At 34.9% G+C, this 72,089-nt stretch overlaps 4 protein-coding genes, 1 long non-coding RNA gene and 1 pseudogene across 6 annotated transcripts; 1 reads left to right on the top strand and 5 right to left on the bottom strand.

Moving 5' to 3' along the window:
- Positions 1-14,621: 14,621 nt before the first annotated feature.
- Positions 14,622-15,676, bottom strand: LOC146906776 (maternal effect embryo arrest protein). Its single transcript, XM_085723064.1, has 2 exons — positions 15,371-15,676; positions 14,622-15,263 (listed from the first exon to the last, which is right to left on the bottom strand). Exons 1-2 carry the CDS (start codon positions 15,376-15,378, stop codon positions 14,690-14,692), a joined length of 582 nt encoding a protein of 193 aa, XP_085579190.1. The 5' UTR covers positions 15,379-15,676; the 3' UTR covers positions 14,622-14,689.
- A 6,711-nt stretch (positions 15,677-22,387) lies between these two features.
- LOC146906777 (2Fe-2S ferredoxin-like superfamily protein) lies at positions 22,388-23,121 on the bottom strand. Its single transcript, XM_085723066.1, has one exon. The coding sequence runs from the start codon at positions 23,052-23,054 to the stop codon at positions 22,593-22,595; it is 462 nt and encodes a 153-aa protein (XP_085579192.1). The 5' UTR covers positions 23,055-23,121; the 3' UTR covers positions 22,388-22,592.
- Positions 23,122-28,900: 5,779 nt separating this feature from the next.
- LOC146906778 (uncharacterized) lies at positions 28,901-32,030 on the bottom strand. The gene is made up of 5 exons (XR_015017661.1): positions 31,708-32,030; positions 31,401-31,512; positions 31,181-31,287; positions 30,565-30,626; positions 28,901-29,178 (listed from the first exon to the last, which is right to left on the bottom strand). It is a non-coding gene; the product is annotated as an uncharacterized LOC146906778 (long non-coding RNA).
- A 3,252-nt stretch (positions 32,031-35,282) lies between these two features.
- On the top strand, positions 35,283-36,314 carry LOC146906779 (uncharacterized). The gene has a single exon (XM_085728954.1). The coding sequence runs from the start codon at positions 35,283-35,285 to the stop codon at positions 36,312-36,314; it is 1,032 nt and encodes a 343-aa protein (XP_085585080.1).
- Positions 36,315-44,894: 8,580 nt separating this feature from the next.
- LOC146906780 (FAD-dependent oxidoreductase family protein) lies at positions 44,895-50,771 on the bottom strand. Of its 2 annotated transcripts, none has more exons than XM_085722824.1 (9): positions 50,323-50,771; positions 48,580-48,729; positions 47,986-48,200; positions 47,770-47,840; positions 47,319-47,481; positions 46,673-46,844; positions 46,176-46,334; positions 45,836-45,924; positions 44,895-45,222 (listed from the first exon to the last, which is right to left on the bottom strand). In XM_085722824.1, exons 1-9 carry the CDS (start codon positions 50,624-50,626, stop codon positions 45,127-45,129), a joined length of 1,419 nt encoding a protein of 472 aa, XP_085578950.1. In that variant the 5' UTR covers positions 50,627-50,771; the 3' UTR covers positions 44,895-45,126. The 2 variants fall into 2 exon arrangements, with proteins under 2 accessions (XP_085578950.1, XP_085578951.1); XM_085722825.1 differs by having other exon boundaries at positions 48,580-48,767.
- Positions 50,772-54,166: 3,395 nt separating this feature from the next.
- On the bottom strand, positions 54,167-57,749 carry LOC146906781 (uncharacterized; annotated as a pseudogene).
- Between the last annotated feature and the right edge of the window lie 14,340 nt (positions 57,750-72,089).

Genomic DNA, 72,089 nt, shown 5'->3' on the forward strand with positions numbered 1-72,089 from the left:
AGTACTTCATGTCAAGACTATGTTTGGCGTATGCACTTAAGATCTACAAAGAGTTTTGTCATTATGGATCAACTATCATTATTAGTAACTAGAAGGACAGGTCAGCATAAACCAATCGAGCTTTCACAAATGGTAAGAGTGCTAACATTTGTGGCACCATCTAGCTTTTATGAAGCACAACCGATTGATCATATTAAAATAATTATATTTAGTTTCATTCATATAATTTCTATAATTTAATTAATTTATAAAATAAAATATACGTAAAAAGACATATTAGTATAATGCACATGGACGGAAATTTTGAAGTTATGCATTAATTACCGTAAATAATTTTACAATTAAGCAAAATATGAAGCTATATTGATAATTAAAAACTTAAAGTGATTATTAAAATATTTAATTTAATATATTACTTATTAAGTCAAAAGTTAAAATATAAAATATTACGTTAGAAATGGACAATTTTTCGATATTCAGAACACAAATTTGCTTCATTTTCTTGGTTTTCTGTGAAACCCATCAACCCTAATCCGACAAATCCAATATTCGTACTCTATTTCTTTGATCAACAAATATAACTCTTTTTCCTCCTTAATCTCACCTAAACAATTCCTCAAAACATCAAATTGATCTTGAAATATCAAAACCCTAATCCAGATTCTTTCAAATGAATCGTCCCAAAACACAATCGGACCGAGGGAATGGAATAATCTTTGAACTTGATACATTTATTGTCCTAGAATTAGGCAAAACAAGTGATGGGGAATATTATGTTGAAAGTCGTCATGAGGAGAAAGTTGTTATGACTACAATGGAGTCTCCTTGTGAACTTACAAATGTTGCTCCAGATGATCACTAGGAGGTGTTATTATCTCAATTGGAGAACCTGCGGCAATCTATGGAAGAACGGTTTGATCAAATTGAAACTAGTATTGCATTTTTATCTTCTCGGATGAACTCCCTTGAATGCCTCATCTACGACACTAAGAAGAATTGAGGTAATTTAAATATTTGATGTCTTTTGATCATATTGAGCATGCTTTTAATTATATTTAACTCAATTAATTTTTAATTATTGATACTTCTAAGAACTATGCTGGCTTAAGATTTTTTTTTTACTCTTCATGAATGAAAATGCAAATTTTGTGTTCATTAGTGGTATAATTTTGTGATTGAAATGTTTATACATACACACTATACATATAATGGATTGATGTAATTTTTAGTAATTACTTTCTAAATTTTACAATATTTATTTATCAAACAAAAAGGACGAAAAATCATTCAAATCTTACTTTTATGGAGATTTGGGGCATTGTTCTTTGAAAATTATTTTGTTTTTTCCATCCTCTTGTGACAAAGATTTATCCTTACATTTTTCTGGATAGTGTGATCTTTGCTCATTATTGGGTTGGGAATGGAGGTATCATAATCATTGAGATTTTTTCTCTATTAAGTTATGGTAAATATTTATTAAGGAGAAGAAGATATTGACATAATCATGGTTAATAAGTAGACTTAGATGAAAGGGTTGGCCCTTGACCTTTTTGTACATTATTTATAATGGTTCGTAATTTGTGCTTATGATTTAATTACTAAATAGTGCACATTTTGTATATTAAGGTTACTGCTTCATGGATTATGCTTAATATTATTTTACCTTGATATGATTAAATTGAATATTCTATGTTGTATTACCAATATAAGGTTTCAATAGAGAACAAATAGACAACTATGTTTCTAATATGATTAACAATGGTCTTGCAATAGCATAGATTTTAAACCAACATATAATAAAACTCATTGGACTGCTAACTTACTAATATAAAGGTACAATAACTTAAGTCCAATACTTTATTATCTAACATCTACCCTCAAACTCATGATGCATCAACAAGAAACATTGTGAGTTTGACAAACAAAATACGAAAAACATACTAAATAATTTAAAATTTGAACAATACCCCTCAAGCTAAAGCTTACTAAGCTTTATGCTTGTTACAAATTAACCCAGAAAATAAACCAAATCAGTTGATAGCAGAACCAACAGAGAGCAGCAACCGAAGTGAGTTATCATCATAGAGAGCTCCAAGAACCATCACCATCAACCAGCCAAAGAGAAAAATCAAGTCAAAGCAAACCAAACAAAAAGAAAAGCATCCAAACAGAAGAGCCAAGAGAGAGAGAGAGAGAGGGAGAGAGAGAGAAGCAATTAATTAGAAGTATCAACAAGGGGAGAAACAATCAATCAGAAGAATCAAACGGGGATAACTAATCAATCAAATGAATCAATAGGGAGAGACAATCAAACATAAGAAACCAATAGGGAGATAGACCATCAGACAGAGAGAGAGAATCGATCAAACAACCAAATGGTGAACACTTAACTCGCCAAACAACTAAATTATGAGCATTCGACTCAACAACCAAACAAACAAACCAGTTGTGAGAATTATCTTTGACTAACAAAACAACCAGAACCAGACAAAACCAAATCAAACTAAACCAAGATAAACTGAACGAAACCAAACCAAGACAAATTAAAGAACAAGTGTGAACCAAAATAAACCAAACCAAATTCGAAGCCCTGTCGAAAATTGGAGAGACAAACAACCAAATAAGCAACCTTGATCAAACCACCATTTACCAAAACTTCTAGGGTAGCCGCACCAAGCATATTAATAGCAATTCCTTTTTGCATTCGAATTAGACATACAATTTAGGATCTGGATCCTCGACAGCCAGTTTCTCTGCTGTTCCATCTCAGTCATCAGATAAATCCAACAACATAGATATAACATGAAGTAAAAACCTTTTGTTTCTGCCTTTCCATCATTCTCAGGAACTCTCACACTTATGTGCATCCTACTTCTTAATATTCAAGCCGATAATTTTTTTTCCATTTCTTACAATTTTGTGTTTCTACATAATAATATATTTTTATTCAATGTTGTTCAACATCTCAATATTCATGTTGTTCAACAATGTTACTCCTAACTATTAAAATTTCCAAATCAATTGAAACCATACAGGGCAACAACATAGGCTTGACTAATAACACGACTCATGAAAACATGTGTAAGAAAGACACGAGCAACATAATAGATCTCAATAATTAGCATCAAAATCTACAAATTGGAGAACAAACTTTGCAGCAAAATCAATTGCAATTTGAAGACCAAATCCAAAGAGTTTGAGTTACAAACATAATCAATCCCATCAACAAACTGTCACCATGGGTCGATTGTTGGATTGCGTCTTGTTCTCTTTCTCTCTTGATGACACTCAATGGTTTCATACAAAGGGAATTCGTACAAGAAAAGGGAAAATCCAATTGTTTTTAATTTTGTGCTTATACTTTATATCCTAGCCGTTAGATTAATTAAATGGATGAGATTGGTGCAGCAGAGGCAACATCAGAGAAATTGGCTGCTGGGGATATGTTTTGCATACAATTTATCATAAAAATTCATAACAACCACGCCAAATTAACGAAATTGAGTGGATCTCCCTAATTTTTTTCTTATTACCGATTTGCCTCTTATTAATCCAATAACTTCAAACGCAACTATGGTAGCAAATTCCAAATTGTATACTCGATCCAACTCCATTTTTTTAACGGCAAAATTCTCAATCCAATGTTGCAAGTGGTGTCTATATATTGCAATAGTTTCATATATCCAACTTCAACACTATCTTCAAAATCAAATGGGTGAGCAAAATTAAACTAAACCAGATTATCATGAAATTATTCAAGCAAAAGAAATAAAACAAACCAGAACAGATCAAACCGAAAGAAATTAAACCAAATCAATCACACAACATTCCCAAACTTTTAGAAACTCAATAGCGGAAGCTACAAACAATTTAAAGAGGATCAAACCATGCTCTGTATACCATGTTAACAATATAGAGTTTCAATAGAGTACAAAGAGATGGCTAGGTTTCTAATATAATTAACAATGATCTTGCAATAAGGTAGATTACAAACCAATATATAATAAAACATAATAGACTGCTAACTTACTAATATAAAAGTCCAATAACTTAAGCCCAATATTTTATTATCTAACATGTTGCACCCTATTATCTAATATTCTAGTATCTCAGTATCAGATAATTGTGATATGACTCTGGAAATATTAGTTGTATAATTTTAATAATAATTCACCAAGTGTTTTTAAAATGTTCTATGATGAGTTTTGAGGGTTATTTTCAAAAGTGGATGTTGTAGTATTTATTGATAGAGTATTAGATAGTAATTATGAAAGAATAATTTATTTCTTTTGTAAAAAAGTTGGATTATAATGATTAAGGAGTATGGTAATTCATAATGACTGTAGTTGTATTTTTATGAGTACCAGAAGATATTAGGAAATCAATTATCATACTTGAGTTGAGGGGAAGAAGAAACATCGGCTTTAGAATGAAGAAGAAGAAGAAGAAGAAGAAGAAGAAGAAGAAGAAGCGTTAAAGCTTTCAGAGAATGAAAGGAAATTGAGTGAGATTAGTCATATGATTGGCAAATACACACTTTTCAATCTCAGCCCATTCTTTTTAATCTAATGGCTGCAATTTATTCTCACCATTCTCATGTAATTAACCCATTCTCACTAGATATGTCCTCTATATATATATATATATATATATATATATATATATAGAGAGAGAGAGAGAGAGAGAGAGAGAGAGAGAGAGAGAGAGCATACACAAAGCAATTTTATATTGGTTCCTCCCACAGAATTTCACTATAATCACTTCGGATTGCGCTATTAGGATTTCTGAGATATGAACTTCAAAGCTAAAATCATAAGTGTTTTGCGCTATTAGATATGACAAAGTAACGGCATAGAAAAAAAACAGAGTCTTGTCACTTCTTCTTTAGATCTTCAACTCCTTATATAGGCAGTAATTTGAGAGATGTTTTAGAAGAGTGTTAGTGCAAATAGAGTCGTTGAGAAGCTTCAATCAAGAACGTTGGCTCTTTACCTGATATGGATAATTCCTTTGAAATGTCCTTTGAATTTCCTTTGTTGAAGGAAGAATTATCCGTTGCATTCTCGTTGTTCTTGAGGTCCTTTGTCTATTTGCACACGTAGACAGAAGAAGACAAAAGAATTGCTTTATCGGATACTATGATAGGGACAATTCACATAATAAGACAAAGCTTACGTGGATTCTGGGTCCCTTATATCCAAGTATGCTAGTCAAATTCTAAGTCTGATGTCCTACACAGAATCTGTTGAGATAACTCTCCAGCTTCTCTGAGGCATCCTTCTTTTAAAAACATTGACTTTTGGTTGACCTTCCTTTAGATCTTCTACCATAGTCTTCTAAACTTCTCACGTTCCTTCTGATTCTCTTCATATGTTCATTCTTTATGATAGACTTATCCTTAGATCTGCACACTTGAACATATGTTAATATTCCAATTGTTCTTCAATACTTTGTTATCATCAAAACCCTGGATGACTTGTATGAACCATTCTTGTTCTAACAAAGTTTCTTCCTTGACAATATCGTTCGGAGAAAATGGAATCACAATTGAGGATTGCAGCCAATACCTCGACTAAATTCTTGCTCCATCAATAAATCTTCCATGCCCAATGGGACAATAATGTCTTTACCAATAAAAGATTCAGTACTTCATTTCAAGACTATGTTTGGCGTATGCACTTGAGATCTACAAAGAGTCTTGTCATTATGGATCAACTATCATTATTTGTAACTAGAAGGCCAGGTCAACATAAACCAATCGAGCTTTCGCAAATGGTAAGAGTGCTAACATTTGTGGCACCATCTAGCTTTTATGAAGCACAACCGATTGATTATATTAAAATAATTATATTTATTTTCATTCATATAATTTCTATAATTTAATTAATCTATAAAATAAAATATACGTTAAAAGACATATTAGTATAATGTACATGGACGGAAATTTTGAAGTTATGCATTAATTACCGAAAATAATTTTACAATTAAGCAAAATACGAAGCTATATTGATAATTAAAAAGTTAAAGTGGTTATTAAAATATTTAATTTAATATATCACTTATTAAGTCAAAAGTTAAAATATAAAATATTATGTTAGAAATGGACAATTTTTCGATATTCAGAACATAGATTTGCTTCATTTTCTTGGTTCTGTGTAAACCCATCAACCCTAATCCGACAAATCCAATATTCGTACTCTATTTCTTTGATCAACAAATATAACTCTTTTTCCTCCTTGATCTCACCTAAAAAATTCCTCAAACCATCAAATTGATCTTGAAATATCAAAACCCTAATCCAGATTCTTTCAAATGAATCGTCTTAAAACACAATCGGATCGAGGGGATGGAATAATCTTTGAACTTGATACATTTATTGTCCTAGAATTAGGCAAGACAAATGATGGGGAATATTATGTTAAAAGTCTTCATGAGGAGAAAGTTGTTATGACTACAATGGAGTCTCCTTGTGAACTCACAAATGTTGCTCCAGATGATCACTGGAAGGTGTTCTTATCTCAATTGGAGAACCTGCGGCAATCTATGAAAGAATGATTTGATCAGATTGAAACTAGTATTGCATTTTTATCTTCTCGGATGAACTCCCTTGAATGCCTCATTCACGACACTAAGAAGAATTGAGGTAATTTAAATATCTGATGTCTTTTGATCATATTGAGCATGCCTTTAATTATATTTAACTCAATTAATTTTTAGTTATTGATACTTCTAAGAACTATGCTGGCTTAAGAACTTTTTTACTCTACATGAATGAAAATGCATATTTTGTGTTCATTAGGGGTATAATTTTGTGATTGAGATGTTTATACATACACACTATACATATAATGGATTGATGTAACTTTTAGTAATTACTTTCTACATTTTACAATATTTTTTTATCAAATAAAAAGGACGAAAAATCATTCAAATCTTACTTTTATGGAGATTTGGGGCATTGTTCTTTGAAAATTATTTTATTTTTTCCATTCTCTTGTGATAAAGATTTATCCTTATATTTTTCTGGATAGTGTGATCTTTGCTCATTTTTGGGTTGGGATAATCATTGAGATTTTTTCTCTATTAAGTTATGGTAAATATTTATTAAGAAGAAGAAGATATTGACATAATCATGGGTAATAAGTAGACTTAGATGAAAGGGTTGGCCCTTGACCTTTTTGTACATTATTTATAATGGTTTGTAATTTGTGCTTATGATTTAATTACTAAATAGTGCACATTGTGTATATTAAGTTTACTGCTTCATGGATTATGCTTAATATTATTTTACCTTGATATGATTAAATTGAATATTGTATGTTGTATTACCAATATAAGGTTTTAATAGAGAACAAAGAGACAACTATGTTTCTAATATGATTAACAACAGTCTTGCAATAACATAGATTTCAAAACAACGTATAATAAAACTCATTGGACTGCTAACTTACTAATATAAAGGCACAATAACTTAAGTCCAATACTTTATTATCTAACACCTACCCTCAAACTCATGAAGCATCAACAAGAAACATTGTGAGTTTGTCAAACAAAATACGAAAAACATACTAAATAATTTAAAATTCGAACAATACCCCTCAAGCTAAAGCTTACTAAGCTTTAAGCTTGTTACAGATTAACCCAGAAAATAAACCAAATCAGTTGATAGCAGAACCAACGGAGAGCAGCAACCGAAGTGAGTTATCATCATAGAGAGCTCCAAGAACCATCACCATGAACCAGCCAAAGAGAAAAATCAAGTCAAAGCAAACCATACAAAAAGAAAAGCATCCAAACAGAAGAGTCGACATATATATATATATATATATATATATATATAGAGAGAGAGAGAGAAAGAGAGAGAGAGAGAGAGAGAGAGAGAAGCAATTGATTAGAAGTATCAACAGTGAGATGTGCAATCGCTCAGAAGAATCAAAAAGGGGAGAAACAATCAATAAGAAGAATCAAACGGGGATAACCAATCAATCAAATGAATCAATAGGGAGAGACAATCAAACATATGAAACCAATAGGGAGATAGACCATCAAACATATAGAGAGAGAGAGAGAGAGAATCAATCAAACAACCAAATGGTGAACACTTAACTCACCAAACAACTAAATTATGAGCATTCGACTTAACAACCAAACAAACAAACCAATTGTGAGAATTATATTTGACTAACCAAACAACCAGAACCAAACATAATCAAATCAAATCAAACTAAACCAAGCTAAACCGAACGAAACCAAACCAAGAAAAATTAAAGAACAAGTGTGAACCAAAATAAACCAAACCAAATTCGAAGCCCTGTCGAAAATTGGAGAAACAAACAACCAAATAAGCAACCTTGATCAAACCACAATTTACCAAAACTTCTAGGGTAGCCGCACCAAGCATATTAATAGAAATTCCTTTTTGCATTCGAATTAGACATACAATTTAGGATCTGGATCCTCGACGGCCAGTTTCTCTTCTATTCCATCTCAGTCATTAGACAAATCCAACAACATAGATATAACATGAAGTAAAAACCTTTTGCCCCACCCAATACTTCTGCCTTTCCATCATTCTCAGGAACTCTCACACTTATGTGCATCCTTCTTCTTAATATTCAGGCCGATACTTTTTTTTCCATTTCTTACAATTTTGTGCTTCTACATAATAATATATTTTATTCAATTTTGTTCAACATTTCAATATTCACGTTGTTCAACAATGTTACTCCTAACTATTAAGATTTCCAAATTAATTGAAACCATACAGGGAAACAACATAGGCTTGACTAATAACACGACTCATGAAAACATGTGTTAGAAAGACACGAGCAACATAATAGATCTCAATAATTAGCATCAAAATCTACAAATTGGAGAACAAACTTTGCAGCAAAATCAATTGCAATTTGAAGACCAAATCCAAAGAGTTTGAGTTACAAACATAATCAATCCCATCAACAAACTGTCACCATGGGTCGATTGTTGGATTGCTTCTTGTTCTCTTTCTCTCTTGATGACACTCAATGGTTTCATACAAAGGGAATTCGTACAAGAAAAGGGAAAATCCAATTGTTTTTAATTTTGTGCTTATACTTTATATCCTAGCCGTTAGATTAATTAAATGGATGAGATTGGTGAAGAAATTGGTTGCGGGGGATATGTTTTTCATACAATTTATCATAAAAATTCATAACAACCACGCCAAATTAACGAAATTGAGTGGATCTCCCTAATTTTTTTCTTATTACCGATTTGCCTCTTATTAATCCAATAACTTCAAACGCAACTATGGTAGCAAATTCCAAATTGTATACTCGATCCAACTCCATTTTTTTAACGGCAAAATTCTCAATCCAATGTTGCAAGTGGTGTCTATATATTGCAATAGTTTCATATATCCAACTTCAACACTATCTTCAAAATCAAATGGGTGAGCAAAATTAAACTAAACCAGATTATCATGAAATTATTCAAGCAAAAGAAATAAAACAAACCAGAACAGATCAAACCGAAAGAAATTAAACCAAATCAATCACACAACATTCCCAAACTTTTAGAAACTCAATAGCGGAAGCTACAAACAATTTAAAGAGGATCAAACCATGCTCTGTATACCATGTTAACAATATAGAGTTTCAATAGAGTACAAAGAGATGGCTAGGTTTCTAATATAATTAACAATGATCTTGCAATAAGGTAGATTACAAACCAATATATAATAAAACATAATAGACTGCTAACTTACTAATATAAAAGTCCAATAACTTAAGCCCAATATTTTATTATCTAACATGTTGCACCCTATTATCTAATATTCTAGTATCTCAGTATCAGATAATTGTGATATGACTCTGGAAATATTAGTTGTATAATTTTAATAATAATTCACCAAGTGTTTTTAAAATGTTCTATGATGAGTTTTGAGGGTTATTTTCAAAAGTGGATGTTGTAGTATTTATTGATAGAGTATTAGATAGTAATTATGAAAGAATAATTTATTTCTTTTGTAAAAAATTTTGGATTATAATGATTAAGGAGTATGGTAATTCATAATGACTGTAGTTGTATTTTTATGAGTATCAGCATAGAAGATATTAGGAAATCAATTATCATACTTGAGTTGTAGGGTATAGAAATATGTCCATGTCTCAATAGTTTCAGATAATAGTTCATGAGTCATTAAAATACTAATTATGATGGAAACTTTGAAAGAGCTAGTTTATGATATATTGAATTAAATCTCTCATTGACATGAGATACTTGTCGATAAATTTTATCATACTTGATGGATTAATAAGTTGAATTAAAGATATAACATTAAGATTTTATCGCTAGAGTTGAAGTTCTGTTATTGAGAGTGACCTTATAAAGATCATCTTATGAGAATATTTTTAATAATTGATATATTATTCGATACTCACCATGCATATGATTTATTATGAACTAACACCTTCTAAGTATGTGTCTTTTTTTACCTGTTTGGTACATGTTAGGTACATAGTGGGCTCTCAGCAAGATTTCAAATTGTAGTTCGTGGTGACTTCATTTTGAGATAATGGATTTGGAGACCAGCTCCTTGTTTACTCTGTTTGATATTTCTTTTGGATGTTGAGTTTTATGTTTAACTTCATGAGATTTTATGTGGTTTTTATCATTGTGACATCGATGTTTGGGTTTATTGCTATGGATTATCTCTTTATGTAGTCTTTCTAAACATAATATGTTATGGATTCGAATTTTAATTTAATAATAAATATTTTGAGTTGTGTTGTAATGTTGTATGACCAATATGCGATTGGCTAAAACTTTTAAATTACGTCATGTCACTTTAAAACCAGGAATTATTTTTGGTAACGGTCTAAGGAGCTGGTTTAATTATAAACATGGTTCATTTTTTTGGTGTTATTTTTCTGTCACGTTTGGCATGGCGTTGGAACCTTACTTTAATATATTTTTGCTGGTATTAATCCACATTTGATTGCTCAAATAGAATGGTGCAATATTGATAGTTAAAGTTACATCAATGTTGATTATTTAGTAGGATTGGGGTACATGTACCAAAATTCTTCTCTCATAAAACTCTTTTCAATTACGAATAGTACGTAATAAGGAAAGTTATCTCATATATTTTTCTACTGAAAATCACATTTTAGATATTGAGAATGATCAAACTTTTCGAAACTAGAAAATTTTTCTTGAGTTTAGTTAGATTTTCTTTCTATCTTGTTTAGAGATATAATAGCCTTCGGTTAGTTAGTGCGATAAGATGAACTTTTACTATTCTCTCAAACATTTGAAAGCAAATTACATTATATAAAATTAGTATAGTTGCATATCTGAATTCGAGAGCAACATCGCCATTATTGTTAGAAAGATAACTCAAAATACAAACTTTCTAAAAATTTATTCCTAGGCAACATATCGCATTTTATCATACTTGAGAAATGAGAAATTATTTCAATCATAAAGACAGGACAAATTACCTAAAGTCTATCTTTTGATGGGTAGAATATTGATTATAGATGGGTATCTAAAGTCCTATCTTACAGCTCTATATGAGCTTTGTTCGTCAAAAAACTAGAAACTATATATAAGCTTTTATAAAAGATTTAAAACTTCAAATGTATATTTGGTCCTTGCAAATATAGTCTCTTTTGATTTTTGTTCCTAGACATGCGTTTTTTTTCATGCGTTTTTTTTCCTATGATTTCATGCCCACATTGCCAGATGTCATTTTTTTTTTTTGAAACGGCATAATTTTATTAACCGACTAGCCCGTGCGAGATGCACTAATAAGCTCGGGTGGAGAAAAAATACAAAGAAGGGGAAATCGGTAGCCATTCAATCACCAGGCTCGAACAAAAACCCCTTTAAAAACCACCAAAGATGCTAAAGCACCAACCAGATGCCAGATGTCATTATTTTTGGTTTTGCTGAAAAAATGTTATTTTCTTTTTAAATGTTAAAAAAAAAAAAAAGTTGTGGCAAAGATAAATCAATTCAGCACATCTAACGAAAAATTTAACAGACATGGTAACCCAACTTAATTTTTTCGCAAAATTCCATTATTCATTCTTCTCTTTTTGTGTTCTTCTTCCTCTCATACACATCTGCAAATTAAAAATGACAAACCCGAAGAAAAAGTGGGCAAAGATATGTATGTAGAGAACCTAAGCAAGTTGGTTGCTCTATCTATTCATCTACTCACTTTTGTTTGAAAATTGTTGTATACATATTAGAGAAGGCTAAAACACACCCATAAATTACTCAAATGCCCCCTCGGCAATTAACTGCCGCAGAAATTATCCAATGGTAGTTAATTGCCGAAATTTAATTTAATCCATCGGCACTTAAGTGCCGTGGAAAACATTTGAGAGAAAGAGCTGGAAGGGGAAAGAAAAAAAAAAGGAAGGGAAAAAAACGTGTTCTTCTTCTTCCACTTCAATCCCTTTTTTTGTGTTTTTTCTTTCACAACCACAAACTTCACTTTTCTTCTTCTTCCAAATCAAACATTGTGCTACACTTTGCAAGAGGTAACAGAAGAAGAACAAGAAAATCCACCTCCAAAAACAAATTAAAGATTGTAAATTCTATTAGATTCATTGAAACAAATAAATTGGAAAATGAATTGAAGAAAACTGTTCAGTTGTGAATTCCTCGGGTGTGATTACGGATTTTGTGTTTCTGTGTTTAGGCATCAGAAACCTGTTAAGAAAATTGACACAAGTTTTTTGTTTCTATAATAGCCATGAGTTAGGTGTGATGACATAGTGTGATGACGGAGGATTTTTCCTTCGTAGTCCGAACCGGAGGTGGAACCACAAGGGACCACCGTCGGAGATGACTATGGCGGCGGACGTTAAAGCTGCAGAGGTGAAGCCCCATCTCTTTGCAGCTGCTCGTTTTATAGCTTGCAGATTTTCAAATGATTTCCACAGCATTCAAGTGCCGATGGATTAAATTGAATTTCGGCAATTAGCTACAGCCGGATAATTTCTGCGGCAGTTAACTGCCGAGGGGGCATTTGGGAAATTTACTGGTATAGAGGAAATTTTGCATTCTATGGCAACAACGATTAAAATATTGGCCACCATGAAGAATCCACACCCGTTAAACTTCAAAATCTAAGACACCAAGCAAAATCCATACATATTAAATGAAAGCCAGAATTCAAGTGACTCCATATTCAGCAACTTTTAGTTCCTACGACTGCAGTTTTGACCTGAAGCTCAAATTAGTCAAAGTAAACCATTCCATCAACCACAGTGTTAGCTCTAAACTTTTCCTGCTAACTAAGCTAAAACAAATTAAGATCTCTAGGCACATTGGGTGTAAGGTAAGCAACAATCTTTGCACTGAATGTGTGCCACATTTTCTTAATCTAGAGTATAGACAAATCAAGAGTGCAAAACCACGCGACAATGTTCTTTCATCTATGTAATTTAGAATAACCAAAACTATTTCATAGAAATCAGCTGGATTACAACTTTACAAGCAACGCTAATCACTATGTCCTGAAGCAAACAAAAACTTAATTCATTCAATAAAAATGAACCCAGTCTATTGAACTGAGTTCTTATGTTTCAAATTGGGACATGGAACTGCAATTACAGGTGCATTATCAACATTTTAGAGCTGTTTGCAACTAACAGCTGCACTTACTAATAGAAAATCACCGCACAAAGAACCACAACTCATTTGCAGACTCTATATACAAAAGCAATCTTCAAGCCTGAGAAAACTTCAACAAAATCCTACAACCACTCCGCAGTTAAGACCAAATGTTCATTCAGTCAAACCAAGTTTCATCCACATATACAGATTCTAAACATCATTCTCTTGCGCATTCAACAAGAAAATCATGTACCACCAACCAACCACACTAGACTAGACCTATAAAGCACTAACAAAACACATACATTAGACATGTCACACAGACACCAACAAGCAGACGTGTAATAATACTTCTTGGAAACGGTAGTAGTCGGCGGTGGCCAATGCCAGTGTCTGGCAGAGGCCACACACAGGTAATACTTTGCAAAAATATAAGTAACTATATGTAATCACACATCTCAATGTTGTGTTAGTGTCAAACACTCAGATACATACACCTTCAATTTAAAGTATCAGTCCTATCCTATATCGAACTTCCCAACTAAATCCGGTGAAACCAAATTGCACATGAAATAAATAATTGACAATAACTCAATCCCTAAACCTAATCCAGTCCACCCACATTGATTTTAATTCCAAGCAACATCACTCACTAGTCACTATATAATAAAACAACCTATGAAGCATCGACACCGACACCGAAAGACGAAGAAACGCAGTTGCTCGATTGAAAGGTGAGGACGCAGAACTTCCCTTTTGGCCCTCTTCCTCCCTGAACTGAATAAGTAAGACCCCGTTTTTTATAATAAAAAAAAGAAAGACATTGACACGTCGACACCAATACTAATTTAAGAAAATGACATAAGTGAATGTCATCACATGTATTGGATGTCGTATCGGTGTTACACACAGATACATGTCAGACACTGGATACACTTTCATTTCAATCAGAAGTGTCGGTGATATGATTTTGCCATCACTAAAAAATCACAAAAATTAGCAACTAGTTACCAACTCACAAATCCATTTCATATATCAAAAAACATAACAATGAAACATGATTTCATTTCCAAATCTAGTGAGTAAAAGCATAAATAGCAGTAGAAATATAAACAACAAGAGCAGAAGTAACAAGAACAGCCATAACAGCAACAGCATGAGCAGCAGATTTACTTCCACAAGACAACATCCCCAACCTAATCTCAATAACATTCACCATCGAAAGCATCAAAAACAAACACCCCATTACAGATCCCAAAGCAGATCCCAACATCCCCCATCTCAAAACCTTCAGATTAATATGTGCACGAAAAGCTTCATCCACATCCTTACTGTTGAGAAGATTGAGTGCAAGTTTAAGACCTTGAGCAACAAGGGAAGATGAGAGAAAGAAGCTGAAGGAAACAACTTCGAAGACTAGAAGCTTCTTTGCGACGTCGATGCCGGCGTCGCAAGAGGAGCGATTCTCCAGGCTGCGTTGGCCTGGAGTTGTTAGAGATAGGCCGACGAATACGGCGATTGTGAAAAGGGAGTTTACGTTGACTAGTCCGTCTAATGCGGTGACGTGTACGCTTGTTGTTGATGAGGATGACATTGACGATATTCTTGTTATGTCGTTTCGTTGGTTTGGGTAGTAATCCTTTGGAGATCTGTAATGTAACGTTCATATAAGGTTCTTTACATTTTTTTTTTATTGAATGTTACGTTAGTAAATTAAATTAAATGTAAAGTTGGAAAATGAAAGATAGATACTTACTCATCCATTGGTTGATGGAATGAATGTGTGAGAGAGGGTGAAGGGGGGGTTTGAAGATGAAGGTTTTTGAGGGTTAAGAAGAAATAATTTGCTTGGGGGAGAAGGAGAGGGTTTCGTTTTGAGATGTGTTTGCTTTATTTTTGACTGAAAAAGATGTGATTGCTTTGTAGCTGGTTTAATTGCTTTTGGGATTTGTCTGAAAGTTTGAAAAGATACGCAAGGAAAGTTAAGGTAAATGGGGATGGGTAGGATAAGGACATCCGAGTTAAGTAACGGGCAAACTTGTTTTGAGGTACTCGGTCAGTCAGATTCCTTTTCAACGGAGAGAGAATAAATCAGGGATAACACGTTCTAAAAAAATATTATTTGAGACTGGGGATATTTTAAAAAGTTAGCTCTGAGAAGTGTTATATAAATGTTAACGAGTGCTTCCGAGACATTAGTTAAGAAAATAAATATGGTAGTAATTTGGTATTGGAACTTGTGATGTCTACCACTCAAAAGTCTAAAAAATGATATTTTTGACTTAAAACTTTCTTTTTCTTGATGGCCTTAACCGGTGTCTCGAGGGCACCGGTTAACATGACTCTATATCTATGAAGCCGGATACTTCAAAATGGTGCCGTACCCGTGTCGGATACGTATCGGATACCGATACTCCGCGGATACTCCCGGATACGTATCCCAGAAGTATCCGAATGATTTAATTTAATTTTTATTTAAAAATATATTGGATACCTTAAGGATACGTTAAGGATACTCCCGGATACGTATCCCAGAAGTATCCGAATGATTTAATTTAATTTTTATTTAAAATTTTTATTTGTATTTTGATCACAAGTATTAATTTTTGTAAATTTGGATCATTATATTGGCCATTACTTGAAAAGGGTGACTATCTTCATACTACCTTGGTATCATCATAGTGCATGTTGTTTATATGGTATGTTTTGGTTTAAAGGATATCTTAGTTGGTGAATGGTCCATTGTATTTTGACTTGGTGTAATTAGTTTTAAGATTTCACGCTATTTATTTTTTGTGCGATTATGTCTAATATATATATATTAAAAAAAATTGTAAACGTTCGTATCCTAAATTTGAAATTTTTGACGTATTCGCGTACCCGTATCGTATCGTACCCGTATCCGTATCCGTATCGGGGCTTCATAGCTCTATATTTATATACATTATTTTTTTAATAATTTATATACCACTTACTTTTTTATTGGATGAAATATATATAAATACTATATATTGAAAGTAGATCTCATCTAAAATGATGAAACCCACGTAAATTTCACGTAACAGAACGAGTGTTAGAGATAGAAACATTTGTTCTTTTTTGAACAAGAGATAGAAACAAAATTGACACTAATTGTTAAAATATAAAGATCTACTAATCGAGTTGAAGACCTTTTTACAATATTTATCATCTGAGTATCTCATGTAGTGATGAGCTAATTTGATGGTTTATTTAATACATTATTAATCAAAGTGTTGTTCTCCTTAGATTTTATTCTTTCGTTTGAGATTAGAAAAAGTTAAATTTGTACCACTAACACTTCCGACAAGGATAGTTTTTTTATTACCTATTTTCTCTTAGGTTCGTCTAAGTATAATACAGCTAGGTTCATCTTTGTAATTAAGGCTGTGTTTGCTGTTTAGAAACGAGGAAGCCTTGAAGAAAAATTGGTGGAGTAGGTGAATATCTATGCATGGGACTAGAAGTATGTCATCAAATAAAAGAAGAATGACTATAGATAAAATAAGTGACGAGGGTAGGTAATATATTTATCGTAGCATTGGTTGGTTGTTATGAACAATAAGTGAAGATTCATCATGCAATCTTTCAAAAAAAAAAAAAAAATTCATCACCATGCAAAGGTTGTTGGTGAGTACTTATCATATCATATTCATCTACAAAAGGAGAGAAAATCGTTTGCATAACTGAAAAAGGACAGAAGATAACAGAAAAGCTCATAAATGTAGTCTTAGTGCATTTTGGTTATGAGAAAATAAAAATGAATTTCGGTTACAAATGAGTTAAATGTAAAATGATTTAATGTTGTATACATTCATGTAAAAGGGAGCCGTACAATAAATTTCAGACTAAAAACCAATAGAGGCTAAAGCTCTAAACTCCATCCTTAATAAGTTAGAATCAATTATGCAAAAAGAAAAATCAAATTTACTCATCATCTTAATATGTCAAAATCACGGTTGCTTCACATTACTGGCTTAAGTGCATAATACATAACACGTACGGTGTAGAAGGATCAAAAATGGCTTGCAGACTTTCTGTTAGAGTATAGTATAATCAACATGTGTATTATATGTCACTGTTGTGAGCTACGATAGTAACATTGGGAGACAGTGTAGTCGTCAAGTAGAGGTGTATAATATGAATCATGTTTAAGATCCTGGTGCAGAATATGGTCGAGTAGAGGTGTAAACAAATTTATTTGTGAATATGATCCTGCTGTGCTGAAATACATTGTATGCAAATTGGTTGCAGCTTGGTCGTATGGGAGAGAATTGTTCTATGCGCTTGGTGGATTGTTCAACCTCTGAAATAAGCGGAGCAGGAGTTACAATTATGGGTGGTGGATGAGTTGCCATGCCCAACCAGTAGTAAAAGTCTTGGCTCATAACCTTAAGAGTCCCCTCAAACGGTTCTAAATTAACACTAGTACACTTGAATTGATAATAATCTCTCGCTTCTCCAATGTTTTTTTTTATTAAAAATAAAAAGTAAAAAAACTCCCCTTAACGTTGAAGTTTCCATCAGGAATGTTCTTTATTCACAAGCATCTGGATTAAGTATTAACTTACTCCCCAACTTTTTTAGGTTACCGATTTTGCTGGATTATTGTATAATCAGAAATAACTGTGATCACATCATGGAAGACTTTAGGAAGATATTCAGAGCAAATTTCTAAGCCACGCTCAAACTTCCCTCAATCTTCACTGCACCTATGTATTCATACACCACCACAACAGATACAAGAACGCAAATGCTTAAAGAAAGAAGAAATGCCAAAACAACATATAAAAGGGAGAGATCAAAGATCAAAGGTTGAACTTGCATCCCTAAAAATGTCCTCATTCTTAAATGAAAAAAAATGCATCCGACATTCTACATTCATATGACCCAAAACATAGACACACCCAGATAATCATAAGTGGAAAGGGGGTAGCAGGTGCAGAGATGTATGGTCACGGGCACTACTTGCAGACTGCAGTGCAGGTTACAGTACAGAGGAACGGGAAAAGGAAGAGATATTTTTTTGGGCAAAAATAAAAAAGGTGGTGGTTGACACAGCAATGTGGTGTATGCAGTATGTAACCAGTCTCTTGACCTAAACCCAAACAAAACCAGTCAATTTACAACCTATATCTTGTAATTGTCATAATTTATCATATCTGGGTTATATGTTGAGCGTTAGTTGAGGAAGTAAAGGAAGTTGGTTGAAGTCTCTTCTGTTTGTAGGTCTTCAGACTACAACACCTTCAATTTGATTTTCTTATAGGATTACTATACCACCTGCCGCACCTCCAGACTCTGATTAAAATGCGGCGGATAGAGAAACGCCATTCATTAACAACTTATTACATGCCTCCTAAATATGAATCATGGTAATAAAAGAAAAAATCAATGTCTTCCTTGGAAAGTCCAATAAATCATCACTCTCATTTTTTGTTATTAGTTTTAATATCTTGTTTTGCAAGCAGGATTAGCACAAGGGACTCTGTCTAAAATGACAGTACTCTAATGAAGTAGAAACTAACTTAAAATCTATGAACAGAAATGACAACAAACTTATGCATGATGTTTGAATAAATTCATCATTACCAACTTCTATATAGAGATAATGGCTTATCAGCTATCAAATCAGCCAAATGCACCTAGAAAGCTGGGCATTCACACTGCTAAATACACTCTTGTACAATTTATTGGCATGTATGGACCCTTTCTTATATCTAGGAAAAACCTAAGAACAGGAATTGAACTTGAAATCTACACAGATTATCAAGATAAAATCTCTAATCTTGAGAATTAAAGGGTTTACCCAAATCAGGCATGAACAGGGAATTAGCAGCACAACCAGGACCAAGCAGAACCCAACTCTATCAATTATCAGTGTCGTTTTCTATCTAACCACTATATAACGACTAACTTCCGGCGTTTCACAGAATTATCTGCCATGTAAGCCTCTTATCAAAGCATCTATTTATTACCGCATTCACTAAATGAGACTACAACCATTATGAGGAAGGTAAAGTACCTTCAGCTACATATAGGATACAAAACCAAGGTTAGTTTGCATCCAGCTAGTAAATAGCATTAATCGTGGATATAACATCCCTAAATTCAATTATCATTATACCCTGAAGTATACAAAATTGTGAAGACCTCATATCATTACCCAAGAACATTGTTCTTCCAATTAATATCTTCAATTGACTAGACAGTTGACACGCTTTGTATATGCTAATGAAAGTAATCCAAGATTCTTGTGCTTAAGAGTTAAGAAGAGGGAACATGTATTTTCAAAACAAACAATTTCTCTAGTAAAATCCAAAACTGAAAACTATAATTTCTTTCAAGTAGCTTGAAGCATACTAGGCTTTATAAGGTTGAGATCCAGACATATAACACATCATAATATCCCCAGAATATAAAAACCTTTACAGCCACAATAGAAAAATTTGTTTAATTAATACAAAAGCACTAGCACACCACAAGTTTTCTGTATCAAAATGTTCCTGCATCATAGCTTCTTATTGTCCTGAATCTACTTAATCACTCAACCTTCCAAACAAAAAGCAAAGAAGGATTTTAAACAACACATTCATGCATTGTTGATTCAAATAACAAATCATCCACCTTATCTTATTGACAAAAAAAGAAAGATAACTTCAATTCGGCTCCATGTGATTTAAAGCCTTTAATGCTACTTCATTTTGGGGTAACCTTGGCGCAACTGGTAAAGTTGTTGTCATGTGACTGTAAGGTCACGGGTTCAAGTCCTGGAAACAGCCTCTTGTGTAAAAACAGGGTAAGGCTGCGTACAATACACCAAATGGTGGGACCCCTTCCCGGACCCTGCGTATGCGGGAGCTTCAGTGCACCGGGTTGCCCTTTAATGCTACTTCATTTTAACACAACATTCTCCTGCTATCATGGAAAAAATAGGCACAACTTTATTTATGTAAAGCCTTAAAAGTTTCAAAATCCTTTGCAATCTTTGTCTTCCAAAGTACATATGAAAATGTGGAAATTTCCTGTTAGTAAAATGTTTGAAAGCTTCTCCTAAAAGTACTTAGGTTTTGTACCTATGGTCTATATATCATATGTATACACATTGTGCTACTATTTTTCTTTAGCCATAATATTAATCGTCAAGGTTAGGCGTAATCTGTTTATTCTACACATTTCCGCAAAAACAGTGAACTAAAACATCCTACCGAAAATCAAAGAGCAGTTAACAAGATTCAAAGGTGACTGATCATGGCTCAAAACTCACAAGGGTACAACTGGATTCACCCTTGACCCTACATTGCAAATTGGTTTCAACCGCAACTCTCCCAAGAAAAAAACTCTAATGACCCCCAAAATATACAACTCATGGCTCAAAACTCACAAGGGTACGACTGGATTCACGTTGCCGAGGTACATATGCAGTTTTTCATCTGTAAACAAAACACACTATATTTCTTTACCATCAAAAGGACTCTACCTTTTTTAATTGCATTGAAGAGCTATATAACACCAACACTTCATATTTAAAGGTTCTGGTGTCTGACACGTGCGAATAACATGTCGCATACCGGGCACAATTCTGACACACATGGTTAGATTTAATCACTTCCATTTTTCTTTCAATTATTAGCCGTGTCAGTCATAGTTCTAAATAGAAGACGCGGTATAACAATTTTTTAGGTATACACAACGACATAGCAATTGTGGCTGCAACACCAACATTTTCCTGTATTTCACCTCAATATAAATGTTTGCAACATAACTACAATTTAGAACCATGGTGTAAGAATGTCAATATCATATCCGGTGTCTGTGCTTCATCAAAATTAAAGAGTTCACGGGGTCAAGGGAACCAGAACACACCCAAAATACTATAATGAAGACGCAATAGCACAAACCTACATTGGCTGCTGATAACAGCCCAATACAGTAAATAGAACAATCACCCGTACAATCAATCATCATTGACCCGACATTGCAAATTGGTTTCAACGGTAACTCTCCCAAGAAAAATAAACTCCAATTAGCTCCTAAAAAACAACCCGTGGCTCAAAATTCACAAGGGTATAGTTGATTCCTGGTTTGAGAGGTACATTTGTCCTACAGATTCTCCATAGTTATTTGGGACTCAAACATGCATTTGCAGTTATTCAACTGCAAACCAAACACACCATATTCCTTAACCTTCAAAAGTATTGTACATTTTCTTCAATTATATTAAAGAGCTGTGTAGCACCAAAACCTCATATCGAAGTTCCAATGTGTGACACATGTGGTTAGATTCAAGCACTTTTATTTTCTCAGAGCTAAATCTTACGAATGTTATTTAGACGAAATGCAAGAGTACACACAAACTTCCTTTGAAATAAACGGAAAACATTACGCAACAATTTGACAGAAAACATGTCAACATATTATTGCTTTTCGTTTCATAACATTCAATATTTCTCTTTCTAAAATTATTAGCGGTATCATTGTCAGTTCAGTTCTAAATTGTATTCTGCAACAACAAACATGACCTCAATATTTTGAGTTATCCACAAACCATATCCCAATTGCATACACAGCCGCATTTGCCTACATTTTACCGCAATATAAAGCTTTGCAGCACAACGACAAACACAATTTAGAACCATGGTGTCGGTATCATATCCAATGTATGTGTCTTTGCAGGGAAAGGAGTCATAACACACCCAAAATGCTATAACGAAGACGCAATAGCTCGAGTGTAGATGGCTAATGATAACAGAAATGCAAAGTTCGAAATAATTATTAATAACATTACATAGCCAATCACAGGCACAATAGTTCAAAATAACCAAAAACTTCCATCATAAGTTCCAAACTCAAAAAAAAAAAAAGACATAACAACAATAAACCACAACAAGGTTCAATTACTTAACCTCATTCATTCAACAACATTATTCAACAACAAAACAATTTTCCCCCCAAAAACCCTAAGAAGTATCCCATGGCTTAGGTTCAGGAAGAGCAACAACCATACCTTGAAGATCCTGATTAAGAAGAACCTGACACCCCAATCTTGAATGCATATTAAGCACCCTAGCCCTCGAATTATGCTTCAAAACATATTCCTCATCATAACTCCTAGCTGGAAGCTTATCAAGCCATTCTTGAGCGATGTTGATTTCACAGTGAGCAGAACAAGCGTCAATGTCTTCGAGACGGTGCGAATCGGGATCGATTAATCCGGTGTTGATCAGCGCTTTGAGGAGTGTTTGGCCTGTTAGGCCGATGACGTTGTGCTTTTGGCCTTGGAAGTCGATTGCCGAGAGACGCACGATGCGGTCGGAGACTTTTTGGGTGGATGTGGTACGGCAGATTGGGGATTGGGAGAGGTAGGAGAGGGTGGTTTGGCGGGTGGTGGTGGTGAGTTTTCGGAGAGATGCTAACGCCATTGTTGACGGAGAGAGAGAGAGAGAGAGAGGGTTGTGATGTTGAAATTTAGGAGAGGAAATTTTGATGGAAATGAAATGGGGGTGTTTTGGGAATTCAATGTGGGCTTATGGGTCGGGTTTGGGCTACAGTAACCCGAATAATGTGATCGTGTGTGTTTGGTTGTGAGAAGAAGTTAAGAAGAGAGAAATAGGTGAGAGAGAGTGAGGGAAGAGAGAAATAAGTGAGAAATAGAGTAGATTTGTTGTATTGTTTGGTACAAGAGAGAGATGAGAGAAATAGAAGAGAGAGAAGTGTTGATTATTTGTAAAACTACTAAATTACCCCTATAATAAAAAATTGTACTACATTAATAATATTTTAAATTTATCTTAATTAAGTAATTAAATTATTTAATTTAAATTTATAATGATTAAGTTATTCAAATTTTATATTTGTTTAAAGTTGTTAATAATTTTATTGTGTCGTATAGCTAAATAATTTTGATTGTGTCTAAAAGATAAATTAATTCATTTGATTTTTCATTTTTAAATTAATTAAATATTCAACAATTACATGTTTTCATCCCTAAAAAAAACAATTACATGTTTTAACTTCTCTACTCAATTTGAACTTCTATTCTCCCATTTCACAAAATAAAAAAAGCTTTTCACAATTTTTTTCTCCCATCAGCCTATTAACACAAGTGTAGCATTTTTTTTGTCTATTATGAGGCAATGAAAGGATAAAAATGTAAAACTGCAAAAAAGTTGCAATTCTTCCATCTTTCTTCGCTATTGTGGGAAGAGACTAAAAACCGTGGGGCCTACATGTCTAAACTCTCTCTACCCTTTTTCTCACCACAACCAAACAAGAGAAATGCTCATCTTCTCTCCTAACTCTCTCTCTTCAACTTCTTTCTCTCCTTCTTCTCCTCTACCAAACACAGGTTAATGTTTTATTTTTTATTTTTTTTTTAAAAACTTTAGTGTTTGATTATAGAAGTAGTCAAAATGTTTAATGAAATTTATCATTAAACAAAGACTTAAATAATTAAATCGTTGTAAGTTTTAGTGTTTTTTATTTTTGTCCCTGTATTTTTTTGTTACGAAACAAACTTTGTAAGTTTTAAAAAAATAACTTTTGTCTTTGACATCATATTTTGTTATGACGCGACGACATGTGATGTGTCTAAATTGGTTTATTTCTCTATTCATGTGACCACTCACCAATTTTAAGGGATCAAATTCAAAAACAAAAATGCCTAGAGGGGCTAAATTAAAAAAGGGTTAATCCTACTTTTGATCCTTGTAATATTAGCAAATTTTGGTTTTGGTCCTTAGTAAGAAAAAAGTTCAGATTTTGTCATGTCTCTATATTATGTATAAAAAATGTAAATTTTTATTCTTTCTCAAGTTAATTCGTTACGGCTCCAAATTGATCTTTGATAGAGACTAGTTTTTTCTCTCTAAATTTCGTCAAAATTTTCTAACGGTGAAACATGATGATTATAAATAGCATGAACTGTTAATAATACATAAAAAGAAAATGTAGGTGCCAATTTTTATACATGAAATTTTTCACAAGTGGAGGGTGACACAAATTGTCACACCTTCTGCTTGCACTAGTTGTAAGGGTTAAAGTGCGCAACATTGATGGGTCTCATATGGTGAGAGACATATTTTAACTTTTTTTTTTTTTGACATTGGCACTATAACTTGTAATTGTAAGTGTAGGTTAGTGTACTATGTGTTACCTCCTGTAGTGGGTAATTATCATTATAACAATTATTTTCATATATTGAAAGCAAAGGTCAAATTTGGTAATTCATATTTACTACCCATCGATTTTGTATTGGCTTTTTTGCTTGGAAAATTGATGTTCACGCATATCATAAGGCTGAAACACACATGTAAAATATATAATTGCCGCTCGGCAGTTAATTGTCGAGGAATTCAAAAACCGGCTACAATTAACTGCCGAGGTTTTCCTCCGAGGTTTTCCTCGGCAGTTAACTGTCGAGGAAATGTTTCATCAGATGAAACAGCCACCTGCTCCCCCTACACACTATTTCATCATCACCTTTCTTTCCTCTTCCATCTAAACCCCCAAATCCAATAATTTTTTTCACCAAATCTTGATCCAAAATCATTGAAGCATCAAGCATAGGATGTATCAACACACTTTTGACGTAAAAAAACAAGTATTAAGCATTTTAATCGGTTGATTTTTAGCTGTTTTTGTTGTTGTTTTCATCAGTTTACGTAGAAAACTGTCATCGGAAACCTCGGCAGTTTACTGCCGAATTATGGGAACTTCTGCAGTTTACTGTATAGGTTGCAAAAATTGAAGGCCGTGTTAGGGACTCCGCTTTTAAAAAGACAGTTAAGGTTTTGATAACGCCGACCGACTCTCTTGATGATTTGAAGTCACAACTTAACACTTATTTTGAGCATCTGAAAATCAATATACACGTCACTTGTTTGGTCAAATGCCATGCATAGACCTAGGAGAAGATAGAGATGAATACACATGGAAAACGGCAAGCTATATGCCTTGGCTTATTGAAGACGATAGCGACATCGAATTTATGTTTCTGAATATGGTGGAAAATAATATATATATATATATATATATATATATATATATATATATATATATATATATATGGGTTTTGCTAGAAGACACCTTTTATGAAGGTGTCTTTTAGCAAGTTATTCTATGGGCATTTGCTAAAAGACACCAACTAATTTTTATGAAGGTGTCTTTTAGCAAAGTTATAACTAAAAAGTGAAAATCACACCTTGAGTTGTGGATTGCTAAAAAACACCTTCATGGATGGCTAAAAAACATATGTTTGACAAAACAAAACTTGCTTAATTGATAATGAACAAAAGAATTTTTAATAGGTGATTAATAACAAAAAAGTTAAGAGTTTTATATTGTATTATATAAAAACATATAAAATGGATACCGTTAAGCCAATCAATTTACAAATGCCTTAGCTAATTTTGTTCGTTCTTTAAGTTATGATACTGTTACTGGCGAAGAAAAAGCCGGCCCTAGTTTTTTAGTGAGAGAAACTCCAACTTCTCTCTAAGTTTTTCTTCTCTTTCACTCATCGAGGAGGGGTGGTTTTAGGTCATTTTTTGACCTAAAATCACCCCTCTGCATCTTTTTTCCACTTTCTTTCGATCTAAATAAGTGATTTTCACGAATATCAAGCATTTTCTTTTGTGTTTTTTCGTGATTTCGTTGTCTGAGTGCGACCTTGTGTTGTTCGTCGTCTTGTGCGGCGTTGTTTGATTTGGCATCTTGTTGCGGTGTTCGTTGGTTCATATTGAAAGATCAACTTCAGTCAATCACAGATTCAATCAATGATTTGGACGTCAACGTTGCAGATCCAGAAGGAAGAGTATTCCGGTGATTTAGATTTTATCATATTATTTGTAGGCATTTTGCCGTTGTATGCTATTAACTTGGGTGCTGTGAGTTTGTTCACAGATTCATCCTTTACGTTTTTAGCAATCTTGATTCTGATGTATTCTATAGATTTGAATGAATGAATATCGTTTTGTTTTTGTCAAAAAAACAAAAGTTATGATACTGTTTGTTATGAGTCTTATCCGATTTAATTTGGTTATTTGGTAGTAACTGATGTAATGAGGGTTTATATCCCTCGTGATATTGTTGTGTAGGATTTTCTTTTTCCGGACTTAGAACCTCTATGTAATAATAAAGAAACATGTAAAATTGCAAGTGAAATCTCTTAAACAACAAATGAAAAAGAATTAAACTTGTTACATCTATGTTAAATTTTGTTTGAATAACAAACTCATAAAATAAACTAAATATAAAATAAACTCATAAAATAAACTAAATATAAAGTCAAACTGCATTTAGCGTAGAAAATTTATTTTGGTCTTTAGAGTTCATTTGGTGGCAAGGGTAACAGACTTGGTAACGCAAGTATGTAACCAAAGTAGGGGCATTAAGCTGTTGGAGATGTTGGAAGGTCTTTGATGTGTGAAAAGAAAAAAAGAAAAAAAAAATTGATGTGTGAAAAGAAAAAAGGGTAACAGACTTGATATGATAATTATATCATTTCTTGTTTGAATCTAGTGTTTGACGAGACAACATGATATGTTAAATTAATTATAAAATAGAAAATGCTAACCGATGCGCCCGGGGCACTAGTTAAGAATATGAAAAAGGAAATTATATAAAAGTTAATGCATTGAAATTGTGTAATTAATTTATAATAAAGTCAAAAACAGTTTCCTTTTATGGTAATAATTCCCTTTTATGGTATGCCTAACCAGTGCCCCGACCCTTATAAAATTTATCCTATTCTGCCTCACAAGTTGATCTGTTTATCTTCACTATGAGTCGGGTTAGAAATGAATAAGACACGATAAAAAAAATTAAATACTAATTTAGTTTAATTTTCAAGAAAAACTATTTCAAATATGAAAGTCCCAAAAACAAATTTCACAAGTTGACTTTAAGATGATGAGGACTGAGAGTTAAGTTTGGACTAATTGATTTGTTTGAAATTGAGTCCCCAAATAGTTTTTGGGATGAGGTGTTAGTGTTAGATAAAAATTAAAAAACGAGTTTTGCTAACGAGTGTCCTAAAGACATTGTTTAAATATTATATTAAAAAAATTTATCTTGAAAATACTAGTTGATTCTTTAGTCAATGCAATGATTACACAACTTTTTAATATAAATTTTTTATTTTTAGTACTTTAACCAATTCCTTAAGGACATTGGTTAACATTCTCATTAAAAAATTAAGATAATTTCTCTTTAGGATCCACGCTCTCTCACGTCTTCCAAATTTACGAGAAGATATTTTGTGATAGTTTCTTTAACACCTCTTGTCTTTTTTTGAGGGATTTAACACCTCTTGTCTATTAGAACTTAGAAGGTATGTTGCAATGATATATTTTGTTTGTTTTGAGAAACACAAATGACCTACAAATCAACCAAGATTAATAAAAAGTCCAATCTTGTAGTTCTCTTAAATAAGTATGATTTGCCGGAAAGTTGAGTTTTTACAAAATTAGTTCCAATTAAGCTTTAAGATGAGGTATCATTGTTAGAGTGTTAGGTAAGAATTGAAAATAAAATTATAATTCAATCCTTTAATCTGAGAACATCAAAATTATTTTAAAAGAAGTGATTGTGTGACATGATAATAGTAGTATTTCTATTGTGTTATGAAAAAGAAATGTTATTTGAACATCTATATTGCGATAATTTTTGAACAATTCTCCCTCTCATACTCACATTATTTTCTTACTAGATCTCCATCCCGTGCTATCGCACGGGTCATATACAGTGTGTAATAAAAGAAAGCAAAATATAAACATTTAATATTTGTTGATGTCGAATAAAGTCAAGTACAAAATAAGTTCAAAGGCTTTTATAAGGAGTCAATGATAATCTTTGGAAAAGTATCATTTTATGCTAGTACCAAGCTTTCACCACTCAGGTTATGTAAATGCTTTCACTACTTAGGTTATGTAAATTTATTTCACTAAGAGAATCACAAATAAATCTATCCTCTTTTCAATTCACCATTTATATTTCAAATAATTAAAGGCAATTGAGTTACTCTCTTTTCAATTGAATCATACTCAAGATAAAACAAAGAGAATTATTTATTATGCTATTTCAGATAGTGTTGAAAAGTAAATATGTATCCTTAATTGTTGAAAACCATCCCAAGTAAAAAATATCATTATACAGCTCCATACAAAACATTAAGAACAAAAGTCAAATCCTTATTAAGAAACGCAAAAGTCAAACATTTACTTATCAATGATTTTTTTCTCTAATAATAGGGAGGCCAACATCCAGATTGACGGGTTCAATTGTTGACAAAATTGAAAAAAATTCAACTAACTTGGAATCCAGATCAAGTTTACATGATTAATGACTTTAGACTAAGGAACTTTATTTTACATGAAACTTTTCAAATCTCAAATATCACTCACAAATTTTATGTAAAGCATAAAAAATTCTGATATATAATTCTTCATAGATCTTTTAATTTGTAAACTTTTTCTTTCAAGCTGCATAATCATTCTTCTTTCAAGCTTCACAATATTGAATTTGGCTACTGCATAACCACATAACCTGAAAAAAGAATTGATGAAAGTGTTTATCTGAGATCAATAGATATGTCATAGAATTGTCAAAAGACACATAACTGTGATTTTGCATAAATTCAATCAGATTCTTTAAGGCAATTGCTTCTTTCATTGGTTTCTTCATACTCCAGAAAAACTATTCTAATCCCTCACTAACCTGTATCATTTTAAAGTCACAAAAACCCTATGAATACTCTCTGTTGAATCAATATAATCTAAGTTTCTTCCCTATTTGTTTTCACCACAAATGTGGCAGATCCTGTTTCTTTCCATTACAATAACTGAAACGTTGAATCTGAATATTAAAAAGAAAAAAGCATTGTCGGTAGCATCAATGTAAACATTGTGAAATATATGATCAGAACAATATAATCATATACCTTTTGAGGCCTAAAATGTCTAAGCAAATATACTTTTGAGGATGTGTTTGCAATTTTGATACAAATAGGGACTATAATGATATCGCATAACACATTCAAGGAGAAAAATTGCGGTTTACTCTAAATCAATCAAAGTCAATGAACCAAAATACACACTATGCCCATAATAGAACCAAAAAATATCAACCACATTATACAATAAATTTAACAAAGAAAGTAACACTTTGAGGACCATGTATTGCAGGTTGGCTCTCCAATTTTTAAAGACAAATTCATGAAGAAATGCTTGTTTTCTTGGTAAATATCATACATAAATTGGAAACAAAAAGTTTGAACAGAAAATCCAAAAACCAAATTGAATATGTGAACCACAGAACTTAACCAATAGGATCACAAAGCCTTAAAAATATGATATTACTCTTCGTATATCTTTTAATTGTAGCTTTTTCTTTCAAGCTGCATACAAAATAGAACCATAGAAAACTTTCGCCAATTCCTACTAAAAATCCAAATTACCTCTTTCTATCAAAACTATGAAGATGGTACAACTATACAAATACTGACATGTTAATTGATACACTTTTTAGTAGAAATAGCCTTTGCAATTTATCTATCTCTTCTAAAAACCTTCATAGATGGTGTTAACTATCCTTCTAGATGACTTTTCAAGTGTTTTAATATCAGATCCACATAAGATAAAAACAAATCTCATACATAAACCTAAAGGATAGTAAAACACATTACCTTCAAAGGCTGAAAGCCCAATGATAATTATTTGTTTGCAAACACAACAATATTATCAGAACAAAATTGAAGAGAGTCTCGGAAATTAAATCATGTGCTGTCGGAAATTAAAGCCAAAAGATATTTGTTTGAATGGAACATGTGCTGTCGGAAATTTCTACTAAATCATCTCCTCTCATCAAATGCTTGCATAACAAAAGGCAATAATATTCAATCTAGAAGTTAAAAAAAAGTAGACAATACCATACCTCCACATTCTGAACATTATGAATTATGATCTATCAAACACAAAATGGCATTGATTCTCGAACTGCAGTAACACATTAAAAAATGATTCAAACATTTTGTAATCTCAATTCAATATGAAAAATTACAGTCCCTTAATTAAACATGAAGAACACCCCGTAAAGAAGTAGGATTAACATATATACTCATTGCAAAATGTAAGAACCTTTGTGCAAGAAACACTATCCATTTTAGAATCACATCTCATACATGATTTCTGAGTCTATTTAGATAAATTTTAACTCCACATTATCAGTAATTTGTAGGATTTAGAGAATTAGCCAACTTCTCATATTTTTTTTCAAAGCACATGGTTCAGGCATGAAATAAGCTACTTCGGTGAAGTTTCTAAGAAAATTTAATGATACTAAGTAATTAAGCATCTCAACACAATTCAGAGCCATGAATATTGGAGTTAAGACAGAGCACAAATATAGTTTATAGTCATTGGTTGACAATAAGCCTCTAGTCATTAGTTACATAGATATAGTTCATCTGATGAAAAATATAATTCAAAATTCAGAGTCTTTTCTTGTATGATTTATTCTTGATTATATAATTTCAAGTGAAATACTTTACCAGGATTTCTTTATAGTCAAGAACACCATTTCCATCTATGTCGGCTTGGACCCACAACTCCTTTATCTCTTCCTCATTCAACCCATGAGAAGGCCAATTAAATTGAGCTGCAAAGAATTGAAAGGACAAAAAAAACTTATAAACACATGGATTTTCAGATAAGCATGTGCGTTAAATGGTCTTTTAGCGTGCTAATAGCACAGTTAATGCTGCAACAAACCTGTCGAAGTGCTTCACAGAAACCAGAATATGTACGTAATACAATCTTCATTATCGGCCCTTAGAAATGCAAATGCATCACTTTCTGTCAGTGAAGCTCGCCTCAATAGAGACTGAAAAAATAGAGAAATTTTTGTCAACGTCAATTAGTTCCATGAAACTAAAGAACTAAAGATTGAAATTCAATGAGACATTTCATCAAATACATAAAAGGGGAAGAAATTGAAGGTGAAAAACTTACACAAATCTGTATTTAAAGATGAGGGAAAAAATATACCAACGGAGAAGGAGAAGGAGAAAAAACTTACACATAGCAGTGAAAAGAAGAAGAAATCATCCCACCTCTCCTAGCCGCGACGGAGCGTGTCGTATAAACAAACGGATCGAATGATTCCGATATTAGCAGTGGTGTGTTAGGAGTCTTTCACTGTTATCGCCGTGGTTTCCGGTGAGGTGGCCGGAACTGTAGGCGATGAGTATGAAGAAAAGCAGCGATTGTGAGAGGAGAAGAGCAAAGATAAAATCGAAAATGAAAAGAGAAGAGCTGAGGTAGAAGAAGAAGCTTGTTCTGTTCCGAGAGAGAGAGAACGGGAGAGGGAGAGAGAGAGAGAGGGAAGGTTGTAAATCACATAGGAAATGGAACAACATTTATTAATGACATTTGAATCTGAACTGATTGGGAACAAATGTATTATGTGGAGATCTACACAGATGCATCCAACGGCCAGAACAATTTGGAGCCAAAACCATCAAAATTTGGGTTGGCACAATTTGTTAGCAATGTTATTCATACTAGAAATAAGTATGATTTTATCCCTTCCTTTTTTCTCCTATTGTTTTTGACCAATAAGGAGAGAGAAAAAGAACGTTGTCACAAAAGTTGTCGCAAATGGTTGTATAAATACCACTACTCTATTAAAAATTGAACGGTTAAGTGTTTTTCACAATTGAACCATAGAAATTCTAAGGGGCTGTTTGGAATAGGTGAAAGATAAAGGAAAGAAAGGATAGGGAAAGAAAGTGAGTGGATACAGTGATTTTCCACTGTTTGGTAGCACTTCAAAAAGAAGAGGAAAGAAAGTTTTGAGGTGGGACCCACGCTCAAAAACTTTCTGCACCTCCATGGACATAAACGTGGAAAAGACACCAACTTTATGACAAAAAGTCCAAATTAGCCATAATGTAATATATTATAGCATTGTGCCATTTTTTTAAGGCATATTAACGTTTTGCATCATGTCTTGTACAAGCATGCTAGGTTTTGACATATACTGTACAAATTTCTTCTCCCAGCTTAAATTAAATACTTAAATTGTTATATCTAAATTAAAATATATTTAAATGTATAGATAGAATATTTAATTTAAAATGACATATGTAGTTAAAAAATTTCAAGGATGTAATTGTCCTTTTACAAATATACACATCATTCTTTCCTTCCACTTTCTATTCACTTTCTCTTATACCAAACAACTAAAAAGATCTTCTCACTTTCTACTATCATTCTTTCCTTATACTTTCATTCCTTTCACTTTCTTTCCTTAAACTTTCTTCTGCAAACCAAACATATCCTAAAGGAAACCAACCATAACTATAGCATATGAAATAAATCAAGATTTATTTATTATGTATTTAATTAATATTTGAAATAAATATATATATTCACTCATTGTCTAGTTGACAATTTTAATAGAATAATCTTCCAATTTTTTTTTTAATAGAATAAATTCTTAGATACCTTAAAGTTTGGTTAGATATTGGTACGCTGTAGGCAAAAATTGTTTAATATTAGAAGGATAAATAGCTAACCAAACTCTATAAGTTCCAATTTGTTCACCTTTTGATAAATGTTTGAGAAAAGGAAGTATGAATGTGCAAGAGTAGGTAACATACCAAAAGTAGTGCTTTAATCTCAGTATTAGTGAGTTTGTTTCCTTCATCATTCGTTTCCTCCTTAAGTGACAACAACGTACTTAACAAATTCTTATGTTTCTCACTCTTCAAATTAGAACTCTTATGCTCCTCAAGAATGTTTGTTAAAAATGCATCAAATCTTTTGTGTAATTTTTTATTTTAGCTTCAACTCCTTGAAGGTCATTCCAATGCAGGAATAAAATCACTTATATTAAAAACTCCAGATAACACCATCAATTCAACAACCATAGCCTTGAACTCATCAGCTTTAGAGTCACAACCACCATTCCCATCATTGAATAGTCTCCTTCCTATCAAAACCCTAGCAAGTGCATTTGTAGTACATACATTCAATAGTTGTCCCAAGTTCACGGCTTTTGTGTCGGAGTAATTATTTGCCAAATTGGTTGTCAATCTTGCTACTTCTTCCTGAAAAGTAAAATTGATTAGGTTCAATTAATTAAAATCTTATGCAAGGTTGTAAAATTTCAAGAGGCTAAAAAAACATGTTTGTAGACACATACGAGTTTAACTTATTTTAAAAAGATGATTTCATTTGATATCGTTAATTGATGTTATTACATGATAGATTACCAATACTACAAGTGTTACTCATAAGAGATATCATTTCTAATTAAGAGTGGAAATAGGCTAGGCTGGGCCGGGCTTTGTAAGGCCTACTTCAAAATTTCTAGGCCTGAGCCTGACCTATTACCCATCATAGGCTTATTTTTGAGGCCTGACCTGGCCTTTTTAAAAGCCTGATAAAGCCTGAAAGCCTATTTAAAAGCCTATTTTACACTAAGGTCTAGCAACACATGTAACCCTACTACTAAATAGGCCAAAACTTATGAAGGCTCAAAGCACATGAATATGTATTCTACTAAATTATGAAATCTTACGAAGGTCTAATCACACCATTATATCTGCTACTAAATAAACAATCATATGAAGACTTGAGTTTATGAAGAAAAAAACTTCAACAATACCAATAATGGAAGATATATTATATATAAAAAGCTTAATAGGCCGGTCTGACGGGCTTAATAGGCTTTTTTATAAGCCTTAGCCTGACCTATTTAATTAAATAGGCTTTATAAATAGCTTGAGCTTGACCTTGTTAATAAACGAGCTGAGCAAAGCTAGGCTTTAAATAGGCTAGGCCGTAGGCCTTGTCGGACGGCCTGGCCTGTTCCCACCTCTATTTCTAATCCTTATAGAACCCGTTTTTAAAGGGAAAAAAAATCACTTTTAAAAATATTGCATTCATTTGATGCAATTTAAAAAAGAATATCTAAAAACAAATCTAAAAACAATTTCAAATAAAAAATTGTTAAAAATAGATTTTTTTTTAGAGGGGTAATAAAATAAGGGTCTAAAGATTGAACTAAGTTCGTAACAAAAAATTACTTTTATATAATTGTATCCAAACAAACTAATTTTATGATTATTATTACGTTAAACAAACCTAAAATAAATTCTGATTTATTATAAAATCTCTAAAAAATAATCAATAAATTATTCAATGTCAATTTTTTATTTTTATTTTAATCCGTAAGAAACAAACCCTTAATTTTGGAGGGAAAGTTGGAAATTACCCTATGGAGCATATAAAGTTCATATCTTAGTAGATGAATGCTAGCAACACACACTTTTCAACACACTCTCTTTGATTGGTTAAAATTCATGCGGGTTCCACCAAATCATGTGAGTCGCATATAAATTTGGTGGGTTCCATGTGAATTTTAACCAATCAAAGAGAGTGTGCTGAAAAGTGTGTGTTAAAATATGCGTTGTTAGTATTTCTCATCTTAGTATTAGAGTGGATTGAAAATTTGTTTATTTTTTATCCGAAAAAAATGTCTAGTGCGATTAAACACTGTTCACTTACCACCTTCAGCTTAGCTTTCTTCAACCTAAGGTAACCTTTCTTCCAGCCACCGCCACCTCTTTTCTTTTGCCGATCACCATGACATCAACAATCAACCCTTGGAAATGTCTTATTGATGCTCCGATTACTTCAAATCATGCAAAAACCATCTTTGATAACCCTAACCCTAAACCTCAAAACAGCTCCACCAATGAAACCACCACCTCCCCCACCATCATACCTTCGAAATCTCTCACAAACATCGAAATTACTGATAACTCCAAAACAAAACCAGCCAACATGATTCACAAGCAACCAAAAACGTTTGCCCAAGCTGTTTCAAGTCTTTGCGATATACCATCTTCCCAGCTCCCTCAAGCGATCCTAAAAGGAGATAATTACTCTATTTCCATTCCAGAGGAGGAGTATCTTGTGAGATTAGAGACATGCAAACATAATCTACAAGCAAGGATCATTTGGCCAAAAGGGTCAACCCCTCTCACTGTTGTTGCCTTGCGTGCCAAACTTGCTAGCTTATGGAAGGATCTCAGCAGATGGGGAATCTCCTCTTTAGGTAAAGGTTTTTATGAGCTTACCTTTACTTGCCTTGAAGATGTTAAACGTGTAAGATCACTTCCTTCTTGGAACCTTAACCCTGGTATTATGATACTTTTCACTTGGTCAAAAGACTTTAACCCTAATTTAATCAATAACACTTATGCACAAGTCTGGGTTAGAATCTATGGATTACCACAGGAATATTGGAGACCAAGAATTATGTTTTCCATTGCCAGTAGTGTAGGCACTCCAATTTGTACCGACACTGCTTCTGCTAAACCTATGATAGAGAGAACCTTTGGCCAGTTTGTTAGGGTTCTTGTTGATATGGATGTCACACAAATGTTAAGGTATAAGGTTCTTGTGGAAAGAAAGGATTATGCCTTCTTTGTTGAGCTTGATTATGAAAACATTCCAGATTTTTGTAATCATTGTATGAAGATAGGTCACCTTGTTGATAACTGTAAGAATCTGATAGCAGTTAATGCTAAGGAAACTGAAGAATTTCCTAAAAGAAAGACTGATGTGTCTAAGAAAGCAAGTTGGCAAAGAAAAACAACTGATCCAAAATAGGGTAAAGTTTCTACTGATGCTATCATTGTTGAATCTGATATGAGGGAGGAGGATATTGTGGAAACTGTGAAAACTAGCAAAAACTTAGCAAGTGATAAAGCAAGTCCTAGTGGAACAAAAGATAAGATGGATTTGGTGCAACACAATCCATTTGATGCCCTGTTGTGTAAGGAGGCTGATGTAGACCCTCACAAGCAAGCTAGGAGGGAGGCAGACATGATGTTAGAAAGAGAGGTTAACAATGATTTAGCTGGCCAATCATGTAATAATGAAGATGACACTAGTACTCAGGACTCAGAGTTTGTTGATGCTACACAACAAATAAATAGAAGTGATGACAATAACAACATGGAGAATGAAGAAAGTGATGATGCTGATAAGGTTGATGATCAGAACACCACAAAAATAGTAGTTGCTGATGTAGAGAAACAAAACAGAAAATTCCTTAACCAATCATGGGCAAATATGCAACAAAATGAGGAAGCTAAGCTCAGACTCCTCAAGCAACTAGAGATTGAACATCCTCAACCTAATGAAGTACCTACAAGTAGTGATGGCTTCTAATTAGTGTCTGGCTCAAAGAACAAAAATTCAAAGAAGAAAAAAACCACTGTCAGAAGTAGTTATGGTACAAGAGCTACTGCTGTCAACCAAAAACCTTTTAGACGTAGATACTTTATTGGAACATAAGGGGTTTAGCTAACTCCCCATCAAGGTTAGCTCTAAAAAGGCTCATTTTATTACATAAACCTGATTTAATATTTATCTCTGAACCATGGATACCTTATGTAAATTTCCCTGAAACTTGGTTCCAAAGATTAGGATTTAAGCTTTTTTCCTTCAATGAAAGAGGAAATCTTAAGCCTAATCTTTGGTGCTTCTGTGCCACTGACCTTAACCCTCATGTTATTGATAAGGATGCTCAACAAGTCACTTTCAACCTCCTTGTAAATAGCAATCTCCTTTTCTTCACAGCTGTACATGCTTCTACTAGTAATTTAACAAGAAGAGATCTCTGGACCAAACTCAACAACGTTCAAACCACTTACAATGCTCCCTGGACTTTCATAGGTGACTTTAATTCTATAATGGTTGCCCATGAACACTGTGGTTCCCTTAATCCTGCTAGACCCCCAATCAATGATTTCATCCTTTGGACTGATACCTTTGACCTTACTCATTTGCCAACTAGAGGAGCCACTTTGACCTAGGACAATAGAAGATCAGGCAGAAGACACATCAAAAGAAGATTAGACAGAACAATAGTGAACTCTAATATGCTTGATCTCTGCACCAATATTTCTTGTTCCACCTTAACCAAAGCCTCATCTGATCACTACCCCATCCTTTTAGACTTCAAAACAGACTCCATCAGATTTGCCTCCTCCTTCAAATTCCTCAAGATGTGGACTCTCCACAATGATTGTAAACAACTTGTTTCTGATACTTGGAAGATCAATGTTGTTGGTTGTCCAATGTATGTGCTCAGTGCTAAGCTCAAAATTTTGAAAGGAAAGTTAAAGTTATGGAATAAAGATGTCTTTGGAAACATTCATGAAGATGTAGCTCCTGCTGAAACCAAATTATCTGACATTCAAACCAAAATTAACCTTCTTGGCCACTCTGATACTCTTATGAATGAGGAGAAGCAAGCTCAAATAGACCTTGACCAAGCTCTTAACAAGCAAGAATCCTTCTAGAAAGAGAAAGCTAGACTGAACTGGCATGTGAATGGTGACAGGAACACTAGATATTTCCATAGAATCACAAAAATCAAGAACAAAACAAAAGTGACATCCTCAATTAGAAACATAGAAGAAATTATCACTTAAAGAATTTCTAATCATTTTGTTGATTATTATAAAAATCTTTTTTCTACTAACTTTGTTTTGCAGGATTCTTTGCTTGTAAAAGAAGTTATTCCTCCTCTTATTGATGATCAAACCAATCATTTGTTAACCATGATTCCATCTGAAGAAGAGATTAAAGCAGCTTTTTTTGGTCTCAATAGTGAAAGTGCTCCTGGCTCTGATGGTTTTGGTGCCAATTTCTATCACACTTACTGGGAGATTGTTAAAAAGGATGTGATTGCCGCAGTGCTTGAATTTTTCCACACAGGTTGGCTTTTACCTAACTATAATGCAAATTCACTGATTCTCATCCCCCAAAATCCCAATGCTGATATTATTGATCAATATAGACCCATAGCCTTAGCAAACTTCAAATTCAAAATTATATCTAAGGTGATTGCTGATAGACTTGCAAATATTCTCCCCAACATTATATCTGTGGAACAAAGAGGATTCATAAAGGGTAGGAATATAAAAGATTGTATAGCTTTAGCTTCTGAAGCTATCAATGTTGATGACAGTAGTCATTACGTTATTTTTAGTGTCATTTTCATGATGTTTTGAGTTCACAAGCAACCTTAAACAACAAGGAAAGCAAGAAAAATAGAAGATTTTGAAGAAACAGTTGTGCTGATGTTTTTATTGAGTCTGTAGCAATTTTAGACAGCCTGGGGGTGTAAAAAGCAGAAAATCTGGAAGTGCTGGAAATAGGCAATCATGTCACGATTTTCAGAGGTGTGACACGATTTTTGGTCCAGAATGAAGGTTTGGCTCTGCAACTGAAATCGCGACACGATTTCTGCTGGCGTGACATGATTTTGTTGAAATCGTGACACGATTTCTGATGGCGTAACACGATTTTTGGTGTAGAAAATATTTCCTATTTAAGCTGAAGTCAGTTCCAGAAACAAGGGTTACGATTTTGGAGAGCAAAAGTGCGATTTTGAGACCTAAAGACGGCTAGGAGGGCGATTTCTTCAACCTTCTATCAGTTCATGTATGTTTTGATTCCACTATTGATTATGCTATTTGTAAACTCAATTATGAGTAGCTAAATCTCTTAGAGATTAGGTCTGAGATGATTCTTTGTAACCCTAATTGATCCATGTTGCTGTGAAACTCTATTTATTATGAATGACAATCTACTTTTTATTCAATTCAATTGTTCTTAATGCTTTTTATATCCTGATCAAATATAAACATGATTTAGTGAGAATGAATGACTACTGACCATAGCTTTCTACTTAGACCTAATTGAATTGTTCTAATAAACAGGGTTAGTCTAGGAATGGATAATCGTTTGTTAGTGATATTAGGTTAACGTGCTTAAACCTTCAAAGATTATTAGACCACCTAAGGAATTAGGGGCTGTAGTTTGAGAAGAGGGTCCTAACTCAAGGGATTGATTAGGACTATTTTGTTAACTATCGTGGAACTAGAAAATCATTCATAAGAATAGGTGCAGTATACCAATTAGGGGAACATAGATGATTCAAAAGACCTGATCTCATCTCTCTTCATATTTTCTAACCGAATCTTTATTTTATGTTATTTAATTTTATGCAATCAAATCAAATCTAAACAAAATATTTTACACATCCTAAATATTAACCTTATTGCTGAATTGAGATTAACACAGTCCTCGTGGGATCGATATTTTTAGTACTTCGATGCATTTTTAGTACACTTGCTAAAAGTCTATCAAATGTCTTGGACAAAAAGAGCTTTGGGGGCAATTTGGCTTTAAAAATTGATGTCTCAAAGGCTTTTGATACCATTAATTGGGATTTTTTACTCAGTTTTAAAGTGTTTTGGATTTAATGATGTTTTCTGCAATTGGATAAGCTCCATTCTTCATTCAGCTTGTGTCTCAGTTTGTATCAATGGTTCTCAAGAAGGTTTCTTCAAATGCAAAAGAGGGGTTAGACAAGGTGACCCTCTATCACCTCTTCTCTTTTACATAGATGAAGAAGTTCTTAGCAGGGGAATCTCTAAATTGGTGGCAGACAATAAACTTGACCTCATCACTGCATCAAGAAATGTCAAGCTACCCTCTCATTGTTTCTATGCTGATGATTTGATGGTGTACTGCAAGGGTAACATTTCTGGTCTTGAAGCTTTAAAGGATCTTTTCACTAATTATGCAAACTGTTCAGGCCAAATAATGAATCTCAGGAAGTCATCAATACATGCTGGAGGAATTTCTCATCATAGACAGAATAATATTGTTAACCTGCTAGGGTTTTCAGTAGGATCCTTACCTTTTACTTATCTTGGAGCACCTATCTTCAAAGGTAAACCTAAAAGAATCCATTTTCAGTCAATTGCAGATAAAGTAAAAATTAAACTTGCATCTTGGAAGGCTTCTCTCCTTTCCATTACAGGTAGGATTCAGCTTGTTAAATCAGTTGTGCAATCTATGTTACTTCACACAATGTCAGTCTACTCCTGGCCAGTTAGCTTGCTCAGAGAAATAGAAAAATGGATAAAAAATTTCATATGGAGTGGAGATATCACAAAGAGGAATATTGTTACAGTTGCTTAGAAAAAGATTTGTGCTCCCTATGAAGAAGAGGTTTAAATCTAAGATCTCTTGTTTGTCTTAATGAAGCCACTAATCTAAAGCTTTGTTGGGATCTCCTGCAGTCTCAAGAACAATGGGCAAAAATTCTTAAGAGTAGAGTCCTCATAGGTACATCTTGTATTAATCATCATATCTATTATTCTATTTGGACTAGTATCAAAATGGAATTCCAGGTTATTAGAGAAAATTCATCTTGGCTAGTGGGTGATGGGACGAAAATCAACTTTTGGTTTGATCACTGGTGTGGTGATTCTTTATTTCAAACCCTAAATGCAACTAATGATTTGATTGCTCCCTTTCCTTCTTCGGTGAATAGTTATATATCTAATAATCAGTGGAGCATTCCTCAATCACTAACTCAAGTCTTTCCCTCTTTGAGAAACCTTGTGCATCAAGTTACTCTTCCTATGCATGATCAAGATGACGGTTTGGTGTGGAAACATAACTCAACAAGTACTTTATTCCTCAATGATGCCTTTGAATTCAAAAGAACACATCTTCCAAAGCTGGACTGGACAAAATCAATTTGGTCAAGTGACATTCCACCATCAAAATCCCTCCTTGCATGGAGGCTCATGCATGACAAGCTTCCCACTGATGAGAATTTGTCCCTTAGAGGATGTTATTTTCCCTCCATGTGCTCTCTTTGCCTGTCTTGCTTTGAAACATCTTATCATCTGTTTTTACAATGCCCTTATGCAGAAAACATCTGGAGATAGTTTGCTTCTATATTGAACATTAATGTGCAAATCCAGAATTTTGAAGACATTTGGAAAATTTGTTCTAGAAATTGGAACCCTCAATGCAAGCTTACTATTACTGCAGCCATTTTCAACATTCTGGATGCTATTTGGTATGCTAGAAATCAGCAAAGGTTTCAAGACAAGAAGATCCACTAGAAGTCATCTATCTCTACAATCATATCTAATGTTTCTTTGTCTAGTAATCTCTCTCAAACAGTAGCTTCATCATCTATCACTGATTTTATCATCATGAAGAAGTTTAATGTGTCTATTCATCCTCCAAAGGCTCCCAGGATAATAGAAGTTGTCTGGCATCCTCCCATCTTTGATTGGATTAAATGCAACACAGATGGAGCAGCTACTAATGTATCTTCTTCTTGTGGGGGAATTTTCAGGAACAAGGACTCTATGTTTCTCATTTGCTTTGCAGAGAACACTGGAATAGGTAGCGCTTATCATGCTGAACTTTCAGGAGCAATGAGAGCAATTGAAATTGCTGCAAGACATCAATGGAATTTCCTCTGGCTAGAATCAGATTCAACATTGGTGGTTAACGCCTTTGAAAATCATTCACTCATCCCTTGGAGACTGAGAAACCGTTGGAACAATTGCTTACATATTGTCAGTAGCATGAATTTTATGCTTACACATGTGTATAGAGAGGGTAATTGTTGTGCTGATGCTTTGGCTAGTATTGGTCTCACTTTAGACCATCTTACTATTTGGCTAGATATGCCTGCTTGTATTAGAGGCTACTATGTTCAAAAGAGGCTAGGGTTGCCAGGTTTTAGGTTTGTAAACTTTTGAAGAGGTTTAGTTTGGTCACCCTCTTTCTTGCTTTGTCTTTGTTCCTTTTCTTTTTCTATATATTTTGGATAGTCCTAGCTCACTGCTAGGCTATCTTTGCTTAAAAAAAATTTGTTTATTTTTATTGGTAGAATAATTCTTTATTTTGATTAAATAACAACTAAAGTTAAAATGTGCATTGTTAGTATTTCTCATCTTAGTATTAGAGTGGATTGAAAATTTGTTTATTTTTATTGGTAGAATAATTCTTTATTTTGTTTAAATAACAACTAAAACAAAATTCTTGATATTTACACCACTATTCTCCAAAGATTGGTAGAATAACTCATGTTTAAAATCGCACAAAAACCTACCATAATCCCCAAAGTTCATATTACAGTGTAGTGCACAGAACAAAACGAACTAACCGTCTTCAAACCAAAAGGTACTACTCCCTCCGTCTCTAAATAATTGTCACTTTAACATTTTTTATTTTTCTCAAAATATTTGTCACTTTAGAATACCATGCAGCATTTATTATTTTTTTCCATTATTATACCCTTATTTATTAAATTTCATCTAATTTAACTACTCCACTAACTACAATTAATAAGGGTATTTTAATAAATGATACTAATTTTACCATTGAAATCAACACAATTAATCATTTCCTTATTAATCGTGCACAAATCTTAAACGACTATTATTTAGAGACGGGTGAAGTATTAAACAAAACAATTATAAATGCAACTCCCTACAAAAAAAATATAAATGCAACTAACAAAAATACTCCAAGAGTGTGTTTGATATGTTAAAAAGTAATATTGGACATAATAGGACGGGGTAAAACAACAGAACACAAGACAGAATAATACTGGACAACTTTTACGGTATTAAATATTTTTTTGTCTTATACGATATTATGGACAAAAAAATAACTGTTACATACAAAAAAAATTAACACTATTTGCTCAAAAAAAAAATTTAACACAGAAACTCTTACATCAAGTGCTGGAAAATGGAAGGTTAAGAGTTTAAACTCGCACATCAATATATTAAATGTTTTTTTTTTAACAAGCCATCAATATATTAAATGTTTGTGCAGATCTTTTATATAAATTGTACTTACCAAAACTCCAAAAGCACATTATTTATTTATGAGACCAATATGATATATGAATGGAATTATGTTGTTAAGACTCCAAAGTAAATTATACTAAGATGATTTTGTAGGGACTAAAAATGACTCCAAATTAAATTTATGAGAGCAATATTATAATTGTTAAGATCCAATAAATACCTATGAGGTCAATAGAAATTATCAAAGTGTGGTAGAGTGTAAATTCCGTGTACAGCTATTATTAGATTACTTAATGGAGAGGTAAACCATATAGATGATAGATCGATAGTGCAATTCTACGTTAAAATTGATAAAACGATATTATAAAAAACCTGACGCGAGTGTTTGAATTCTCCCATGGCTTTGTTGGAGAAGAGGTGAACAGATGAGATTTTCCGGAGCAATCGCCACCGCAGGCCATAAGGAGAAGATACAAGGTCTTGATTGTTATAATTCATATATTTAGCTCCGATATTGGGTGGCCGGCTACGAAAGTTAGCATCATGAACCTTCAAAAATTGTTCAGCCATGGAGGCCGAAGCCACCACGATAACATCGACAAAGCCCAATTTAAGGTGCATCAAAGGGCCATAGTTTTTAGCCAAAGGTTGTAAGAGAATGGTGTGGGGAAGGACCTAAGTGAGGCATGTTTCCTATTATAGGCCATGGTTTTGGTCCTGGTGGAAGTGGTAGTGAAGAAGATCGTGTTGCAAACTTCACAAAATGGTATATTAGGATAGATAGTATGCAACTAGAGAATGCGATGAGCCACATAGACATGGTTTGACTTTGTGTTGTGGCTATGGTTGTGAAACGTTATGATGATAAAGGACAAGGATATAATTAAGGTTTATGTACAAGAACAACAAAACAAACTAGTTGACGATGTATAATTGTATTGTTGTCTCATCAAGCTTAGTCTTAATGCTTTTGGTTGTGTACAAGGAATTTTTTTTGCTGACTTTACATTCGTTCATTTCGGAGGTCACTTGTGCAACTGTCATTTGACAAGTGGTAGATTGGACATTAGACACGGTTGTTTTAATTTTAATTAAAAAAATTAAATATTTTTTATGGACAAATTGTCAATTATTAATTGGAGGCATGTTTCTTTGCCTATTAAAAAAATTAATATGAGGCCGGCTTAGTTGGTAAGAAGTTGACTCACCTGCAAGGCTGTGGGTTCAACTCCTGCTGTCGATACGAAGATCTCTTTAATGTATGATCTATGAATACATTTGTAAGCGTTATACAAGACATTTGACTATTTTGTTGATATATTTTATTTTAATTTATAAGATCCCTTTTGAGAATTTACAGGAGATGATTGTAAATGAGTCCCATTTTCCATCTTTTCATTTGATCCATTTTACAGCTACAAACCAATTTAGGTGTTGAATAAAGTTATTTTGTAGAACCAATTTTGATTAAGAGTGAGTTAACCGTAAAATAATTTATGCTCTCAATGCTAGCACAATAGATAAATAGTTAAAAGTGTCAAAGTATCCTTTAACAATTCTTTCATAAGATTATTACTAAAGAAAGAGAAGTTTCTGTACGAAATTAAAAGAAAGGGATTACAAGATGAACAGTTAGCGAGAAGAGTCACTACATATATAGACTTCAACAGGGACATGACTCACTCAGAGCTGATGTATGAGAATTCCAAGTGAACATGTATGCTTTCACATCCTAGACCGCTACTTACAGCCTCATGAATCGTTCGCAGTTACCCGAGAACTCGATCCACAGCAAAAGGCGCGCTATCGACTTTTCCTGGACGATCCAATACCACATCAACGACCATTTCAGCAGTCCCCAAAGCCTGGAGATTTGTCCATAATTAGAAGACAGCAAAAATCAAAGGCCAAGGAAATTTTAAAAAGTTCATTTCCTCCAAACAATGTGCATCCAAAGTGCAGGCGTACTACCATTTTATAGTTTAAGGTAATATATAAAACCTTTTCTTAGCGAAAATTAGACTAGCATTCTCTTAGATGTGCTTAAATAACACACATCCCTTCTATTATTTAAACGAACACTTACCACCCTGATTTGTTGGAGAAATGACCCTCAGTCCCTCACCTCTCACGTCTGATTAAATGACATACAAACACCTTCTAAATTTAGATGATGAAGGAGAGGTGTGTAGTGAGGGGGTCAATGCCTTTCATTTACATGCCATTTCAACGGAATTTGATTCCTTGTGGGGGGAAAAGCATGTAGCTACACGCAGTTTTCCATCTCGGCCAGTAATTGAAATTGGACAATTCAGATAACACAAACAAGATCAATTTAAAAGGATCTGGATCGTTAATCTGAGATCAAATGGATGAGATTGAAAACTACATGATGCAGTTACTGCACCAAATCCTATTTCAACAAGTACGTCCATTTCTCACTTTATAATAAAACGTCAGGAGTATATGAAAACTCACCATTGAAAGCCCACCCCCTTCATGTCCAGCCGCAAGGTACACATTTGACAAGCCAGACACAGGCCCAATCACAGGCTTACCATCCGGCACTGACAGAGTAAACATCGTGCAAGTCAAATATAGCATATTGTGTAGATACATTTTGCAAACAGAGTTGCTATTTAGTACAAATAACAGAGAACAAACTGATTATGAATCAAAAGAGTAAGTTATGTCCCTATTGAAGTAATTGTATGAAACTAATAACTTGGTAGTTTTCGTACTCTTTAGCTTTTTCCAATAATTTTCCCAATATAAATAGATCAGCTGCATAAAATTTCAAAGAGATAATGTGACTCACTGTAAGGTCGTAATCCTATTCTGACTTTTCTACTTGCGCTTAGATCTGAAAGGGAAAGACTTTTCAATTTTGGGAAGTAATCTCCAACTCGCTTCCATATGTGAGTAATAACAGACTCGTCCAAATCAGTGTTGAACCCAACAAATTCCCGGCTACTCCCTTCAACAGAGAAAATATTTTGATTTTAACAGCAATGATAAGAAAATAATGTTAGAAGAATTCCAGAAGACAGCAGGAGCATTTGCATCAACTGCAAAAATTAACCATATTCATGAACTTAATTTATAACTAAAAAACTATTAATGAAGGAAATGAACTTTAGTTCAGCCGATACACATTTTCTTTTCTAAGAAAAAATTATTATAATAATGAAAAAATAATAGTAAAAACTAAAAACTTATAACAACATATGCATCACCCACGTGGCCACGTGTAAATTTGCAAAATATAAGCTTCCCTATTGGCAATATATATATAATAGCCATAAGAGAGCTTACCAATGAGAAGATTTCCTGCTGCATCTATCGTTGCTGTCATTGAAACAGATAAGTCCCGTCCCTGATCTGATGATTCCAAACCAGAAATAGATGGATGATCAACATAACCGGCCTCCATCAAGCCATGGTTCAGTTGAAGAGAATTGAAATTCTCAAGCGCAAGTAAGTGACCCTTCACACCAAATAGAAAAACAAATAAAAAGATAAATGAATCAATAACAAAATATCTGGATCAGATCAAATAATTTTATGCACTTTAAAGGAACTTCACTCATGATATGCCAGTATTATTATATTTGCATGATCAACCATCCAAACATTTTAGTTTGGCACGGACATGTATTAGATGAGTGACTAGGATAAAGTATGAATATGAACAAAACTGCAGCTTGAGATTTAAAAACCACCTTACCATTCAATTTTTTATTCCGGTAAAAATTTAAAGAAAATGTAGAGGGAAAGTTGAGTTTTGAATGTTGAGAACGGTTTTTCAAAAGAGTACGTGTGAGAAAATTCAACAAACCAAAGAGTAAAACTACATAGTAAAGCGTACCATAGCGCTTGGTAAACAACGTTCTTAGGAAAAACGATGAAGGAATTATAAGGTATGCAAGAAAGGGTCAATTCAAGCTGTATAAATACACACCTTTCTGGGCCTTACAGGAACATGAAACTCCATTGCCCAATTTCTAAATAAATCTTGCATCAAAGAACCAGTCCAACAACCAGCAGCAACTATAACTGCCTTCTTGCTGTACAATGTATTCTTTGAAGTCTGAACAGCTTCAACACCTCCATTGCTATCTGACCTGATAACAAAATGCAACATAGAAAATGTTTGAATAAACAGTTTACTTAAGAACTTATAACATAATCACTTAACTATTTTTTTATAACAAAAGATAAAATGAAGTTAAATTGTTGTCAAAAAGGTTTAAGCTGTTTTCATAAGTTCTCTCAAACAGTCTCAGAAGTGCTTATTGCAGTAGATAAGCTCAAACAAATTATTCCAAACAGGCCCTTATTAAACAAGATTTCTTTCCCTACCACCTTGCTTTCATTGTCATAGTACCACAAAAGGTGAAAAAAAATTATACCTGATGAAACATTTCACAGGGTCGTCATAAAATTCTGCATATCTTCCTTTTGATGCAAAATTCCTATTACCCTATATATCCATATAATGAGATGGTTACTAAATTACTGCAGTCATATAACAGCAGCATGGCATTGACAACTCTGTAGTTAAAGAGAAACGTAAATATTGATAAAAGTAAAAGATCTGCGAGGAAAAATGGACCGAGAATTCAAACCTTTTCAATATAAGCAACAGTACGATGAGCATCCAATTGGCAGTCATCTGGTAGAAATGCAGCTGCAGTGTCTTTATCCACCAACAGATCAGGTTCCCGTTTCAACAAATCACTGCTACCCAGGAAATCGGCTTTCAACCCAGCCTCACTAAGCCGTTTCACCCTCCCTTTTAGCATGTCTGACTCTGCGGAAGTTCTACCGACTAGAAGGCTCCCTGTAGATCATAAAACTTGTATATGATAACTTTTGATCATTGTCTAGAAGAGGCCTGAAAAGCCTTCATCATAATTATGAAGTATCAATGCCTCCTAAATATCAGTCCACATGACACTTTATGGAAGACAGAAAAGCATCTTCAATTCACGATCATAAGAAAACGTATATCATAATTTCAATCTGATACTTTTTACACTATTATTAAGAACTCTTTCAATTTTCCATTCTAACACAAAAGCACAAAGGCAGATCTATATTTTAAACTAAAAAAGCAACATCCCTTTGCACCTTATTTCAATTTCTGTGTTATAGATTTGACTGCACCTCAAATTGCGGTACATACAAAGAGAAATTGTAGAAAGGTATAGCTATGTTACCAGTTTTTTTCCAACCAAGCTCCATAATAGGATCCAAGCCTTGCTCTTGTAGGCTTTCTGCCATCATCATCCAAAGTTGATGGCTTCTCATAGAAAGATCCCATGTTGCACTCCCTGGTGTTTTGTGGGTCATCCACAGATATCCCTGCCCTGGAACCAGCTCAAATTCCAAAACAAAGGAAGAGATCCTACAATTAATCAAAATTCAGCATGAAACTATATGTTCTTTTTTAAATTTAATTAAAATAATCCAAACAATCACAAAAAATGTAAAGAGAGATTAATACAAATAACTAGATATGGTGTGTATTTTTTATTTAAAAACTAGATGGAGTGTGTACTATTTAAACATAAGTAGATATGTAGCACCAACACTTTAGATTGAAAGCATATTCAGAGTTGACATCGACAGATATGTTCACATTCAACCATATCCATTTTGATAAATTATTATCGCTGCCAAAGTGTCAGTATCGTGTCCAATCTTCCAGTCCTTCGTAGATAACTGGACTGAAATGCAATTTCAGCTAAAAAAATCAGGCATCAGAAGCCAAAACCATTGAAAAACTTAACTTGATCAAAAATACGCGAATGAATCACCAATTCAATTTGTGAATTGCAAGCATCAGACTGTCTACAGTTAACAAGATTTCAGTAAATTTTGGAAATCCTCAACCACGTTAGTCCTTTTTGTTCCAATGTGATATTTGTTACAAAATTGTGTTATGTGATGAAACATAGATGCAATTGATTACTTTTCATTTAATGGATGATTTCATTATTTTGACCAAATTGTTCTAACGGCAACTTCATATATTAAAATCACATGTCACTTTATAAAAGACACATAACACATCCTATAATGGGACATTGCTGAAATATGAAGTTAAGTCATTTTTTTCACTAAATATGCGAGGAGCTTCCACTACAGTTCCTATTGCAAACACATAATTGAGCGTGCATTTTGTTAGTGATTTTAGAGACCAAACTAACAAATGAAAGACACAATTAATGATCAAACCAACTAACGAAAGGAACATTCAAGGATCAAACTAACTAATCAAACACACATTCAATGGCCCTGTTTGAATAAACATCTTAATTGAGGGCTTATAACATAATCGCTCATCATACAAGTAAGTACTTATGCATAAGCTATTTCTATAAAAAAAAAAAAAAAAAAAGATAAAATATATAGTTAAATTGTTTTCATATAAGTTGTTTTCTTAAACTATATGGGCCTGTTTGTATTGACTTATTTGAGCTTATCTATTGGCATAAGCTCTGTGAGACTGTTTCGGACAACTTATAAAAACAGCTTATGACATTTTTCATAATCTTTTTTCAGCTTAATTTCATAAACTCTCCATGATAACTTATGAAAACAACTTATAACGTATACAAAAACAATTTAACTTTATTTTAGCGATTCCTATAGAAATAGCTTATGTAAGCTTATACAAAAGCGCTTGTGTTATAAACTGTAAATATTGGAGAACTGTCCGTTTGGATTGGCTAATTTTTGAGCTTATGCAAATAAATATGCTTTTATATATTATTATGTTAAGAGTCCCACATCGAGTAGATAAAATTGCTCGACATGGTACTTAAGCCATAAGGCTCTCTCCCATGGACCAGTCTTTTGGGTTAGGCTCTTCTCATGCGTTTACGTCAGTAGATAAACTCAAATAAAAGACATTTGGTGATAGTTTTTGAAGTATTGATACATTCAATGTGGAATACCTGCACCAGTTGCACCAGAACAAGGAAGGCCTTTATCAACTATCGCCACAGATAAATCCGTATCCATAAGAAACTGTCTAGCAACGGTTAAACCAATGATACCAGCACCAACTACCACAACATCAAACACCTTATCACCAACGTCATCAGATAACCGAGCCATCTGGTTTCCGGTTGCCGGGAATTTATATTTGTAGGAAACAGATCTCTTAGTAAGTAATGAAGAAGAGGAATGAGATGGAAAAAGAGAATAGTGATTAGTGGAAGAGAAGTTGATGCTGTGACTGTGATGAAGAGTAGCCATATTCGTTTTCTTCTTCTAAGGATCAATAAAGTAATGAAAATCAATTGCAGTGGTTGCAAAGTCTTCTTTTAAAATTGAGGAAGATGCACAATTTGTTCTTTTAATAAGCTTTCTGTTTGTTATTTGGCTGTTTTCTAAAGGGAACAGAAAGAAAGAGCACGTTGGTGATGATGATGATATGTTATTGTCAGTTTTTCAATAGAAAAATCTGCCATTTGTCAAAAAAAATATTGTTTTGCCATAGACTCTGTCTATCATGACACGTGGGTATCCTCCCTTTTTAGTATTGGTGAGGAATTCTTATTGGAGAAAAATTATTTTTAATATCTAACATTAACAAAGGTTTTAGAGTAGATCTTCAATCTTAAGTGATATCTAATTTTTTTAATATTAAAATATAATAATATAGAGTTATTGATAAATTATTAATAAGTCTTATTTGAGATATTTGTGTGAGGTGGTGAGTTTGAGAGATTGCGTTTTTTTTTTTTTTTTAATAAACTAAGCAAATTATATTAAAGAAACAACAAACAGTTTCTCAAGCACAAGACGTGTTAGAGGTAATTGTTAAAAGTTTAAATACAAACAGTCAGGCTAACAACAGCCATAGAATAAACGAAAACAAAAATTACATAACAACTTGAAAACAACATAAAGGATTTTGCCTCCAAAAGGGATAGCCGAAGTCGAACGTAATGTAGTTCGCTTTCAACTACCAATATGTTTGGAGTTTAACCTTTTCGAGAAGCCCTGCAAGCTGATCAAAGTGATTATGAAAAATTCTACTATTACGATCTTTCCAGATAACAAATAAGACCGAAATCCAAATAATAGTGAAAGATGTCCTTGAATTTTTTGAGAAACCTCCAAGAGCACAAAACTGATTTGAATGAGTATTTAATTCGCCATGAAAAACTGTATCAAAACCAAGCCAATGCGAGATCAAAAGCCACAAACGACCATAATGATCACACTTAAAAAACAAATGGTCCCTGTCCTCTAACTCCCCACAAGTAGCCGAACAAGATACCAGGGAGACATCCATAACATTTCTCTTCCGCAAATTATCCTTTGTAGTAAGTCTATTCAGGAAGAGACGCCAGACAAATATATTAACCTTTAACGGAACCGCTTTAAGCCATAAAAAATGATGAAAATCTCAGTAATGTTAGCGTCAACCGTTGTTAAATAAGCAGACTGCACGGTGTATTTGTGGGAAGGATGAAGCTTCCACTCCCACCTATCAGCCATGCCAACCTGCAAAACAAGAACAGACAACCGCTCCACACACTCCCCCACCAAAACCTCCTCCCACACAAATAACCTCCTCCTCCACTTCCACACCTCTCCACCAGCCCACCAGCCTAACACAAATATCTCCGACACCGGAGCTAGTTTATTTTTCGATAACTCAAAAAGTCTAGCATAAGACGTTGCTAACGGAACATCATCTAGCCACTGATCCTCCCAAAACAAAGTGGTGATTTCGTCCCCGACCTTCCTAACAATGTTGTTGATCAACAACCTAGCATCTGCCATCCCCACCCCCCACTCGTATTTGGTTTAGGTGTCGCCACCAAATCGAGCCGACCCCCTCGCCAAACCGCATTCTCCCTCCCTCCTCTCCATACTTCGAACGAAGCATTAAACTCCACAAACTCTCCCTCTCCTCCAACACCCTCCACACCCATTTCCCCATTAAAGAAATATTAAACTCTTTCAACCTCTTCACATCCAAACCTCCATTCTCCTTTTTCAAACAGATAGTATCTCATTTGATCCGTGACAGTTTCCTAACATCCTCACCACCCCCCAAAAAAAATTAGTAAATAAAGAATCAAGGGTAGAAATAATACCTGAGGGGGCTTTGAAGAAAGAAAGGAAATAAACCGGAATGGAAGACAAAACAGACTTAAGTAGGACCAACTGACCTCCCAAAGATAATTTTTTACACTTCCATCCAGATAACCGACTACGGATCCTCTCCACTAAGGGATACCAAAACTGTAACTTCCGAGGATCCCCACTAATGGGTAGCCCCAGATAAAGGAAAGGAAGACGACCGTGTTTACAATTCATCACTACAGCCGCCTCATGAAGCCAAGAATAAGCAACACACACCCTAAACAACATGCTTTTGTGAAAATTAACTTTCAATCCTGATATAGATTCAAACAACAACAAAAATGCCTTCAAGGCCCTAACAATAGCCCAAGATTAAACACCTATCAACAATGTATCATCTGCAAATTGAAGATGGGAAACCGACATCGTCACCTGCACCCCCAACTCCATAACGTGTAAATAAACCATTCACGACCAACGCTGACATCATTACATTTAAGCCTTCCGCCGCTAACAAAACAAAAAAGGGGAGAGCGGATCCCCTTGACAGAGCCCTCTCTCAAAATTGAACTCATCAGTCGGGCACCCATTAACCAACACAGATGTCGTTGCCGTCGAAACACACTCCATGATCCAAGATTGCCACAATCTTGGAAAATTCATTTTACCCATCACCTCATCAAGATAACCCCAATCGATAGAGTCGTAGGCTTTCTCAAAATCCACCTTAAACAATAGTAACTCTTTCTTATTTTTTTCGCATCATCAACTAACTCATTAGCAATCAAAATACCATCCATAATTTGTCTATCCTTAATAAAAGCAGACTGAGAAGCAGACACCACATTAGCAACTACTTTTCGCAATCTATTGGCCAACATTTTGGAGAGAATTTTGTAAACACTACTCACCAAAGAAATCGGACGGAAATCTGCCACTCACTGAGGATTCTGAACCTTTGGAATCAAAGCTATAAAAGTAGAATTAAGACCTTTCGTTGACTTGCTATGACGAAAGAATTCTCCAAAAAAAATCACCAAATCAATCTTCAAAACTTCCGAAAAATCTTTAAAAAATCCCAAATTAATTCCGTCTGGTCCGGGACACTTAAAGCTATCACAGTCCCAAATTGCTGCTTAAATCTCTTCTAACAGGAAAGGTTTAATAAGATCAGCCCCTTCCGTATCAGACAAAGATTTAAACACCAAGCCACCTATGTCCGACCTAACCTGCGGAATTCTCTTAAAATGATTTTGAAAATGCTGAAACACGATTTGGCGCACCACAACCACACCTTCAATTTGAACACCATCGGCTGATAGAGAAATAATGGAATTCAACCTCTTTCTAGACGACATGATACCATGGAAAATTTTTGAGTTTGCATCACGTTCCTTCAGCCAAATTACTCTTGACTTCTGCCACTGCATACCAGCTTGAAGTTTTGAAAAAGCCATATTGAAAAGAAATATAATGGGTGAATGCTTTTTTATGATTTATTCCTCAGCCAAAGGCTGGTTTTTATAGAGAGAATACAATTAATGTTCTTCTAGACTAGCCTAGAAACTTGTTACATTGGAAAAATAACATTGGAAAAATAACAATGGAATTTTCTAGACTTGACTAGAGAAAAAATAACATAGGGAACAACATCCTAGGAAAATAAACAATTAATGTATTTTCCAACACCCCCCTTCAAGTTGGTTCATGGATATCTATCATGCCCAACTTGTCTATTAAATGCTCAAAGGTTGGTCTTGCCAAGCTTTTGGTCAAGATATCTGCAGTTTGCTGACTCGAAGTCACAAAATGTAGACATATGATTCCAGCGTCTAACTTCTCTTTTATGAAATGTCGATCAATCTCAATATGTTTGGTTCTATCATGTTGAACTGGGTTATGAGCTATGCTAATAGCGGCTTTACTGTCAGAGTATAACTTTAATGGAAGCTCAATTTTCATCTTAAGTTCTTCTAGGACTCTCTGGATCCATAATCCTTCACAAATACCATGAGCCATAGCTCTAAACTCTGCTTCTGCATTACTTCTTGCTACAACTCCTTGTTTCTTGCTTCTCCATGTCACAAGATTACCCCCAAACATAGGTACAATATCCAGAGGTTGATCTTCTGTCTGTGACTGAACCTGCCCAATCAGCATCGGTGAAGATAGACACATTTCTTTCACTAGTCTTCTTAAAAAGTAAGCCTTTTCTGGGATTTCCCTTCAAATATCTCAGTATCCTATAGACTGCCTCAAGATGTTCGTCGAAAGGAGAATGCATGAACTGACTTACAACACTAACTGAGAAGGCAATATCAGGTCTGGTGTGCGACAAATAAATCAATTTCCCAACCAATCTCTGGTATCTTCCAGTATCAATAGGAATACTGCCTTCTCCCCAAAGTTTAGCATTAGGATCCATAGGGGTATCTGCTGGACGATATCCACTCATTCCTATTTCTTTTAATAAGTCCAGAATGTATTTCTGCTGAGAAACCACAATACCCTAGAAGAACATTAATTGTATTCTGGACTTATTGAAAGAAACATGAATGAGTGGATATCGTCCAACAGATACTCCTATTAGAGAAAAAATAACATAGGGAACGACATCCTAGGAAAATAAACAATTAATGTATTTTCCAACAAGCCATAATATCAGCCGATAACATATGCAACTCGGCCACCTCATGTTCTCCTAAAATGTTTTTCACCCCCATCTCATCCAAAACCCCCATCTGATCCTTAGCTTCCTGAATTTTACTATCGAGATTAAAAGTATCAAGTGCCAGTTTCGAAGACTACCTTTAATTCTTTTCAGCTTTTCTTTCAAAATAAAACCACTCCAACCATGCACCTGAATGGACTGCCATTCTTCCTTAACAAAGTCGACATAACCAGGAATATCCGCCCAACACTTTTACATCCTAAGCGGTTTTGGCCCCTAATTTTCCTCATAAATGGTTAAAAGAATAGGGCAATGATCCGATAAACTTCGCGGGATAGCCGCTTGAATACAATTAGGAAATAGAGTAACCCATGCTTCTGATAATAAAAACCGATCTAGCCAGCTCATTGACAACCCGTCTCCCCGATACCAAGTAAAGTTACGACCACACAAAGGAAAATCAATGAAAAAAATTTGATCAATGAAAAGGTTAAAAGCAACACAATCAACAGTGGTGTTAGCCTCTGATCGGCCTCTTCTTTCATCAGTAGAACGAACGGCGTTAAAGTCACCAAGAACACACCGAGCTGCCTCCTAATGCAACTAAACCAAACCGCTTATAGCATCCCACAAAGCCTGACGCCCCCTATTATCACAAGGAACATAGACATTGGCCATACAAAACACCTCATTATTTTTTTGAAACTCCCTTTAACTAACAAAAAGTTATCAATATTCACTGATAACCAAACATCCAACACACTAGGATCCCACGGCGTAAGAATACCACCAGACGCACAGACATATTTGAAAGAATACGCCATCGGAGTGGACCCCCACAACGTAAGAATACCAATTGTTTTTCCCACATCTAAACCATCGGATTCCACAGCTTTAGCATCCCCATGAAGTTCTACTCAATTCTTCCAATCTTTAGAATTAAAAGAAGTTCCCGAGCCCGCTGACAAGGATACACCAATATTTTTACTAGAAGTAGCTTTGGATGATTTACCCTTCACTTTGTTTCTTTTTGAATTTTTTGAACTTTTAAGAGATCTAATCAAAGCCATCTTGTCAGCTTCTGATAGTCTTGCAATTTTTTTCAATCCATGCAATGATGGCGCCACCTTCCTTCTCTTGGAACGACCACTTTTCTGTGACCCTTCACTATTCTTTTCTCCGCCTTTCCCTTTGGCACACACTGTTGAAGGTTTATTACTATTAGAGCAAGAAACCTCCTTTACTATGCTTTGCTTCACCTCCCCTTGAATAGACTGGAAATATCGGGATCTCCTACATCGCCCTTGTCTTCATTAGAATTTTTAATCCAGTCATCTTTCAATTGTTGGACAAGTGCATCCACTAAAGGTTCTTCTTCTTGCATACAATCTGGGACGGAACATTGTGATTTATTAAAACCTTCAAATTTAGTTAAACAAGCGTCTTCCGCAAACCCAAACTCCAAATCCTCAATAAAACGGATAGGATACACCCTCCCATCAATTCAAAGATTAACAACAACATTTAATTCTTTCAATTCGGAGGTAGCAATCAGTAAATGAGCAAAATCCATTATGTCTTTATTAATAGTTACATCATCAGTTTTTAGAAGCCGACATTGAGTTGAAGCCAGTTCTAAGAAAAAAATTCCGTTCCAAGCATGTAAAGGTACCCCATAAAATCTCACCCAAGCTCCCCTCTCATATTACACACCAACATCCTTCGTCCAAGGTCGACAATCATAAAGAAAATTATGAATCAAGTCCACAGCCGAGTTAAATATTTCCATAACATCCCCTTCCACACACGGATGTAACAACACATTATCACCTCCCAAAGATATTACCTTAAAATCCAAGAACCCTGCATCTATAAGAGATTGTTGAATTATTGTGATGCAAGTACCATTCTTAATTTTAGCCATAATACTCTTAGATGCCCACTCTAAATCCTCATGACATGGTAAATATTTACGCAACAAGTCTGCTTCACCATCGCCACAAACAAGCTCATCCCCCTCTCCCTCAACAACAATCGGCCTCCCCTCCCCTTCCACATCTAAAACCTTCCCCTTACCATCTCCCTTCTTCCTCCCCGAACACACCACATCCCCCATCGTCATCACCCTCTCCCTCTCCCTCTCCCCCTCCAACTCACTAAAGATAGCAACCACCTTCACCTTCTCCAACACTAACTTCTGCCTATCCCCCCCCCACACACACACACATCCTATCTTCCCTTCACCTCCCTCTTATTTTTTCCTTCCTTTACTTCCTTATTATTTTCTCTCTCAATCCTCCTCCGATCCTCCCTCTATACACCACCTACTTTACCATCATCGGACTCAACAAACCTATCAATCTTGGCCACATTTGCAAACAGCTGAAGGTCCCAAAAGAATACATTATTAAGAGCTTTTTTCAATTTATCAACATCATGTACCTTCAAAAATTTTGCAAAACCAAAACGCTGACCACAAACATTACAAAACCGAGAAATGTAAACATCTGACAAGATACCACAAACCTCCAAACCTTTCCTCAAATCGACATACAACAGGCGGTCTGGAAAATTAGTAAAATAAAACACAGCTGATACCTGAGCCATACTGTTGTTATTCACGCTATCATGATCAAACCTGCGCACCACACCCTTGTCCGTGCCATTGTTGCTATTTCTGACATATTCATCATCCTTGACATGCGCACCATGTTTCTGCCGAACCACACTGTCTCTTGAGCACGAAAAAGGACGACCCTGACGATATGTCAAAGACCGTCCTCATTCATACTAATGCAAAACACTAAGGATAGTGTCACGCCCTTTCCCTGTTGAAAGATCTATCACGGTCGAAATCCATACCTTGTCGGCTGTTCCCACGACCCTCTAAACCCTCCCTGCCTCAAAAGATAACTAAACGTGACATGAATGTTATTTATTTCCAACAAATGAATAGGGGGATTCGAAGATTCCTAATTCCTAACCGCTATTTATGTTTCTGTAACCAAAACAGGTAACTTGCTATGTTGTAAAAACAGATAAAAATTTCACTCTCTAATCCTTAACTCTCTAATATATATTTTCTTAAATCAAATAAGTAACGCAAATTATTTGGACAAAACGACAATCTATGTGGATACATTACTCTACTTATACTTTATTACTTGGTAAACGATTTGGTACACTTGCCTAATCCGACCATCATTAAGCATAGTTACATATTGACGATTCTATAAGTCAATCACTGTTTTTTAATTGACACATCGTTTATAAAGGACTTCAATAATAATTAGTATTGATTGTTGCATTAATCCGACAAAGAAGACAAAGGGGATTTGAAGAATCTTTATCGTCGTCTAACCTATTAAACAAACTCTTTTACTTTTATTCAAACTAGTATTCCTAGTGAGAACACAATTCAAAAGTTCAACCCCTTAAACCCCATTAATTGCATTTTTAGTTTAAATAGGTTTTGAGAATTGCTTAGTTGACGACATTCATGTGGAGACAATAACTTACTACTTTATTACTTGTTAAGTTTTGTGCACTTTCAAATCATGTCATCATTATCATTAAAACATCAAAACACTTGCTAATCCCATTATTTTTTCGGAACTGTTCACTGTTAAAGGAATTTCCTCAGATTTTTCAATTATTTTTGTGGTAAAAATAATTTTAATAGGGGATGGCCCGCTTAGTGTGGGTTGTAATTAGGTTGATCTAGGTAATGACATCATTAAGGTGAGCAATTGATGCTGACGTGAGAGGATTGGTGGGTTAAGGGATGATCTAGGTAATGACATCATTAGGGCACAAACTCAAAATCCTAGAAATTTTAAATCTTAAAATTTCCAGAATCACAACACCACTACACCACCAAATCTGAACTCCCCAACATTCTCAAAACCTCAAAAAAACAAAACACAGTAACACATCCAAACCGGCCAAATCATAAAATTGTGCCAACTCAATACCAAAAACCGAATCAAAGCACCAAGTATTAAACCGGAATAGACAAAAAACAAAGGTAGATTTTTTTTCTAGATCTAGGTTGTTTGATATTGTTTTTGTGAATTTTGAGTCTGAAAACGTATAGAGGAGGGGGAGTAGAAGAGAAAGAACAAAAAAAATTTAAAAAAGGAGCGATTTTTAACTCCGGTGCAGCGGTGCCCCGCGTTGGCTCGCCGGCCACCGCACCGGAGATACCTCTGGCCACCACTCTTCTCGTCGGAGAAGATAAAGAAAGGAAGGAGAGAGAAGAGAGCTTCTCTCTCTAAAAATAGGGAAGAGAGAGAAGGAAGGTGTTAAAATGAATAAAAAACCGTCCAAAACCTATATATACTTCTAAACCGAACCGGTTCAGCCTTTGAACCGGCCTGAACCGGTTCCCCTACAGGCCCAATGCGCTCCTGCACTACTTAAGCCCAAGCAGCCTTCATTTTACTTTCCTGCACCCCTTTATTTCTTGCTTACCCCCCTCTGCATTTCATGTTTATTTCTTTCATGCATTTTCAATTTCTTTTGCATTTTTATTTTTTCTTTTGCATTTTATCCTTTTACTTTATGTTTATTATATCATCATGCATTTTTAATTTTCGTCATTTATTTTTATTGCATAGCTATTAGAATGTATTTAGGTCCAATGTACACGTAAATGAAAAAAGTGTGCGTGTGTGTGTGTGTTTTATTTATCGTTTTATATATTATTATTAGGGACTTTGTGGTAATCCAATGTCACCACAAAAGTCCACGTGCATTTATCTTTTATCGCTCCGTTGGTTTAATTTTCATTTATTATTCAAAATAACAAAAACATTCAAATAACAAAAATAACAAAAAACATTATACTACTTAACCCCAAAATTTGACGTGGCACGGGGTGCGGGCGCGTAACAGGCGTTTTTCACTGGCGCGGTGATGTAGATTTTCTACATGTCATATAACTATGTACACGTGAGTATATATAGGATCGTTTTCCACAGGGAGTTGCGTTAAATCATAAGCGTTTTCACAATCTTTCACATTAAGGTATCCTTTATAAAATATTTGTTTGTAACACCATATCCATAGATGACATAAACGTAAAAACGAGAGGAGATCAAACTATTTCGCTTGCGGTATAAGATAACGAGCAAGCATAACAGCAGCAATCTCTCGATCGATTAATAGACTCTAGCTTTATAACCAATATTATTACAATCATTTCTACAACATCCTTCGTGTCCAAAGCGACATCGTTATTTCTAAGTTAGCGTTTAAACATTCGTGTCCAAATTCCTTAAACGATAACAAAGTCGATCGGATAACTTAATCGACCTTGTCCAGCCTGATTAAGTATCCAAAAGCATTAAAATCTTGATTAAAAGTAATTATCAAAGGTTTACAAACTTGTCAAGAGTGATATAACATAAGATAGATTGTTATTCTAGTTCTAGATTCAAGAGTTTGTATCCAAATCATCTTGAATCTCTTTGAAAGCATTAAAAGCAAGAATAACAACAATATTGAATCATTAAGCTAGAACCTTATATATTAAAAGATCAAAAGATTACATAATAGCTTGTTTGTTACCTCAATACTACAAAGAAGATGATAGTTACACATAGACATGTATACTATGCAAAGGATGAAGGAAAGATGAAGATTCTATGTCAAGATCCTTCGTGTCCAAAGTGATCTTGAGTTAAATCTACTCCTAAACACCTTGCTTTGTGTTTCTCTCTTGGAAATAGCTCTGACCTCTCTCTTAGAATGTATGAAAATATCAATGGAATATTGAATGACCTAAAAGAGAGGTAAAAAATGCTATTTAAAGGGCCTGTGTTTTTGTACCTACGCTAATAGCGCAGATTACGCTAATGGCGTGGTATGTCGGCCTATAATCTGGCCAATGGGCTTGTGCCACGTTGGCCTTACCCTGCTTCTACGCTCCAGCTACGCTAATGGCGTATCCCCCTGTAGCTTTTACGCTAATAGCGTAACCAACGCTAATATCGTGTTTCTTCATGACCAGCTACGCTCCAGGTGCGCTAATGGCGTAGCTCCCTGGAGCCTGTACGCTAATAGCTCAGTATACGCTAATAGCGTACTCTTCAAGAGTGCTCCAGATCCACGCCCCAGGTGCGCCATTGGCGTATCTCTCTGACCTTGGGCATTTCTTCATCACGCTAATAGCGTAGGACACGCTAATGGTGTAGGAACTTGAACTTTGACATTTCTTGCTCCTTGCTTGTATTTTCCTGCACAAAAAGGGTAGAATAAGGCTCAAAAGCATAAATGACATATTTACACAATATTTGGAGTTTTCCATAGAGAATCTTGCAAAACAAGTCACTAAAATGCCTAAACTCCTATATGAAATATATCACTTTTAAACACTTATCGAACTCTCCCCAACTTGGCTTTTTGTTTGTCCTCAAACAAATCAATTGAAAAGGAAACTAACAAAGCTTTGGACAAGATTTTTAACATGGTGTCAAACTATTCAAAACAAAAATTTAAACAAATGGTGATTCAAATATGATCGCGCTGGCAAGCATGAAGTCCTCCGCTACTCTAGGTGCAAACTAAGAATGCGAAATATGTCCTAAGCACAAACTATACATCATAAACTTCAAAACATAAACATAACTATCTATGAACCACACCTAACACACTTCTTTAAAAGTAAATGCAATACTATGATAACAATAAGTGAGGTAATGAACACACATCCAACAATCATGCTAACATCCTATTTAAGTTAGGTGTCCATCCAAATATCGTCTCAAAAAACATAAAAGCATGGATCAAAAGGTCTTGCAAGGGTTATAACTTGGCCGGGTTACAAAAGAAATGTCATATGTGGGGCAATTGATCAAAAGGCCTATCAAAGAGGAACATTCTTTGTAATACAACTTGAAATCCAATATCTTCCCTACCAATAATTACAACCTTTGGTGATTAACAATCAAACTAATAACCTTGACAACTTATTCTATTTTTGATTTTGTACTTTATTTTTCTTCTTTTTTTTCTTTTCTTTTCTTTTCTTTTCTTTATCGAATGTACAACTTTTTCTTTGATTCTATGTTGTTAGGTTATTCTAACAATTTCACCACAAACTTGACATATAATGCCTCCTTTTTCTCCCCAACTTGAATACAACAAAACTCTAATTGAATGTTCCCCTATCCTAATGCAAAGGACAAAGTACAAAAAGGTTAAGGGTTCAACAAAGTAAAAATATCAAAGTCCTATAAGATTCAACCATGAACTGGATTTTTGAAAAATTTCAGGCAAATTCAACAAGTATTGTGCTTATGAATATTGACAGTTCATGTTTGAGGACTTGATTCATTTGGCTCAGATTGGGGTATCAGATACTCGCTCTTCTCACTGGTAGGCTTTATGTGGTCAAGTAGGTTACTCTCAATTCAAAAATGCCTTGATCCTTTCCATGCTTTCAAACAATTCAAAATAATTATCAGATTTAACATAACTAAAACAAGTTAGACGGTGATTATCGGTCTCCAGCATATATATACAATAGTTTGAAGTTACCTCACATTTAGGTTAAGTACTAAGCGGTTCATAAATATTTATGTTTATGACAAAAATTAAATGAGATACATTTTGTGCAAAGTACAAGTTTCAAATTCTTAGTAAAAGCCTAAAATAACGGGAAACTAATACCTTGGCTTTGCGCTTTCTCACAATTAATATCATTATCACTCACCTGCTTTTGCTCAAACATTGGCTCCTTGGAGCACTTTAAAATTTATTGTTCATGAGCAATTTTCTTTTGAGAGACACAAGCAAGATTTAAACAAAAACTTCATCCAAAACATAAGTTAAAATCCACAAGATAAGTTATTAAACCAAATGTAAAGTAACAAAGTATCAAATCAAGCACCAAAAACCACAGTGCTTGAAGAGTACAAAATACAACCAAATAACATAAGTTTCAACAAACAATAAAATAAAAACATAGTTTGAAAGCTAAATGAAAAACATCACTAAAAAAGCCATGATCACATCACTGATCATCATCAGCATCAGCATCATCCATCTCCAGATCCTCCTCCACATCATCATCTTCACCTCCAGCATTTTCAGGCTCAGGTGTAGCCTCATCATCAATAGCATCTGCCACCCCCACATAAGGACCTGGCCTGCCCTCAGGCCAGTGAACATAGCTCTGGTACTGGTCAGGTGTCATGACCGGGTAATCAGCATTTCCCGGATACATGTGAGCATTGTAGAGGTCCTGGTGTATGCCCATGTTGCTCCTCCAAATTGCCTCATTCTGATCCATCAAAAAGCTGTTCTGGTCCCTCACATACTGGTTATGCATCTGCTGCTCCAGCATGAAAGTCTGCAAACCTGCAAAGTCAAAGGAACCAGCGCCCTCAGATGGGCCATCCTCATCATCAGAAAAGTGATTTTGGGCACATCTTTGCTCTCTCTTCTCCCAAGTACGAATAGAAACGTCAGTAATGGTCTCCTCAATGTCTTCATCAAAGGGTCCAGTAATAGCCACTCCATGGGCCTTAAGCAAGGCCATGATGAGTCCCGGGTAGAACAATGCCACCTTCTTTGCACCTGTGGCAACCTTTAACGCCGCAGCTTTGATTTCATTGGCTATGATGCGAGCAATATCAATTTTCACTTTCTTCATAATACACCAGATGAGAGGTAAAACAGCCTTTGGGGCATCGGATGTATGGGCTCTGGGCAAGGCATTATGGACAAGAAATTGGAACGCTAAGCAGGCCTTAACATTCATCTCTTTGGTGAGTGCATGCCTTATCTCTCCCCTATCATTCTTCACAAAAAACCTACCCTTGTTCATGATGTCCCTCTCAATTTGCTGATAAGTCCAATTTCCTTGAGCATTTCTCCTAGCATATGTGCACAATGCAGGGACAGTTGGGTCAGATGAGGGATCAAGGTCTAAGGGATTGCCAAGGAATTCATTAATTGAATCCCTATCAAATGGGATTTGCTTCCCTCGGACATAAGAAGTCCAGGAGAAAGCATCAGTAAGAGTGGTGGGTGAGGCATCAGGAACTGCATTGCAATAGAACTCCTTGACTAGGTCAGTGTTAATTTCAGATGCGGGAACAAGGAGTTTGTGCCATTTGCGATCAGTGAACATGTGGAGGAGATCTGAGTGTTCACCATCTGGGTGAATGTCAAAAGTTTTCTCATGCCAGGTTTTGTATTGAGCCATCTTTTTGAATCTGGCAGAGTGGGCAGGGGTGGGAAAACGGTTAGGGTTCACATGTATGGCTGAGGTCGAGGCAGCTTTGCCTCTTAGACGTTTGGTCCCGGTAGTTTTTTCAACGTTTTTAGGTGCCATCTGCAACAAAACCAGGAAAAACCAACATATTGCATAAAAAATATTAGCACAAACTAGAATTGGTCATTTAAAAACATCAAAAATTTTGAAAATCTGGGCAAGTATGAAGAACTACGCTAATAGCGCCTGCCACGCTAATAGCGAAATTTTCTGGAATTTTTTTTGCTATTAGCGTATTTCTTCGTTCCTGCAATTTTCAAATTTTCAAAATTCTTGTTCCTGCAATTTCACAGTACATACCAGCAATTTTCAACCCTAGGTTTCATCCTATGTCTCTAAAACACAATATAATCTTGAAAAGGAATCAAAATCACAACATTTGCAAACAAATCATTCAAACCCTTGTTTTATTGAAAAATTTACAAATGGGTCATAAATCCAAAACAGAATGTTTGTTGCATGTTGGTTATGATTCTTGTTCATTTTCAAACTATAATCAATGAAGAACAATCTCTAATCACAAATCAAAATTCTAACCCTAACCCTATCCATTGCTAATCATGTAAAAACATGTATTTTCCAATTCAAGAACAAGGAAAGGAAGAAGAATCAAACCTGTTAGTGTAGTGATTGGATGCAAGCAAGAATGAATGATGCAAAGATGAATGCTTGGAACCAATTGAACCAAAAGAAAAGGGGCTTGATTTTTAGGGTTAGTGTGTGAGTGAGAGAAGATTTTGTGTGTGAGAGTGAAAAAGGGAAGAATGAAACCGTGAGAATGGGAAAAGAATGGGTTATGGGAAGTTAAGGGGAGTTACTCCCCTGGGGCCCACAAAAATTTTTCCCCCACGCCAAACTTACGCTATTAGCGTAGCTTTCTGGAGCTTCCACGCTAATAGCGAAAATTACGCTAATGGCGTGAGGCTTCAGGATCAGTTTTTCAAAGTTGTTTCATTTTTGCTTTCAATGCTTATGTACTACTACTATATGCAAAAAAAACATAAAAATAATTACAAAACTGAGTGTGCCTCCCAGCAAGAGCTTGTTTTACGTCATGAGCTCGACGCATTTTGAAGAAATCATGGTTCGATTAGTGAAATCGTCGACAAACACCGATCAATTTCACCATCGAAGTAGGGCTTAAGTCTCTGCCCATTCAACGTCCAGTTGGCTTTTGTGACTGGATCCTCAAGTTCAACAGCTTCATATGGTTTGACCTCTTTAACCATGAATGGTCCAGACCACTTAGACTTCAATTTGCCCGGAAACAGTCTTAGTCTTGAATTGAAAAGTAACACCATTTGCCCCGGCATGAATTGTCTCAGAATGATCTTCTTATCATGATACTTCTTGGTCCTTTCTTTGTAGAGCTTTGAAGATTCATAAGCTTGATTTCTCAATTCTTCAAGCTCATGCATTTGAACTTTTCTTCTTTCACCGGCCTTCTCTTGATTAAAGTTTAGGAACTTCAATGCCCAAAATGCTTTATGTTCGAGCTCGACCGGAAAGTGACAAGATTTGCCATAGACCATTTGGAAAGGAGTGAGGACTATAGGAGACTTGTATGCAGTCCTATATGCCCACAAAGCTTCATCAAGTTTAGCCGACCAATCCTTCCGAGATGTAGAGACCGTCTTCTCAAGTATTCGTTTGACCTCTCGGTTGGAAACTTCGGCTTGTCCATTTGTTTGCGGATGATACGGTGATGCTACCTTGTGCTTGACTCCATAATGATCTAGGGCTTTGGCAAGTTGTGCATTGCAAAAGTGTGACCCTCCATCACTAATAAGAACTCTTGGTGTACCAAACCAGGTGAAAATATTCTTCTTTAGGAACTTCACTACCGTCTTGCTGTCGGCTTTAGGCGATGCTACGGCTTCCACCCACTTTGAAACATAATCAACAGCGACCAAGATGTACTCATTGGAATATGAAGAAGGAAAGGGGCCAACAAAATCTATACCCCAACAATCGAACACTTCCACTTCAAGGATGAGTTGTAGAGGCATCTCATTTCTCTTTGACATTGATCCGGTTCTTTGACATTCCTCACAATGCTTGCAATGTAAATTGACATCTTTGAATAGAGTTGGCCAATAGAACCCGGATCGAAGTACCTTTGTGGCGGTTCTTTCCCCGTTGAAGTGACCTCCATAGGGTGAATTGTGACATTGCCATAGGATCTTCTTTGCCTCTTCATCATCCACACACCTACGCAAGAGATTGTCCGCTCCAATTTTGAACAAGTAAGGCTCATCCCACACATAGTGGTTAGCATCATGGAGGAACTTCTTGCGTTGTTGCCATTCAAAATCTTCCGGAATAAAGCCGGTTGCTTTGTAGTTCACCATGTCGGCAAACCACGGTCTCACATTGATTGCAAGCAACCTTTCATCGGGAAATTCTTCACGAACTTCCGGTTCATTCTTGGTTACCTCATTGTTTGTCAACCTTGAATGGTGATCAGCTACAAGATTCTCCGTGCCTTTCTTATCTTTGATCTCTAAGTCAAACTCTTGAAGCAACAACATCCAACGGATGAGCCTTGGCTTTGAGTCGGACTTAGTAAGGAGATACTTGATAGCTGCATGGTCAGTATAAACAACAATTTTGGAACCTACAAGGTAAGAACGAAATTTCTCCATTGCATAAACTATTGCAAGTAACTCTTTTTCAGTTGTGGCATAATTGATTTGTGCCTCATTTAAAACCTTACTTGCATAGTGAATAGCATGAAAAATTTTGTCCTTACGTTGACCTAAGACCGCACCAACAACATAATCACTTGCATCGCACATTAATTCAAAATTTAAATTCCAATTAGGAGCAATGATTATTGGTGCAGTGGTCAATCTTTCTTTCAATGTTTCAAATGCTAAAAGACATTCATTATCAAAAATAAAAGACTTATCTTTGTTGAGTAAGTTGCTCATAGGCTTTGCTATCTTTGAGAAGTCTTTAATGAATCTCCGGTAAAATCCAGCATGACCAAGAAAACTCCGAACACCTTTGACATTCACCGGTGGTGGAAGCTTTCCAATAACATCGACCTTTGCTTGGTCTACCTCAATACCCTTAGCAGAAATCTTATGACCAAGGACAATACCCTCGGTAACCACGAAGGGACATTTCTCCCAATTGAGCACCAAGCTAGTTTCAATACACCGCTTCAGCACGGTATCCAAGCTATTCAAACACATATCAAATGATGAACCGAAAACTGAGAAATCATCCATGAACACCTCCATGCATTTACCAATAAAGTTGGAGAAGATTGCTTGAACACACCGTTGAAAAGTTGCGGGTGCATTACACAAGCCAAATGGCATTCTTCGATAAGCAAAAATACGAAAGGGGCAAGTGAAAGCCGTCTTCTCGTGATCATCTCGGTTCACGGCGATTTGATTGTAACCGGAGTAACCATCTAGGAAGCAATAAAAGGATTGACCGGAGAGTCTTTCAAGCATTTGATCCATGAAGGGCAAGGGGAAGTGATCCTTCCTTGTTGCTTGATTGAGTCTTCTATAATCTATACACATCCTCCATCTGGTGACGGTTCTAGTTGGGATCAACTCATCTTTATCATTAGTGATCACCGTCATTCCTCCTTTCTTGGGAACTACTTGAACCGGGCTTACCCAAGCACTATCCGAGATAGGATAGATCATGTCGGCTTCAAGCAACTTCACTACTTCCTTTTGCACCACCTCTTTCATGTTTGGATTTAAGCGGCGTTGTGGTTGTGCTACCGGCTTGTAGTTTTCTTCCATCATAATCTTGTGCATACAATAAGATGGACTTATCCCTTTCAAGTCGGATAACTTCCACCCTATCGCTTCCTTGTTGGCCTTGAGGACCTCTACCAACTTTGTTTCTTCATTGATGGACAAGGAGCTACTAATGATCACCGGTTTTGTACCATCTTTCTCAAGAAAAACATATTTCAAATTAGATGGTAAAACATTTAATTCGACCTTGGTGTCATCAACTTTTGCTTCTTCCTTGGATTCTTCTTTCAAATCTTCAAGTATGACTTGATTAGGAAGAATCTCCTTCAAGGAATCTAGCTCCTTCAAACACTCTTCAATAGCTCTTGCTTCGTCTTTATCAATAGCATTGAGTGCGTCCACCAAAGCACTCTCAAGGGGTGTTCTATTGTGCAATTGCTTCCGAGTAGTCAAGATGACTTCTTCGGTTGCATCCATTTTGAAACATGCACCCTTGTCTTTTGAGTACTTCAAGGCTTCCCGGATGTTGAAAGTAACCTCTTCATCATTTACCTTGACCTTCATGATATTATCATCAAGATCTATCATCATCCGAGCCGTTTGCATGAAATTCCTTCCCATTAAGATAGGCACATCCTCATCTTCTTCGACATCCATAACCACAAAGTCAGCCGGAAAAATAAATTTGTCCACTTTTACAAGAACATCTTCGGCCATACCTAGTGGTTTTGCAAAGGATTTGTCGGCCAATTGCAACATCATCCTAGTCCGCTTAATACAAAGGTCACCAACTCTTTTGGCAACGGACAAAGGCATGAGATTTATGCTTGATCCAAGATCAAGTAGTGCTTTACCTACATGTGTTGTGCCAATAGCTACCGGTAGAGTGACTCTTCCCGGATCTTGCTCTTTCTTAGGCAACGTTCTTTGAATAATAGCACTACAATTGACATCAATTTGGATCGTCTCTTCATCGTTGACTCTTCTTTTCTTGGAAATGATATCTTTCATGAATTTCGCATAGACCGACATTTGCTCCAAGGCTTCTGAGAATGGTATATCAATTTGCAACTTCTTGAAGAGTTCAAGAAACCTTGCGTATTGCTGCTCTTTGTCTTTCTTCGATGGAGCATGTGGGTATGGTAAGCATTGAGCCACCACTTGCTTCTCAACTTCTTGTTTCTTGCCTTTATATTTCCCCACATCTTTCTTCTTCCTCTCCATCTCCTCTTGTTCCACTAGATCTTTTTTTTGATTTTTTTCTTTTTCAACTAATTCTTCTTTATTCTTTATATACACTTCCTTCTCTATCTCTACAACATCCTCCTCGAACTTCTCTTTATCCTCCTCAATGACAACTTCATCATCCTTCTCTTTAACAACAATATCTTCACCTACCCCTTTACCTACTACTCTACCACTCCTTGTAGCAATAGCTTTTGACTGCTATGCTTTGTGATGCTCCTTAGGATTTGGTTGAGTGTTAGCGGTGAAAGTTCCCACTTGCGGAGGACCTTGAGCCATTTGTTGTGCTAACTGACCAACTTGCGTTTCAAGGCCTTTGATGGACGCGTCGGTATTTTTCTGGTTAGCCATGGACATTTGCATGAATTGCTTCAAAGTTTCTTCGGTGCTTTGGGAATTGTTAGGTTGTTGGGGGTTATTTTGTGGTGGAAATTGGTATTGATTATTGAATGGTTGTTGGAATTGAGGGTACGGTTGTTGGTAGAAGTTTGATTGTGGATATTGGTAGTTATTGTTGTAAGGTGTTCTCCAAGGTCTTTGTTGGTTTTGGTTGGCCGGATATCTTCCTTGGAAGTTGGAAGTACCCGGATTTTGAGCTTGTTGTGAGGTTCCGGCTTGTTGTGGTTGGTTAGGTCTTTGTTGGTTTCCCACATAATTTACCTCTTCTTCAAAAGAACCGGGTGTGGGACAAAAGCCGGTGGGATGATATCCCGTGCAAAGCTCACAAGCATTAACCTGAGATGTTCCTCCTTCTTGCTTGAGAGATTCGAGAATTTGTTTTGGCATAGCTCTCATCTCCTTTTGCATAGCTTCTATTTGTTGAGTGAGAAGCTTATTCTGAGCCAAAACTGCATCATTTGCTTCTAGTTCAAGGATACCGGCCTTCCTTTGATTAGGATTCCGGTTGTGAGAAGATTTTCTAGTGTTGAGAGCCATTTGGTTAATGATTTTGACAGCATCAGCTGGACTTTTCAAAGAAATAGATCCTCCAGCACTTGCATCTAGCATCGTCTTGGACATGTCTTGAAGCCCTTGACGAAATAGGTAGATTTGCATCTGGCTATCATAACCATGCTTAGGGCAGCTCCTAAGCAAAGATTTGTATCGCTCCCAAGCATCACATAGAGACTCACTTTGGCCTTGAGAAAAAGTTGTGATTGATGTTTTAGCTTCAAGATGCCTATCCTCCGGAAAGAACCTCTCTTGAAACATTTTCTCCAATTCAGGCAAATCTTTCATCAAAGAAGTAGGTTGATCTAAGTACCACTCCTTAGCCTTACCAATCAAAGAGTGAGGAAATAATTTGCAAAACATTGGCTCTTCCTCATCTTCCCTCATACCAAGAGTACCGGCGGTAACATAGAAATTTGTGAGATGCTTGTAAGGGTCTTCATGATCCATTCCAGTGAATTGGTTATGAGTTATCAAATTTATCAACCCCGATTTCAACTCGACTTGCTTGGCATTTTGATTACCAAGGTTAGCAAGCCTTCTTGGACTAACCCAACTTGGAAGAGCATTCTCATCTTGATTAGCCATTGTTACAATAGTTTCCCTTTCCGGTGATGATGGTAGAGTTGTGTGTAGAGAACCACCCGGAGATAGTGTCTGAACCGAACCCGAAGGAGAGTGAATAGAACTAGATGATTCTGGCTGAGTCAGCCTGGCTAATCTCTTAGCTTCCTTTGCTTGCTTCTTAAGTAACCTAGCAGTTTTCTCTATTTCTGGATCAAATTGAAGGTCTTATTTAGAAACGGTACCTCGCATAAACAAAGTTTACCAAGACTATACCAGGTAGCATAAAAAATAATGAATGATATAAGTGTATAAGTATATGCATGAAAGAATTTTGTGCAAAATTGACTTAACATGACAAAATTGTTTCAAAACTTATAATATAAAATACGCTACTCCCCGGCAACGGCGCCATTTTGATGTAGATTTTCTACATGTCATATAACTATGTACACGTGAGTATATATAGAATCGTTTTCCACAGGGAGTTGCGTTAAATCATAAGCGTTTTCACAATCTTTCACATTAAGGTATCCTTTATAAAATATTTGTTTGTAACACTATATCCATAGATGACATAAAAGTAAAAACTGTAACACCCCGTTTTCCCGACTTACAAATTTCATAAAGATTATCAGAGTTTATCAACATAACGGAGCATCACATACATCAATACATCATTTAACAACAAATATAATACTAGGAAATACTATTTATTTAAGCAACCTGTCTTCATAAAATTCAATAATCAAATGCAGCGGAAATTTAGTTTGCAACGTCACATAAAATCTTTGGCATAAAAGGCCACAACTTAACATCTCAAATAGTCTTCATAAAAATGTTCAACATTTATTAAATAAAATACGTAACAAGGAAAACAAGCATTAGACAATCCCCATCCCGTTACGTATCAGAGCATCCTAGACGACACGATGTGAGGAGTCTACTCACGAACACAGCTAGTCTTTATTACCTGCACATTACCCACGGTCGAGGCAACATATACGCAGAAGGGGTGAGATTTCTCAAACAATAATATTAAGCTCATAAATCATAAATTACATTTAACAACATAAACATCTTATAATTTAACAATTATAATTAAATACATAAACATTATCACTCATTTTAGCAAAATATCATCATATAGCAGTCACAGTCATCGTCACATATCAT

This window comes from Medicago sativa, chromosome 7 (genome assembly GCF_051527215.1).
Source record: "Medicago sativa cultivar Bolivia chromosome 7, Bolivia_mono, whole genome shotgun sequence".
Lineage (NCBI taxonomy): Eukaryota > Viridiplantae > Streptophyta > Magnoliopsida > Fabales > Fabaceae > Medicago > Medicago sativa.

Bases quoted from the DNA above. Each gene is read 5' to 3' on its own strand.
- LOC146906779 (XM_085728954.1), top strand. From the start codon at position 35,283: ATGACATCAACAATCAACCCTTGGAAATGTCTTATTGATGCTCCGATT.
- LOC146906780 (XM_085722824.1), bottom strand. From the start codon at position 50,626: ATGGCTACTCTTCATCACAGTCACAGCATCAACTTCTCTTCCACTAAT. The intron at 48,201-48,579 runs GTAACATAGCTA...TATGATCTACAG, and splicing joins GCTTGGTTGGAAAAAAACTG to GGAGCCTTCTAGTCGGTAGA. The intron at 46,335-46,672 runs GTAAGCTCTCTT...TCTCTGTTGAAG, and splicing joins AGCAGGAAATCTTCTCATTG to GGAGTAGCCGGGAATTTGTT.
- LOC146906777 (XM_085723066.1), bottom strand. From the start codon at position 23,054: ATGGCGTTAGCATCTCTCCGAAAACTCACCACCACCACCCGCCAAACC.